Below are 71,538 nucleotides of genomic sequence, written 5' to 3'. Positions count from 1 at the left end.
ACTGTCTACTCTCCACACAGCTGCTAAGGATCTTCCATTTTAAATACTTTCACCTCCTATTCTGCACTGCTTTGCTGCCCATTATTCAGAGATGCGTTCCAGTCATGTTTAGCACTCTGAATCTCTCTGCAGTCATTGGTTCAGCACATCATGGGTAGAGCATGGCTACAGATACAGCAAGCTATTATTATTTTACCGGCTGATCACCCATAATATTGCATTAAAACATAGAATATCACTTAATTTCCAAAAGATTCAGTGATGCTGATAATGCAGAATCTCACAACATTTCCCATCATAATGCCATAATGCACAAGTGGGAGAAATAATCCTTGCTATATCTGTACATTGTGTGACGTATTACCTCAATGACCAATGAGAGCAAGTACATCTTCTGTATAGAGCGGCTGTGTTATGATGCAGTTATTGATCATCATTGACATAATCACAAGAATCTTATGCAAAGGGAAATTGTCCGCAGCGAAGTGAGATTTCAGCCCCCAAACGTCTGTAATATTAATGCAATGTCTTACTTTTGTTGCAGTGAACACTGAAGAGACGGATCTACTACAACACTGTACAGGATGAGCATACGCTACAAGCAGCAAAATGATCTTGCAGTTGACAGTATGTTGTTCTGGTAATGTGCACAATTATTATTTATGGGCTACACACCACAGTGCTGGACATATTCTGTTAACTTCAACTCTACTCCTAACATGGAGATGTCTTCCTGGTGTTACTGATTCAGTACATCATATGCACAGTGTGGTTATGATATGATGGATTGATTTAATGAACCCACCAACCAATGATGACATCTGCATCATCTTCTGTAAAGTGCAGCTACAGCATGATATTATCAGCATTTGGTGCGGTATAATCAGAGGTATCTATGTGCTTTTGTGCCTGTTTTAAGTCCTCCAGCTTAACGCCCCTACACCTCCCACTACACAGGCATACTTACTTATGCATACACTGACATCTGGCATACCTACACACACCCCAGGGCCACTTCCTTCCCCTGATGTCAGGGAGAGGATGGGCATGCAGAGTGCAGTAAGTCTCCACGTTACTCTGGCCAACAGTCTTGGCCTACCTCCAGCATCTGTCACCCACAACATCTGTTCCCTCCTTGTAAAGTGCTGAACTATCTCACCTGGGTCAGTGCTATAGCTGATCACAGTGCCCGATCAGGATGTCACTGTGACAGGCAGCAGTGCAGATTGACCGGTCAATCAATGCAGTGCCGCAACATATGCACTAAATGAGATTTCCGTGCCCCCAGTCAGGTTACTCCCTGGGCAGTGACCCTGCTCACACCCTCCCCTAGTTCCACCTCTGATCACAATTATCTCTCTTGGAGAGTGTAGCAAATTGGAGTTGGGGGAATCTCACCTCTGCCATGCATGGTCACAATCTGGGCACAGGACCCAAATAGTGGGCAATGTGGCACTTCTTACAGTAGAGAATAAGTAACTTTATTCTTTACTTGTGTATTAAGGACCTTATTTGCATTAAATTCAGTCCACATGGGACCAAGACTTTCTGGCTTACTGAACAAAGTGGAATTGTTTCGTAGAGGGTGGAGAATTGTATTTTATCTGAAATTACCCCCTCTGCACAAAATACAAACAATTATACCCATACAAGTACCTTGTGGAAGTTGTTGCCCTCTATCTTCCTGTGGTCTCTCCCTGTTTCTCACCGTGCCTCCTCCCATTTCCTTGCACCTCTGCGTCTCCGCATATATCCCTATACTCAGAGCCGGCTCCGGTCAGTGACATGGGATGCCCAAATATGAGCATACCCATATATGGGCATCCATGCCACTGACCGGAGCCCGCTCTGTTGCGGATATGGAGAGAGACTGGGAGATTTACATCCCCTTATAATTCATATGGTGCATAGTACCGGCACGTATTGTTTTACCGGTACTGTGTACCTTCCTACTTTCACACTGGTACAGTATATGCTGCAGTGGGACTGAGAGGGATATATTGGTAACACATAGTCATTGTTGGGGGAATTCAATCCATTTTGAAAATAGTAATGAAATGTTTTTTACTTTTCTTTTTTTTCAGTAATGAAGAATGAAACATTTCTGTTAAAATTGAATTGGAGGTGAACTGGATTCATCATCAACTCTGCACCAGTGTGAATTGATGTTCTTTAATGTTCTGATAAGGTACATGCAACATCTCTTCCTCAACCCCTGCACCACTCTCTGCCTCTTGCCTCTCTCTCTCCACCTCCCTGCTAAGCGTATTAACCCATGCCCTCTAGATCGTATCCCCTCACACCTTACTGCATCTCTTAGTCCCCACTCTCACCCACATCTTCAATTCCTCCCTATTCTCTGGCTCTTTACCCTCTTACTTTAAGCCTGTAGTGGTCACCCTTTTCTCAGAAACAACCTACACCCTATGTGCCTTACTAACTACCGCCCTGTATCCCTCCTGCTGTTTGTCTCCTAATTGCTAGAATGTCAACATTCTTAAATCACATTCCCTCCTGGATCCTTTACAACCTGCCTTTCGTACAGCTCGTTCTACAGACTGTGCTTAAAGCAAATTCCCAAGGTCACTTTTCCCTACTAATCCTACTTGATCTATCTGCTGCGTTTGATGCTCTCAATCACTCTCCTCCTTCATATTCTAAACTCTCTCTTGGTATCCGTAACACAGTTCTATCCTGGTTTTCATCATAACTTTCCTGTCACACATTCTCCATCTCTGTTGCTAACATGTCTTCGTCTTCTATTGATCTGTCTGTGGGTATACATCAGGGCTCTGTTCTGAGATCTCTCTTTCTCTCTACATACTATCATTTGGTGACCTCATCAACTCTTTGTGACAATCCTATAAATAACAAATACAAATATCAGGTCATGGGAATAAGTGATTTGGACATAAAAGTAACATTTCGGAAGTGTGGACAACTAATACATCTTGTAGATTGCCTTTACAGTGTGATGTCATTGATTCAGTAGATTGTGTGCAGACCAGGACTGCAGTACAGTGTCACTCACATGGATGACTTGCGTGGTAGAAGCTCAAGAACAAGGATGTCAAACTCCAGTCCTCGAGGGCCGCAAACAGGCCAGGTTTTCAGGATATCCCTACTGAAAACCTGGCCTGTTTGGGACCCTCGAGGACTGGAGTTTGACATGCATGCTCTAGAAGGAGCACAGCTGTGGGTGGGAGGTGGATTTGCTTTGCATCAAATGGTTTGGAGCAAGGTTTATTGTATGTATTATCATAATAACAATGCAATGCTTAACTTTTATTTCAGGAGGGATGACTGCAGAACAGAAGTGAATATTGAAGCCATGTGTTCCTTTTCTTGCAAAAGAGAAAATTTGAAGGACAGTTGAAGAGAAGGAAAATTACTACACAGAGACAGATAAGCAATGTGTATATTTCTCATTTACCATTTAGTATTTGTCGTTTTATTGACTCCACACAATCCGGCTGCTACGGGTTTCACATTGAATATTTTCATCTCTACTCTACCCCTTCCTGTGATCTGAACCATGCAGGTTTTCGTTGATTCAATACATCATGAGTAGAGGGTGGCTACAGTATGAAGTAAAGACCCAAGGACCACATCTACTACCATTCATAACAAGAACATGTGCAGTAGCGCACAGCTGCAGTTCTATGTGATTGTTATGAAAGGTTGAGGTGGTTCAATTCTATGAATCTGGAGTGGGATGGATCCTGTTTGCATCATATGGTTTCATCTAGGCCAGTAGATTATATAACTCTCAGTACAGGTTACACATGGCATCAGTATTAGTGATTTAAAGAGGAGGAAAGCTTCAATGTGGAGAACAAAGCCAAGTAATGTTGAAGTTACTCCTTTTACCATTTACTTGGTCAGTCTGTACTGTCTACTCTCCACACAGCTGCTAAGGATCTTCCATTTTAAATACTTTCACCTCCTATTCTGCACTGCTTTGCTGCCCATTATTCAGAGATGCGTTCCAGTCATGTTTAGCACTCTGAATCTCTCTGCAGTCATTGGTTCAGCACATCATGGGTAGAGCATGGCTACAGATACAGCAAGCTATTATTATTTTACCGGCTGATCACCCATAATATTGCATTAAAACATAGAATATCACTTAATTTCCAAAAGATTCAGTGATGCTGATAATGCAGAATCTCACAACATTTCCCATCATAATGCCATAATGCACAAGTGGGAGAAATAATCCTTGCTATATCTGTACATTGTGTGACGTATTACCTCAATGACCAATGAGAGCAAGTACATCTTCTGTATAGAGCGGCTGTGTTATGATGCAGTTATTGATCATCATTGACATAATCACAAGAATCTTATGCAAAGGGAAATTGTCCGCAGCGAAGTGAGATTTCAGCCCCCAAACGTCTGTAATATTAATGCAATGTCTTACTTTTGTTGCAGTGAACACTGAAGAGACGGATCTACTACAACACTGTACAGGATGAGCATACGCTACAAGCAGCAAAATGATCTTGCAGTTGACAGTATGTTGTTCTGGTAATGTGCACAATTATTATTTATGGGCTACACACCACAGTGCTGGACATATTCTGTTAACTTCAACTCTACTCCTAACATGGAGATGTCTTCCTGGTGTTACTGATTCAGTACATCATATGCACAGTGTGGTTATGATATGATGGATTGATTTAATGAACCCACCAACCAATGATGACATCTGCATCATCTTCTGTAAAGTGCAGCTACAGCATGATATTATCAGCATTTGGTGCGGTATAATCAGAGGTATCTATGTGCTTTTGTGCCTGTTTTAAGTCCTCCAGCTTAACGCCCCTACACCTCCCACTACACAGGCATACTTACTTATGCATACACTGACATCTGGCATACCTACACACACCCCAGGGCCACTTCCTTCCCCTGATGTCAGGGAGAGGATGGGCATGCAGAGTGCAGTAAGTCTCCACGTTACTCTGGCCAACAGTCTTGGCCTACCTCCAGCATCTGTCACCCACAACATCTGTTCCCTCCTTGTAAAGTGCTGAACTATCTCACCTGGGTCAGTGCTATAGCTGATCACAGTGCCCGATCAGGATGTCACTGTGACAGGCAGCAGTGCAGATTGACCGGTCAATCAATGCAGTGCCGCAACATATGCACTAAATGAGATTTCCGTGCCCCCAGTCAGGTTACTCCCTGGGCAGTGACCCTGCTCACACCCTCCCCTAGTTCCACCTCTGATCACAATTATCTCTCTTGGAGAGTGTAGCAAATTGGAGTTGGGGGAATCTCACCTCTGCCATGCATGGTCACAATCTGGGCACAGGACCCAAATAGTGGGCAATGTGGCACTTCTTACAGTAGAGAATAAGTAACTTTATTCTTTACTTGTGTATTAAGGACCTTATTTGCATTAAATTCAGTCCACATGGGACCAAGACTTTCTGGCTTACTGAACAAAGTGGAATTGTTTCGTAGAGGGTGGAGAATTGTATTTTATCTGAAATTACCCCCTCTGCACAAAATACAAACAATTATACCCATACAAGTACCTTGTGGAAGTTGTTGCCCTCTATCTTCCTGTGGTCTCTCCCTGTTTCTCACCGTGCCTCCTCCCATTTCCTTGCACCTCTGCGTCTCCGCATATATCCCTATACTCAGAGCCGGCTCCGGTCAGTGACATGGGATGCCCAAATATGAGCATACCCATATATGGGCATCCATGCCACTGACCGGAGCCCGCTCTGTTGCGGATATGGAGAGAGACTGGGAGATTTACATCCCCTTATAATTCATATGGTGCATAGTACCGGCACGTATTGTTTTACCGGTACTGTGTACCTTCCTACTTTCACACTGGTACAGTATATGCTGCAGTGGGACTGAGAGGGATATATTGGTAACACATAGTCATTGTTGGGGGAATTCAATCCATTTTGAAAATAGTAATGAAATGTTTTTTACTTTTCTTTTTTTTCAGTAATGAAGAATGAAACATTTCTGTTAAAATTGAATTGGAGGTGAACTGGATTCATCATCAACTCTGCACCAGTGTGAATTGATGTTCTTTAATGTTCTGATAAGGTACATGCAACATCTCTTCCTCAACCCCTGCACCACTCTCTGCCTCTTGCCTCTCTCTCTCCACCTCCCTGCTAAGCGTATTAACCCATCTAATGTAATCCACATTCCATGTCTCACTTTACTCTTCACTTCTCACGTGCCCTCTGGAATGACTGCTCTCTGACTAACAAGGTCTATTTGTACATGACCTCTTCTGCTCTCATCATCCACCACCTCTCATTCCCCTCACCCCTGTCCTACTCGATACCTCAGCTTAATTGAACTCTCTCCTCTGACATCTACCCTTATCTCTAACCTCTCCTCACTTTCTGCTTAAACTAACTATCTTGTTAACTTTTACAATGCTATCATCTCCTCCTCCTCCCTCCTCCTCCTCCCTCCTCCATCATATATATGCCCCTTCTAGGCTCTGACACACTCATCCCTCTAAGGCCATGATTATCATGGGCACATGCTTGGTCATCCACAGTGCGTGCGAGCGATGCAGAGCCGCCTCGGACCTCAGTGCAGGGATTGCTGCATACCCCCAGCATCTGTCACCCACAAACAATACACACACTAATACTCCCCACAATACACACTATAATACCTCCTCAATACTAATCTCCCCAATAATATTATAGCTCCAAACACAATATACACAACACCCTTACACAAGATACACAATCTAGTACTCTCCTCTGCACCTCTACACACAATATAATACTCCCACACACACAATATACACACTACCCTCCTACCCCCATAAAATACAACCAATAATACACACACACTTTGTGGATGTTGGGACCAGCTCCCGGCATGCACCAGTGAAAGAGAGAGGCCCGCAGAAGCTCGGAAGAACTCCCTCCATCCGTGCCTTCCTCCGTTTCACATCTTCTCCCTGTCTCTCTCCCTCCCTTTCCTTGCATCTCCCTGCGTCTTTACGTATACCCAGTCAGTGACGGCTCTGGTCACGTGATGCCTTAATATGGGCTTATCCATATATGTTCATCCACGTCACTAATGTGATGCCCGCACTGTTGCGGAGCTGGTACTTACGACGGGCACTTATTGTTTTATCAGTACTGCGTACCTGACTCTACCGGCCTACTTTCAACACTAGTACAATATGTGCTTCACTACGAGTGAGTGGGGAATATTGGCATCACACAGTCACTGTTGAATATGCCATTCAATCCATTTTGAAAATAGTAATGCAATGTGGTTTTGTTTTGTTTGCTTTTTGCAGTAATGAAGAATGGAAAAGTTATATTAAAATTAAATTGGAGGGGGACTAGATTCAGCATTTCATCATGAACTCTGCACTTGTGAGAATTTAACTTCTTGAATACCCTGACAGGTACACGCAACATTAAGACTATAATCTGCTGTGCAAGCTTTCGTGCTATACCTCCCCCTCAGGTTTTGATTTATACATTTGCTCCCTCAATTCATGTCCTCTAATATTTGAAAGCTCTCTCCTAGCATTTTCTCTTTACCACAGAACGTCATCCCAATGTAACCTCTCTCTTGTTCTTTCTGCTGGCTGTTTCCTCACTCCTCTGTTAAACTTTTCTAATTTCTCTAACTTCCACACTCCTGCTTTTATCCACATGTTCTCCTCTTTCCTTCCCCTACCTTTGCATGTGTCTACACACTGCACCATTTGTACAGACCTCTATTGCAGCTATTTCTGCACTGCTCAATGAAAAGCACTCTTTAATATCCTATTCTCTGTGCCCCCTCTCTCTGCGCCCCCTCTTTTGGCGCCTCCTCTCTCTGCGCCCCCTCTCTCTGCGCCTATCTGTCTCATTCTCTCTACGTCCCTCTCTCTCTACATAGAGCTATCTCTGTCTCTCTCTACACCTATCTCTGTGTCTCCTTCTATGTTTGCTGATGTGTGGGATATCTCTTATAATCTTGAACCTGCTCATATACACATCGGGCCTCCCTGCCTCTGCCTCCCTGCTAAGAGTGTTAACCTATCTAATGTAATCCACATTCCTTTCCTTACTTTTCTCTTCCCTTCTCCTATGCCATCTGGAATGTCCGTTCTCTGACTAACAAGGCTCTAGTTGTACATGACCTCTTCTGCTCTCATCATTCACAATCAGTCATTCCCCTCACCCCATCTTACCTGTCCCACTGATTTGCCTCTGCTTAATTAAACTCTCCTCTGACATCTACTCTAACCTCTCTGCTCTCTCTCTCTTTCCGCTTAAACTAACAATCTTATTAACTCTTACAATGCTATCCTCCTATCTATATGCCCCCTCTAGGCTCTGACACACTTGTCCCTCTAGCCCACACCCTTGGCTAAATTCCCAAACATGTTCATCACACTTCCACTCGCTGTTCTTAATGCCTATGAAGGAAATCACACAATTGATATTTGATTTTTCTACAGTAAAAATGTCTCCAGTCCTGTATAAAGCTGCTCTCTGGGGCCAAACCACACTACTTTTTTTTCACATTCATCAACACTCAAATTTAATTTACACTGTCTTTTTTTCCCTGTATTTGACTCCCTCCACTAACCTTCTCCTCACACTTGCCATCCTTCCTTCACTTCTCCTCAAGCATTTGACTACTTCAGAGGCAAGGTGGATGCCACCCACAAGGAGATTCCTTCTGTCCCTTCCCCCTTCTCTCCTTCTACCTAATTCTCCTTCTGCATTTGACTCTTTTTCTTCTCTTACAGAGCTGGAAGCAAATCATCTTCTCTTCTCCCTCTACCACATGCCCTCTAGATCGTATCCCCTCACACCTTACTGCATCTCTTAGTCCCCACTCTCACCCACATCTTCAATTCCTCCCTATTCTCTGGCTCTTTACCCTCTTACTTTAAGCCTGTAGTGGTCACCCTTTTCTCAGAAACAACCTACACCCTATGTGCCTTACTAACTACCGCCCTGTATCCCTCCTGCTGTTTGTCTCCTAATTGCTAGAATGTCAACATTCTTAAATCACATTCCCTCCTGGATCCTTTACAACCTGCCTTTCGTACAGCTCGTTCTACAGACTGTGCTTAAAGCAAATTCCCAAGGTCACTTTTCCCTACTAATCCTACTTGATCTATCTGCTGCGTTTGATGCTCTCAATCACTCTCCTCCTTCATATTCTAAACTCTCTCTTGGTATCCGTAACACAGTTCTATCCTGGTTTTCATCATAACTTTCCTGTCACACATTCTCCATCTCTGTTGCTAACATGTCTTCGTCTTCTATTGATCTGTCTGTGGGTATACATCAGGGCTCTGTTCTGAGATCTCTCTTTCTCTCTACATACTATCATTTGGTGACCTCATCAACTCTTTGTGACAATCCTATAAATAACAAATACAAATATCAGGTCATGGGAATAAGTGATTTGGACATAAAAGTAACATTTCGGAAGTGTGGACAACTAATACATCTTGTAGATTGCCTTTACAGTGTGATGTCATTGATTCAGTAGATTGTGTGCAGACCAGGACTGCAGTACAGTGTCACTCACATGGATGACTTGCGTGGTAGAAGCTCAAGAACAAGGATGTCAAACTCCAGTCCTCGAGGGCCGCAAACAGGCCAGGTTTTCAGGATATCCCTACTGAAAACCTGGCCTGTTTGGGACCCTCGAGGACTGGAGTTTGACATGCATGCTCTAGAAGGAGCACAGCTGTGGGTGGGAGGTGGATTTGCTTTGCATCAAATGGTTTGGAGCAAGGTTTATTGTATGTATTATCATAATAACAATGCAATGCTTAACTTTTATTTCAGGAGGGATGACTGCAGAACAGAAGTGAATATTGAAGCCATGTGTTCCTTTTCTTGCAAAAGAGAAAATTTGAAGGACAGTTGAAGAGAAGGAAAATTACTACACAGAGACAGATAAGCAATGTGTATATTTCTCATTTACCATTTAGTATTTGTCGTTTTATTGACTCCACACAATCCGGCTGCTACGGGTTTCACATTGAATATTTTCATCTCTACTCTACCCCTTCCTGTGATCTGAACCATGCAGGTTTTCGTTGATTCAATACATCATGAGTAGAGGGTGGCTACAGTATGAAGTAAAGACCCAAGGACCACATCTACTACCATTCATAACAAGAACATGTGCAGTAGCGCACAGCTGCAGTTCTATGTGATTGTTATGAAAGGTTGAGGTGGTTCAATTCTATGAATCTGGAGTGGGATGGATCCTGTTTGCATCATATGGTTTCATCTAGGCCAGTAGATTATATAACTCTCAGTACAGGTTACACATGGCATCAGTATTAGTGATTTAAAGAGGAGGAAAGCTTCAATGTGGAGAACAAAGCCAAGTAATGTTGAAGTTACTCCTTTTACCATTTACTTGGTCAGTCTGTACTGTCTACTCTCCACACAGCTGCTAAGGATCTTCCATTTTAAATACTTTCACCTCCTATTCTGCACTGCTTTGCTGCCCATTATTCAGAGATGCGTTCCAGTCATGTTTAGCACTCTGAATCTCTCTGCAGTCATTGGTTCAGCACATCATGGGTAGAGCATGGCTACAGATACAGCAAGCTATTATTATTTTACCGGCTGATCACCCATAATATTGCATTAAAACATAGAATATCACTTAATTTCCAAAAGATTCAGTGATGCTGATAATGCAGAATCTCACAACATTTCCCATCATAATGCCATAATGCACAAGTGGGAGAAATAATCCTTGCTATATCTGTACATTGTGTGACGTATTACCTCAATGACCAATGAGAGCAAGTACATCTTCTGTATAGAGCGGCTGTGTTATGATGCAGTTATTGATCATCATTGACATAATCACAAGAATCTTATGCAAAGGGAAATTGTCCGCAGCGAAGTGAGATTTCAGCCCCCAAACGTCTGTAATATTAATGCAATGTCTTACTTTTGTTGCAGTGAACACTGAAGAGACGGATCTACTACAACACTGTACAGGATGAGCATACGCTACAAGCAGCAAAATGATCTTGCAGTTGACAGTATGTTGTTCTGGTAATGTGCACAATTATTATTTATGGGCTACACACCACAGTGCTGGACATATTCTGTTAACTTCAACTCTACTCCTAACATGGAGATGTCTTCCTGGTGTTACTGATTCAGTACATCATATGCACAGTGTGGTTATGATATGATGGATTGATTTAATGAACCCACCAACCAATGATGACATCTGCATCATCTTCTGTAAAGTGCAGCTACAGCATGATATTATCAGCATTTGGTGCGGTATAATCAGAGGTATCTATGTGCTTTTGTGCCTGTTTTAAGTCCTCCAGCTTAACGCCCCTACACCTCCCACTACACAGGCATACTTACTTATGCATACACTGACATCTGGCATACCTACACACACCCCAGGGCCACTTCCTTCCCCTGATGTCAGGGAGAGGATGGGCATGCAGAGTGCAGTAAATCTCCACGTTACTCTGGCCAACAGTCTTGGCCTACCTCCAGCATCTGTCACCCACAACATCTGTTCCCTCCTTGTAAAGTGCTGAACTATCTCACCTGGGTCAGTGCTATAGCTGATCACAGTGCCCGATCAGGATGTCACTGTGACAGGCAGCAGTGCAGATTGACCGGTCAATCAATGCAGTGCCGCAACATACTGCTGCGGCACAGTTTATTCGAGCATTTGCCCGTTCTGTGCCGCAGCAGTAGCCTGGCGCGCGCCCGAGTGTGACGGGCGCACGCCGAAGCAGCGGAAGAGCGCCCTCCGATCGGGGCGCTCTCCCTACCGCTGCCGGGTCCGCCGGGTCCCCCGGAACCCCCTGCCGCTGTCCCGCGATCGCGGGACACCAGGGCTCCCTCGGGGAGCCCCTGGACATGCGTGCAGCGGGCGCACGCTCCCGATGACGCGTGACCGCGCGTCTATGACGCGCGGCACGCCGAGGGGCGGCCACTAGCAAGCCGGGAGATTTCCCGGCTTGTGGTACCGACCACACTTCAATAAAGTGTGTCGGTAGTGTATGCACTAAATGAGATTTCCGTGCCCCCAGTCAGGTTACTCCCTGGGCAGTGACCCTGCTCACACCCTCCCCTAGTTCCACCTCTGATCACAATTATCTCTCTTGGAGAGTGTAGCAAATTGGAGTTGGGGGAATCTCACCTCTGCCATGCATGGTCACAATCTGGGCACAGGACCCAAATAGTGGGCAATGTGGCACTTCTTACAGTAGAGAATAAGTAACTTTATTCTTTACTTGTGTATTAAGGACCTTATTTGCATTAAATTCAGTCCACATGGGACCAAGACTTTCTGGCTTACTGAACAAAGTGGAATTGTTTCGTAGAGGGTGGAGAATTGTATTTTATCTGAAATTACCCCCTCTGCACAAAATACAAACAATTATACCCATACAAGTACCTTGTGGAAGTTGTTGCCCTCTATCTTCCTGTGGTCTCTCCCTGTTTCTCACCGTGCCTCCTCCCATTTCCTTGCACCTCTGCGTCTCCGCATATATCCCTATACTCAGAGCCGGCTCCGGTCAGTGACATGGGATGCCCAAATATGAGCATACCCATATATGGGCATCCATGCCACTGACCGGAGCCCGCTCTGTTGCGGATATGGAGAGAGACTGGGAGATTTACATCCCCTTATAATTCATATGGTGCATAGTACCGGCACGTATTGTTTTACCGGTACTGTGTACCTTCCTACTTCCACACTGGTACAGTATATGCTGCAGTGGGACTGAGAGGGATATATTGGTAACACATAGTCATTGTTGGGGGAATTCAATCCATTTTGAAAATAGTAATGAAATGTTTTTTACTTTTCTTTTTTTTCAGTAATGAAGAATGAAACATTTCTGTTAAAATTGAATTGGAGGTGAACTGGATTCATCATCAACTCTGCACCAGTGTGAATTGATGTTCTTTAATGTTCTGATAAGGTACATGCAACATCTCTTCCTCAACCCCTGCACCACTCTCTGCCTCTTGCCTCTCTGTCTCCACCTCCCTGCTAAGCGTATTAACCCATGCCCTCTAGATCGTATCCCCTCACACCTTACTGCATCTCTTAGTCCCCACTCTCACCCACATCTTCAATTCCTCCCTATTCTCTGGCTCTTTACCCTCTTACTTTAAGCCTGTAGTGGTCACCCTTTTCTCAGAAACAACCTACACCCTATGTGCCTTACTAACTACCGCCCTGTATCCCTCCTGCTGTTTGTCTCCTAATTGCTAGAATGTCAACATTCTTAAATCACATTCCCTCCTGGATCCTTTACAACCTGCCTTTCGTACAGCTCGTTCTACAGACTGTGCTTAAAGCAAATTCCCAAGGTCACTTTTCCCTACTAATCCTACTTGATCTATCTGCTGCGTTTGATGCTCTCAATCACTCTCCTCCTTCATATTCTAAACTCTCTCTTGGTATCCGTAACACAGTTCTATCCTGGTTTTCATCATAACTTTCCTGTCACACATTCTCCATCTCTGTTGCTAACATGTCTTCGTCTTCTATTGATCTGTCTGTGGGTATACATCAGGGCTCTGTTCTGAGATCTCTCTTTCTCTCTACATACTATCATTTGGTGACCTCATCAACTCTTTGTGACAATCCTATAAATAACAAATACAAATATCAGGTCATGGGAATAAGTGATTTGGACATAAAAGTAACATTTCGGAAGTGTGGACAACTAATACATCTTGTAGATTGCCTTTACAGTGTGATGTCATTGATTCAGTAGATTGTGTGCAGACCAGGACTGCAGTACAGTGTCACTCACATGGATGACTTGCGTGGTAGAAGCTCAAGAACAAGGATGTCAAACTCCAGTCCTCGAGGGCCGCAAACAGGCCAGGTTTTCAGGATATCCCTACTGAAAACCTGGCCTGTTTGGGACCCTCGAGGACTGGAGTTTGACATGCATGCTCTAGAAGGAGCACAGCTGTGGGTGGGAGGTGGATTTGCTTTGCATCAAATGGTTTGGAGCAAGGTTTATTGTATGTATTATCATAATAACAATGCAATGCTTAACTTTTATTTCAGGAGGGATGACTGCAGAACAGAAGTGAATATTGAAGCCATGTGTTCCTTTTCTTGCAAAAGAGAAAATTTGAAGGACAGTTGAAGAGAAGGAAAATTACTACACAGAGACAGATAAGCAATGTGTATATTTCTCATTTACCATTTAGTATTTGTCGTTTTATTGACTCCACACAATCCGGCTGCTACGGGTTTCACATTGAATATTTTCATCTCTACTCTACCCCTTCCTGTGATCTGAACCATGCAGGTTTTCGTTGATTCAATACATCATGAGTAGAGGGTGGCTACAGTATGAAGTAAAGACCCAAGGACCACATCTACTACCATTCATAACAAGAACATGTGCAGTAGCGCACAGCTGCAGTTCTATGTGATTGTTATGAAAGGTTGAGGTGGTTCAATTCTATGAATCTGGAGTGGGATGGATCCTGTTTGCATCATATGGTTTCATCTAGGCCAGTAGATTATATAACTCTCAGTACAGGTTACACATGGCATCAGTATTAGTGATTTAAAGAGGAGGAAAGCTTCAATGTGGAGAACAAAGCCAAGTAATGTTGAAGTTACTCCTTTTACCATTTACTTGGTCAGTCTGTACTGTCTACTCTCCACACAGCTGCTAAGGATCTTCCATTTTAAATACTTTCACCTCCTATTCTGCACTGCTTTGCTGCCCATTATTCAGAGATGCGTTCCAGTCATGTTTAGCACTCTGAATCTCTCTGCAGTCATTGGTTCAGCACATCATGGGTAGAGCATGGCTACAGATACAGCAAGCTATTATTATTTTACCGGCTGATCACCCATAATATTGCATTAAAACATAGAATATCACTTAATTTCCAAAAGATTCAGTGATGCTGATAATGCAGAATCTCACAACATTTCCCATCATAATGCCATAATGCACAAGTGGGAGAAATAATCCTTGCTATATCTGTACATTGTGTGACGTATTACCTCAATGACCAATGAGAGCAAGTACATCTTCTGTATAGAGCGGCTGTGTTATGATGCAGTTATTGATCATCATTGACATAATCACAAGAATCTTATGCAAAGGGAAATTGTCCGCAGCGAAGTGAGATTTCAGCCCCCAAACGTCTGTAATATTAATGCAATGTCTTACTTTTGTTGCAGTGAACACTGAAGAGACGGATCTACTACAACACTGTACAGGATGAGCATACGCTACAAGCAGCAAAATGATCTTGCAGTTGACAGTATGTTGTTCTGGTAATGTGCACAATTATTATTTATGGGCTACACACCACAGTGCTGGACATATTCTGTTAACTTCAACTCTACTCCTAACATGGAGATGTCTTCCTGGTGTTACTGATTCAGTACATCATATGCACAGTGTGGTTATGATATGATGGATTGATTTAATGAACCCACCAACCAATGATGACATCTGCATCATCTTCTGTAAAGTGCAGCTACAGCATGATATTATCAGCATTTGGTGCGGTATAATCAGAGGTATCTATGTGCTTTTGTGCCTGTTTTAAGTCCTCCAGCTTAACGCCCCTACACCTCCCACTACACAGGCATACTTACTTATGCATACACTGACATCTGGCATACCTACACACACCCCAGGGCCACTTCCTTCCCCTGATGTCAGGGAGAGGATGGGCATGCAGAGTGCAGTAAGTCTCCACGTTACTCTGGCCAACAGTCTTGGCCTACCTCCAGCATCTGTCACCCACAACATCTGTTCCCTCCTTGTAAAGTGCTGAACTATCTCACCTGGGTCAGTGCTATAGCTGATCACAGTGCCCGATCAGGATGTCACTGTGACAGGCAGCAGTGCAGATTGACCGGTCAATCAATGCAGTGCCGCAACATACTGCTGCGGCACAGTTTATTCGAGCATTTGCCCGTTCTGTGCCGCAGCAGTAGCCTGGCGCGCGCCCGAGTGTGACGGGTGCACGCCGAAGCAGCGGAAGAGCGCCCTCCGATCGGGGCGCTCTCCCTACCGCTGCCGGGTCCGCCGGGTTCCCCGGAACCCCCTGCCGCTGTCCCGCGATCGCGGGACACCAGGGCTCCCTCGGGGAGCCCCTGGACATGCGTGCAGCGGGCGCACGCTCCCGATGACGCGTGACCGCGCGTCTATGACGCGCGGCACGCCGAGGGGCGGCCACTAGCAAGCCGGGAGATTTCCCGGCTTGCGGTACCGACCACACTTCAATAAAGTGTGTCGGTAGTGTATGCACTAAATGAGATTTCCGTGCCCCCAGTCAGGTTACTCCCTGGGCAGTGACCCTGCTCACACCCTCCCCTAGTTCCACCTCTGATCACAATTATCTCTCTTGGAGAGTGTAGCAAATTGGAGTTGGGGGAATCTCACCTCTGCCATGCATGGTCACAATCTGGGCACAGGACCCAAATAGTGGGCAATGTGGCACTTCTTACAGTAGAGAATAAGTAACTTTATTCTTTACTTGTGTATTAAGGACCTTATTTGCATTAAATTCAGTCCACATGGGACCAAGACTTTCTGGCTTACTGAACAAAGTGGAATTGTTTCGTAGAGGGTGGAGAATTGTATTTTATCTGAAATTACCCCCTCTGCACAAAATACAAACAATTATACCCATACAAGTACCTTGTGGAAGTTGTTGCCCTCTATCTTCCTGTGGTCTCTCCCTGTTTCTCACCGTGCCTCCTCCCATTTCCTTGCACCTCTGCGTCTCCGCATATATCCCTATACTCAGAGCCGGCTCCGGTCAGTGACATGGGATGCCCAAATATGAGCATACCCATATATGGGCATCCATGCCACTGACCGGAGCCCGCTCTGTTGCGGATATGGAGAGAGACTGGGAGATTTACATCCCCTTATAATTCATATGGTGCATAGTACCGGCACGTATTGTTTTACCGGTACTGTGTACCTTCCTACTTCCACACTGGTACAGTATATGCTGCAGTGGGACTGAGAGGGATATATTGGTAACACATAGTCATTGTTGGGGGAATTCAATCCATTTTGAAAATAGTAATGAAATGTTTTTTACTTTTCTTTTTTTTCAGTAATGAAGAATGAAACATTTCTGTTAAAATTGAATTGGAGGTGAACTGGATTCATCATCAACTCTGCACCAGTGTGAATTGATGTTCTTTAATGTTCTGATAAGGTACATGCAACATCTCTTCCTCAACCCCTGCACCACTCTCTGCCTCTTGCCTCTCTGTCTCCACCTCCCTGCTAAGCGTATTAACCCATGCCCTCTAGATCGTATCCCCTCACACCTTACTGCATCTCTTAGTCCCCACTCTCACCCACATCTTCAATTCCTCCCTATTCTCTGGCTCTTTACCCTCTTACTTTAAGCCTGTAGTGGTCACCCTTTTCTCAGAAACAACCTACACCCTATGTGCCTTACTAACTACCGCCCTGTATCCCTCCTGCTGTTTGTCTCCTAATTGCTAGAATGTCAACATTCTTAAATCACATTCCCTCCTGGATCCTTTACAACCTGCCTTTCGTACAGCTCGTTCTACAGACTGTGCTTAAAGCAAATTCCCAAGGTCACTTTTCCCTACTAATCCTACTTGATCTATCTGCTGCGTTTGATGCTCTCAATCACTCTCCTCCTTCATATTCTAAACTCTCTCTTGGTATCCGTAACACAGTTCTATCCTGGTTTTCATCATAACTTTCCTGTCACACATTCTCCATCTCTGTTGCTAACATGTCTTCGTCTTCTATTGATCTGTCTGTGGGTATACATCAGGGCTCTGTTCTGAGATCTCTCTTTCTCTCTACATACTATCATTTGGTGACCTCATCAACTCTTTGTGACAATCCTATAAATAACAAATACAAATATCAGGTCATGGGAATAAGTGATTTGGACATAAAAGTAACATTTCGGAAGTGTGGACAACTAATACATCTTGTAGATTGCCTTTACAGTGTGATGTCATTGATTCAGTAGATTGTGTGCAGACCAGGACTGCAGTACAGTGTCACTCACATGGATGACTTGCGTGGTAGAAGCTCAAGAACAAGGATGTCAAACTCCAGTCCTCGAGGGCCGCAAACAGGCCAGGTTTTCAGGATATCCCTACTGAAAACCTGGCCTGTTTGGGACCCTCGAGGACTGGAGTTTGACATGCATGCTCTAGAAGGAGCACAGCTGTGGGTGGGAGGTGGATTTGCTTTGCATCAAATGGTTTGGAGCAAGGTTTATTGTATGTATTATCATAATAACAATGCAATGCTTAACTTTTATTTCAGGAGGGATGACTGCAGAACAGAAGTGAATATTGAAGCCATGTGTTCCTTTTCTTGCAAAAGAGAAAATTTGAAGGACAGTTGAAGAGAAGGAAAATTACTACACAGAGACAGATAAGCAATGTGTATATTTCTCATTTACCATTTAGTATTTGTCGTTTTATTGACTCCACACAATCCGGCTGCTACGGGTTTCACATTGAATATTTTCATCTCTACTCTACCCCTTCCTGTGATCTGAACCATGCAGGTTTTCGTTGATTCAATACATCATGAGTAGAGGGTGGCTACAGTATGAAGTAAAGACCCAAGGACCACATCTACTACCATTCATAACAAGAACATGTGCAGTAGCGCACAGCTGCAGTTCTATGTGATTGTTATGAAAGGTTGAGGTGGTTCAATTCTATGAATCTGGAGTGGGATGGATCCTGTTTGCATCATATGGTTTCATCTAGGCCAGTAGATTATATAACTCTCAGTACAGGTTACACATGGCATCAGTATTAGTGATTTAAAGAGGAGGAAAGCTTCAATGTGGAGAACAAAGCCAAGTAATGTTGAAGTTACTCCTTTTACCATTTACTTGGTCAGTCTGTACTGTCTACTCTCCACACAGCTGCTAAGGATCTTCCATTTTAAATACTTTCACCTCCTATTCTGCACTGCTTTGCTGCCCATTATTCAGAGATGCGTTCCAGTCATGTTTAGCACTCTGAATCTCTCTGCAGTCATTGGTTCAGCACATCATGGGTAGAGCATGGCTACAGATACAGCAAGCTATTATTATTTTACCGGCTGATCACCCATAATATTGCATTAAAACATAGAATATCACTTAATTTCCAAAAGATTCAGTGATGCTGATAATGCAGAATCTCACAACATTTCCCATCATAATGCCATAATGCACAAGTGGGAGAAATAATCCTTGCTATATCTGTACATTGTGTGACGTATTACCTCAATGACCAATGAGAGCAAGTACATCTTCTGTATAGAGCGGCTGTGTTATGATGCAGTTATTGATCATCATTGACATAATCACAAGAATCTTATGCAAAGGGAAATTGTCCGCAGCGAAGTGAGATTTCAGCCCCCAAACGTCTGTAATATTAATGCAATGTCTTACTTTTGTTGCAGTGAACACTGAAGAGACGGATCTACTACAACACTGTACAGGATGAGCATACGCTACAAGCAGCAAAATGATCTTGCAGTTGACAGTATGTTGTTCTGGTAATGTGCACAATTATTATTTATGGGCTACACACCACAGTGCTGGACATATTCTGTTAACTTCAACTCTACTCCTAACATGGAGATGTCTTCCTGGTGTTACTGATTCAGTACATCATATGCACAGTGTGGTTATGATATGATGGATTGATTTAATGAACCCACCAACCAATGATGACATCTGCATCATCTTCTGTAAAGTGCAGCTACAGCATGATATTATCAGCATTTGGTGCGGTATAATCAGAGGTATCTATGTGCTTTTGTGCCTGTTTTAAGTCCTCCAGCTTAACGCCCCTACACCTCCCACTACACAGGCATACTTACTTATGCATACACTGACATCTGGCATACCTACACACACCCCAGGACCACTTCCTTCCCCTGATGTCAGGGAGAGGATGGGCATGCAGAGTGCAGTAAGTCTCCACGTTACTCTGGCCAACAGTCTTGGCCTACCTCCAGCATCTGTCACCCACAACATCTGTTCCCTCCTTGTAAAGTGCTGAACTATCTCACCTGGGTCAGTGCTATAGCTGATCACAGTGCCCGATCAGGATGTCACTGTGACAGGCAGCAGTGCAGATTGACCGGTCAATCAATGCAGTGCCGCAACATACTGCTGCGGCACAGTTTATTCGAGCATTTGCCCGTTCTGTGCCGCAGCAGTAGCCTGGCGCGCGCCCGAGTGTGACGGGTGCACGCCGAAGCAGCGGAAGAGCGCCCTCCGATCGGGGCGCTCTCCCTACCGCTGCCGGGTCCGCCGGGTTCCCCGGAACCCCCTGCCGCTGTCCCGCGATCGCGGGACACCAGGGCTCCCTCGGGGAGCCCCTGGACATGCGTGCAGCGGGCGCACGCTCCCGATGACGCGTGACCGCGCGTCTATGACGCGCGGCACGCCGAGGGGCGGCCACTAGCAAGCCGGGAGATTTCCCGGCTTGCGGTACCGACCACACTTCAATAAAGTGTGTCGGTAGTGTATGCACTAAATGAGATTTCCGTGCCCCCAGTCAGGTTACTCCCTGGGCAGTGACCCTGCTCACACCCTCCCCTAGTTCCACCTCTGATCACAATTATCTCTCTTGGAGAGTGTAGCAAATTGGAGTTGGGGGAATCTCACCTCTGCCATGCATGGTCACAATCTGGGCACAGGACCCAAATAGTGGGCAATGTGGCACTTCTTACAGTAGAGAATAAGTAACTTTATTCTTTACTTGTGTATTAAGGACCTTATTTGCATTAAATTCAGTCCACATGGGACCAAGACTTTCTGGCTTACTGAACAAAGTGGAATTGTTTCGTAGAGGGTGGAGAATTGTATTTTATCTGAAATTACCCCCTCTGCACAAAATACAAACAATTATACCCATACAAGTACCTTGTGGAAGTTGTTGCCCTCTATCTTCCTGTGGTCTCTCCCTGTTTCTCACCGTGCCTCCTCCCATTTCCTTGCACCTCTGCGTCTCCGCATATATCCCTATACTCAGAGCCGGCTCCGGTCAGTGACATGGGATGCCCAAATATGAGCATACCCATATATGGGCATCCATGCCACTGACCGGAGCCCGCTCTGTTGCGGATATGGAGAGAGACTGGGAGATTTACATCCCCTTATAATTCATATGGTGCATAGTACCGGCACGTATTGTTTTACCGGTACTGTGTACCTTCCTACTTTCACACTGGTACAGTATATGCTGCAGTGGGACTGAGAGGGATATATTGGTAACACATAGTCATTGTTGGGGGAATTCAATCCATTTTGAAAATAGTAATGAAATGTTTTTTACTTTTCTTTTTTTTCAGTAATGAAGAATGAAACATTTCTGTTAAAATTGAATTGGAGGTGAACTGGATTCATCATCAACTCTGCACCAGTGTGAATTGATGTTCTTTAATGTTCTGATAAGGTACATGCAACATCTCTTCCTCAACCCCTGCACCACTCTCTGCCTCTTGCCTCTCTCTCTCCACCTCCCTGCTAAGCGTATTAACCCATCTAATGTAATCCACATTCCATGTCTCACTTTACTCTTCACTTCTCACGTGCCCTCTGGAATGACTGCTCTCTGACTAACAAGGTCTATTTGTACATGACCTCTTCTGCTCTCATCATCCACCACCTCTCATTCCCCTCACCCCTGTCCTACTCGATACCTCAGCTTAATTGAACTCTCTCCTCTGACATCTACCCTTATCTCTAACCTCTCCTCACTTTCTGCTTAAACTAACTATCTTGTTAACTTTTACAATGCTATCATCTCCTCCTCCTCCCTCCTCCTCCTCCCTCCTCCATCATATATATGCCCCTTCTAGGCTCTGACACACTCATCCCTGTAAGGCCATGATTATCATGGGCACATGCTTGGTCATCCACAGTGCGTGCGAGCGATGCAGAGCCGCCTCGGACCTCAGTGCAGGGATTGCTGCATACCCCCAGCATCTGTCACCCACAAACAATACACACACTAATACTCCCCACAATACACACTATAATACCTCCTCAATACTAATCTCCCCAATAATATTATAGCTCCAAACACAATATACACAACACCCTTACACAAGATACACAATCTAGTACTCTCCTCTGCACCTCTACACACAATATAATACTCCCACACACACAATATACACACTACCCTCCTACCCCCATAAAATACAACCAATAATACACACACACTTTGTGGATGTTGGGACCAGCTCCCGGCATGCACCAGTGAAAGAGAGAGGCCCGCAGAAGCTCGGAAGAACTCCCTCCATCCGTGCCTTCCTCCGTTTCACATCTTCTCCCTGTCTCTCTCCCTCCCTTTCCTTGCATCTCCCTGCGTCTTTACGTATACCCAGTCAGTGACGGCTCTGGTCACGTGATGCCTTAATATGGGCTTATCCATATATGTTCATCCACGTCACTAATGTGATGCCCGCACTGTTGCGGAGCTGGTACTTACGACGGGCACTTATTGTTTTATCAGTACTGCGTACCTGACTCTACCGGCCTACTTTCAACACTAGTACAATATGTGCTTCACTACGAGTGAGTGGGGAATATTGGCATCACACAGTCACTGTTGAATATGCCATTCAATCCATTTTGAAAATAGTAATGCAATGTGGTTTTGTTTTGTTTGCTTTTTGCAGTAATGAAGAATGGAAAAGTTATATTAAAATTAAATTGGAGGGGGACTAGATTCAGCATTTCATCATGAACTCTGCACTTGTGAGAATTTAACTTCTTGAATACCCTGACAGGTACACGCAACATTAAGACTATAATCTGCTGTGCAAGCTTTCGTGCTATACCTCCCCCTCAGGTTTTGATTTATACATTTGCTCCCTCAATTCATGTCCTCTAATATTTGAAAGCTCTCTCCTAGCATTTTCTCTTTACCACAGAACGTCATCCCAATGTAACCTCTCTCTTGTTCTTTCTGCTGGCTGTTTCCTCACTCCTCTGTTAAACTTTTCTAATTTCTCTAACTTCCACACTCCTGCTTTTATCCACATGTTCTCCTCTTTCCTTCCCCTACCTTTGCATGTGTCTACACACTGCACCATTTGTACAGACCTCTATTGCAGCTATTTCTGCACTGCTCAATGAAAAGCACTCTTTAATATCCTATTCTCTGTGCCCCCTCTCTCTGCGCCCCCTCTTTTGGCGCCTCCTCTCTCTGCGCCCCCTCTCTCTGCGCCTATCTGTCTCATTCTCTCTACGTCCCTCTCTCTCTACATAGAGCTATCTCTGTCTCTCTCTACACCTATCTCTGTGTCTCCTTCTATGTTTGCTGATGTGTGGGATATCTCTTATAATCTTGAACCTGCTCATATACACATCGGGCCTCCCTGCCTCTGCCTCCCTGCTAAGAGTGTTAACCTATCTAATGTAATCCACATTCCTTTCCTTACTTTTCTCTTCCCTTCTCCTATGCCATCTGGAATGTCCGTTCTCTGACTAACAAGGCTCTAGTTGTACATGACCTCTTCTGCTCTCATCATTCACAATCAGTCATTCCCCTCACCCCATCTTACCTGTCCCACTGATTTGCCTCTGCTTAATTAAACTCTCCTCTGACATCTACTCTAACCTCTCTGCTCTCTCTCTCTTTCCGCTTAAACTAACAATCTTATTAACTCTTACAATGCTATCCTCCTATCTATATGCCCCCTCTAGGCTCTGACACACTTGTCCCTCTAGCCCACACCCTTGGCTAAATTCCCAAACATGTTCATCACACTTCCACTCGCTGTTCTTAATGCCTATGAAGGAAATCACACAATTGATATTTGATTTTTCTACAGTAAAAATGTCTCCAGTCCTGTATAAAGCTGCTCTCTGGGGCCAAACCACACTACTTTTTTTTCACATTCATCAACACTCAAATTTAATTTACGCTGTCTTTTTTTCCCTGTATTTGACTCCCTCCACTAACCTTCTCCTCACACTTGCCATCCTTCCTTCACTTCTCCTCAAGCATTTGACTACTTCAGAGGCAAGGTGGATGCCACCCACAAGGAGATTCCTTCTGTCCCTTCCCCCTTCTCTCCTTCTACCTAATTCTCCTTCTGCATTTGACTCTTTTTCTTCTCTTACAGAGCTGGAAGCAAATCATCTTCTCTTCTCCCTCTACCACATGCCCTCTAGATCGTATCCCCTCACACCTTACTGCATCTCTTAGTCCCCACTCTCACCCACATCTTCAATTCCTCCCTATTCTCTGGCTCTTTACCCTCTTACTTTAAGCCTGTAGTGGTCACCCTTTTCTCAGAAACAACCTACACCCTATGTGCCTTACTAACTACCGCCCTGTATCCCTCCTGCTGTTTGTCTCCTAATTGCTAGAATGTCAACATTCTTAAATCACATTCCCTCCTGGATCCTTTACAACCTGCGGGGCTGCTACGGGTTTCACATTGAATATTTTCATCTCTACTCTACCCCTTCCTGTGATCTGAACCATGCAAGTTTTCGTTGATTCAATACATCATGAGTAGAGTGTGGCTACAGTATGAAGTAAAGACCCAAGGACCACATCTACTACCATTCATAACAAGAACATGTGCAGTAGCGCACAGCTGCAGTTCTATGTGATTGTTATGAAAGGTTGAGGTGGTTCAATTCTATGAATCTGGAGTGGGATGGATCCTGTTTGCATCATATGGTTTCATCTAGGCCAGTAGATTATATAACTCTCAGTACAGGTTACACATGGCATCAGTATTAGTGATTTAAAGAGGAGGAAAGCTTCAATGTGGAGAACAAAGCCAAGTAATGTTGAAGTTACTCCTTTTACCATTTACTTGGTCAGTCTGTACTGTCTACTCTCCACACAGCTGCTAAGGATCTTCCATTTTAAATACTTTCACCTCCTATTCTGCACTGCTTTGCTGCCCATTATTCAGAGATGCGTTCCAGTCATGTTTAGCACTCTGAATCTCTCTGCAGTCATTGGTTCAGCACATCATGGGTAGAGCATGGCTACAGATACAGCAAGCTATTATTATTTTACCGGCTGATCACCCATAATATTGCATTAAAACATAGAATATCACTTAATTTCCAAAAGATTCAGTGATGCTGATAATGCAGAATCTCACAACATTTCCCATCATAATGCCATAATGCACAAGTGGGAGAAATAATCCTTGCTATATCTGTACATTGTGTGACGTATTACCTCAATGACCAATGAGAGCAAGTACATCTTCTGTATAGAGCGGCTGTGTTATGATGCAGTTATTGATCATCATTGACATAATCACAAGAATCTTATGCAAAGGGAAATTGTCCGCAGCGAAGTGAGATTTCAGCCCCCAAACGTCTGTAATATTAATGCAATGTCTTACTTTTGTTGCAGTGAACACTGAAGAGACGGATCTACTACAACACTGTACAGGATGAGCATACGCTACAAGCAGCAAAATGATCTTGCAGTTGACAGTATGTTGTTCTGGTAATGTGCACAATTATTATTTATGGGCTACACACCACAGTGCTGGACATATTCTGTTAACTTCAACTCTACTCCTAACATGGAGATGTCTTCCTGGTGTTACTGATTCAGTACATCATATGCACAGTGTGGTTATGATATGATGGATTGATTTAATGAACCCACCAACCAATGATGACATCTGCATCATCTTCTGTAAAGTGCAGCTACAGCATGATATTATCAGCATTTGGTGCGGTATAATCAGAGGTATCTATGTGCTTTTGTGCCTGTTTTAAGTCCTCCAGCTTAACGCCCCTACACCTCCCACTACACAGGCATACTTACTTATGCATACACTGACATCTGGCATACCTACACACACCCCAGGGCCACTTCCTTCCCCTGATGTCAGGGAGAGGATGGGCATGCAGAGTGCAGTAAGTCTCCACGTTACTCTGGCCAACAGTCTTGGCCTACCTCCAGCATCTGTCACCCACAACATCTGTTCCCTCCTTGTAAAGTGCTGAACTATCTCACCTGGGTCAGTGCTATAGCTGATCACAGTGCCCGATCAGGATGTCACTGTGACAGGCAGCAGTGCAGATTGACCGGTCAATCAATGCAGTGCCGCAACATATGCACTAAATGAGATTTCCGTGCCCCCAGTCAGGTTACTCCCTGGGCAGTGACCCTGCTCACACCCTCCCCTAGTTCCACCTCTGATCACAATTATCTCTCTTGGAGAGTGTAGCAAATTGGAGTTGGGGGAATCTCACCTCTGCCATGCATGGTCACAATCTGGGCACAGGACCCAAATAGTGGGCAATGTGGCACTTCTTACAGTAGAGAATAAGTAACTTTATTCTTTACTTGTGTATTAAGGACCTTATTTGCATTAAATTCAGTCCACATGGGACCAAGACTTTCTGGCTTACTGAACAAAGTGGAATTGTTTCGTAGAGGGTGGAGAATTGTATTTTATCTGAAATTACCCCCTCTGCACAAAATACAAACAATTATACCCATACAAGTACCTTGTGGAAGTTGTTGCCCTCTATCTTCCTGTGGTCTCTCCCTGTTTCTCACCGTGCCTCCTCCCATTTCCTTGCACCTGTGCGTCTCCGCATATATCCCTATACTCAGAGCCGGCTCCGGTCAGTGACATGGGATGCCCAAATATGAGCATACCCATATATGGGCATCCATGCCACTGACCGGAGCCCGCTCTGTTGCGGATATGGAGAGAGACTGGGAGATTTACATCCCCTTATAATTCATATGGTGCATAGTACCGGCACGTATTGTTTTACCGGTACTGTGTACCTTCTTACTTTCACACTGGTACAGTATGTGCTGCAGTGGGACTGAGAGGGATATATTGGTAACACATAGTCATTGGTGGGGGAATTCAATCCATTTTGAAAATAGTAATGCATTGTTTTTTAATTTTTTTTTGCAGTAATGAAGAATGAAAAAGTTCTGTTAAAATTGAATTGGACGTGAACTGGATTCAGCATTTCATCATCAACTCTGCACCAGTGTGAATTGACGTTCTTTAATGTTCTGACAAGGTACATGCAACATCTCTTCCTCTACCCCTACACCACCCTCTGCCTCTTGCCTCTCTCTCCACCTCCCTGCTAAGCGTATTAACCCATCTAATGTAATCCACATTCCTTGTCTCACTTTACTCTTCCCTTCTCACGTGCCCTCTGGAATGTCTGCTCTACGACTAACATGGTCTATTTGTACATGACCTCTTCTGCTCTCATCATCCACCACTTCTCATTCCCCTCACCCCTGTCCTACTCGATACCTCAGCTTAATTGAACTCTCTCCTCTGACATCTACCCTTATCTCTAACCTCTCCTCACTTTCTTCTTAAACTAGCTATCTTGTTAACTCTTACAATGCTATCATCTCCTCCTCCCTCCTCCTCCATCATCTATATGCCCCTTCTAGGCTCTGACACACTCATCCCTCTAAGGCCGTGATTATCATGGGCACACGCTTGGTTGTCCACAGTGCGTGCGAGCGATGCAGGGCCTCCCCGTCGCCTCGGACCTCAGTGCAGGGATTGCTGGAGCGACAGGCATGCGCTAACTTTGCCATCTGTTGCGTGCTTACTATAGACGCAGCCTAACCCATGCATTGGTTTAATTCACAAGCACGCTCTCATCACACTTCATCACATCACACTGCTGCTCTTAACACCTATGGAGGAAATCTCACAGTCTGATTTTCTACACTAAACCTTTGTCCTGTTCTGTAAAACTCTGCTCCTTTTTTTAAGGTCAAACACTACTTTTTCCTCACTCATCAACACTCCAATTTCATTCACACTGTCTTCTATGTATTTGAGTCCCACCACTGACTTTCTCCTCCCACTTAACATCCATCCTTTATTTCTCCTCAAGCCTTTGCTCACTTGAGGCAAGGTGGATGCCATCCACAAGTAGATTCGTTCTCTCCCTTCCCCCTCTCTCTTTTTCTATCTAGATCTCATTGCACTCTTGACTCCTTTTCTCCTGTCACAAAGCTGGAACCTGATCTTCTCTTCTCCCTCTACCACATGCCCTCTCAATCCTATATTCTCACTCTCACCCACATCTTCAATTCCTCCATATCCTTTGGCTCTTTCAACTCTTCCTTTTAAGCATGCAGTGGTCACCCCTATTCTCAAAAATAACCTTGACCTTGTGTGAATTTCTAACTATCGCCCTGTATCCGTCCTACCATTTGCCTCCTAATTGCTAGAACGTCTTGTGATCTCCCGTTTGATCAACATTCTTAAATCACATGCTCCTCTGGGCCCTTCACAATCTGCCTTTCCCAATGTAACCAATTATGTACATAAAGAAAATTCCCAAGGTCCATTTTACTTACTAATCCTGCTTGATCTCTCTTCTGCTTTTGATACTGTCAATCACTCTTCTCATTCATATTCTAAACTCTTTCTTCGTATCCGCAGCAAACTTATATCCTGGTTTTCATCATACTTCTCCATCACACATTCTCCATCTCTGTTGCTAACGTGTCTTTGTCTCCTGTTGTTTTGTCTGTTGGTATACCTCAGGACTCTGTTCTGGGACCTCTCTCACTACATACTATCACTAGTTGACCTTATCAACTATTTTGGCCCTTGATATCATCTCTATGCAGATGATACACACACCTATCCACCCTACCGTCACTCCTGCAATTTAGTTCCTAGTTTCGGGTCGCCTCCTGGCTATATCCTCCATGGATGACACTCTTCTGCCTTAAACCTAATGTCTAAAACTGAGCTCCTCATATTTCCCCCTAAATCTGGCCTAATATCACCTTTCTCCATCGCAGTAAACAGTACTACCATCATCCTGTCATGAAAGCACATTGCCTAGGAGTAACATTTGACTCTTCCCTTTCCATCTTCATTCACGACACTGGCTAAAGTTTGTCGATTCTTTCTCTGTAATATTTCCAAGATTTGCCCTTTTCTCTGTCAATCTACTGCTAAAACGCCAATGCATGCCCTTATCGTATGGGTTAACATACTGCTAACAGGGCTCCCTGCTTCACAACTTTCTCATTTGCAATCTATCCAAAACTCTGCTGCTTGAATAATTTCCCTTTCTCCCACAACAGTATCTGCTCATCTCCTCCTCCTCCTTAAATCCCTCTCCTTGCTTCCCATCAAGTTTCAGATCACCTACAAAGTTCTCCTCCTTACCTTTTTGTTAAGGTTCTCTATTAGTGGTGTACCGAGTACCCGGCGTTACCCGACACATTTCCAGCTACCCGGACATTACTCGAAACCGGCCACTGAGAAGTGGACTTGGCCGGGTAATACCCGGCGTCGGGTAATGTCAGGGCAGCTGGAAATAATCTTTTATACTTACCTTTCCTAAGACATCTAGGATCAGCAGCAGCAGTCCTCTGATGTTGGCAGCATCAGAGGTGTCTTCACCTGGCGGGGGGAGCTGCAGGAATCACTTCCACAGCACCGAAGCAGGTAAGCTGTGTCTGTGAGCCTGCAGCTCCCCCGCCGGCTGAAGACACCACAGATGCTGCCACCGTCACAGGACTGCTGCTGATCCTAGATGTCACCGCCACCCGGAAGGTAAGTGCCAAACCGTGTACCCGACCGGGTAGAACCTTTCATTTTGGCCGGGTACCCGTTACCCATTTTTTTATAGTTGAGGACCCAGTCCAACACTATTCTCTATTCATCTGCTCCTTCCTACATATCATCTTTGGTCTCGTTATGCCCTTCCTCGTCTCCTAAGCTCTACTAATAGCTGTCTCCATTATACTTCTTACACCTCTACTGCGCACTCGCTCTCTTGCCTGAAACCCTTTCCCATCAATTTACCTGTGAAACTCACACACACTCAGTATATGCCAACATACCCTCTTCCACCCACATTTAAGATCAACCTTAAAATTCACAACTTAAATGAAGCATTTCAATAGCTTTTACTCGTTGCTACTGTCACTCATTCAGTCACTAACTATTGTTCCCAAGAAGTGCTTTATACTACAAGTACCCACCATTAAGGACAAGCATTGTCATCTACTGCACTTGTTCCCCCACCTGTTGTCTCTCTGTAAGTCTCCTTACATTTCTCTTAGATTGTAAACTACCCAGGACAGGGATTTACTTTCCTATTGTCTGTTTTTGTTTGTTGAACTTATTGTATAATAATTTCCTGTACTTTTTGGTCTCTCTTGTAAAGCGCTGAGTACACAATGGGTGGTATATAAATAGAGATATATGCAGAGTCTAGAGACAAGGCACACGTGTATAGGTAGCTACAGTTTATCCGGGACCGTATGCATCCTTGAAGTGCCTGTCCCAGTTATTTTCTATTGATTGCAATGTAGGAGTGTCTGTCCTGTCTTATTTTTTTTATTATTATTATTATTATTATTATTATATATACAAAGATATATACAAAGATTGTTTCCTGTCGTTAGCATGACATTGTGTGACACAGTGTGATGTCATTGATTCAGTAGATTGTGTGCAGACCGGGACTGCAGTACAGTTTCACTGACATGAATAACTTGTGTGGTAGAAGCTCTAGAAGGAGCACAGCTGTGGGAGGGAGGTGGATTTGCTTTGTATCACATGGTTTGGAGCAAGGTTCATTGTATGTATCGTCAATAATAATTATAATAATAATAATGCAATGCTTAACTTTTTTATTTCAAGAGGAAAGACTGCAGAACAGAAGTGAATATTGAAGCCATGTGTTCATTTTCTTGCAAAATAGAAAATTGAAGGACAGTTGAAGAGGAGGAAAATGACTACACAGAGACAGATAAGCAATGTGTATATTTCTCATTTAGTATTTGTCGTTTTATTGACTCCAAAAAATCCGGCTGCTAAGGGTTTCGCATTGGACATATTCACCTCTACTCCACCCCTTCCTGTGATCTGTACCATGCAGATTTTTGTTGATTCAATACATCATGAATAGAGTGTGGCTACAGTATGAAGTACTGACCCAAGGACCACATCTACTACCATTCATAACAAGAACATGTGCAGTAGCGCACTGCTGCAGTTCTATGTTATTGCTATGAAAGGTTGAGGTGGTGCAATCATATGAATCTTGAGTGGGAGGGATCCTGTTTGCATCATTTAATTTGATCTAGGCCAGTAGAGTATATAACTCTCAGTACAGGTTACATATGGCATCAGTATTAGTGATTTAAAGAACAGAAAAACAGGAGTGGAGAACAAAACCAAGTAATGTTGAAGTTACTACTTTTTACTATTTACTTGGTCAGTCTGTACTGTCTACTCCCCACACAGCTGCTAAGGGTTTCCATTTGAGATACATTCACCTTCTACTCTGCACTACTGTGCTACCCTCTATTCAGAGATGAGTTCAAGTCATGTTTACCACTCTAAATCGCTCTGCAGTCATTGATTCAGCACATCATGGGTAGAGCATGGCTATAGATACAGCAAGCTTTATTTTACCCTAATATTGCATTAAAAAATAGAATATCACTCAGTTTCCTACAGATTTACTGATGCTGATAATGCAGAATCTCACCCTCCCATCATAATACACCAGAGGAAGAAATAATCCTTGCTATATATGTACATTGTGTGACATATTGCCTCCATGACCATTGATGGCAAATACATATTCTGTATAGAGCAGCTGTGTTATGATGTAGTTGTTATTGATCATCATTGAGATATAATCACAAGAATCTTATGCAAAGGGAAACTGTCATTAGCATAGTGGGATTTCAGCCCCCAAACTTCTGTAATATTAATGCAATGTCTTACTTTTATTGCAGTGAACACCGAAGAGACGGATCTACTACAACACTGCACAGGACAAGAGTATACACTACAAGCAGCAAAATGATCATGCAGTTGACAATATGTTGTTCTGGTAATGTGCACAATTATTATGTATGGGCTCCACACCACAGTGCTGGACATATTTTGTTAACTTCAACACTACCCCTACCATGGAGATGTCTTCCTGTGATTGGTGTTACTGATTCAGTACATCATATGCATAGTGTGGCTATTATATGATGGATTGATTTAATGAACCCACCAAACACTGATGACATCTGTATCATCTTCTGTAAAGTGCATCTACAACAGGATATTATCAGCATTTGGGGTGATATAATCAGAGGCATCTATGTGCTTTTGTGCTGGGTAAAGTCCTCCAGCTGAACCGCCCCCCGCCCCCCACCCCCCTACACCTCCTGCCACACAGGCAAACTTACTTACACACACAGCACACTTACTTATGCACACTGACACTTGGCATACCTACACACACACACCCCACAGCCACTGGCATGCATGCAGAGTCCTGGGCATGCAGGATGGGCATGCAGAGTACAGAATATCTCCACCTTGCTCTGGCCCGTACTCTTGGCCTACCCCCAGCATCTGTCACCCACAACCTCTGTTCCCTCCCTGTAAATTGCTGCACTAACACACCTTGGTCAGCGCTGCAACCGATCACAGCACCGGATCATGTCACTGTGATAGGAAGCAGTGCTAATTGACCGGTCAATCAATGCCACGTGGCAACATACGCACCAAAAGAGATTTCCATGCCCCCTGACAGGCTACTCCCTGGGCAGTGACCCTGCTCATCTTCCACCTCTGATCACAATATTCTCTCTTGGAGAGCGTAGCAAATTGGAGTTGGGGGAATTTCACCTCTGCAGTGCATGTAGAGTCCTGTATACAGAGTACAGAAAGTCTCCACCTTAGTCTGGCCCGTACTCTTGGCCTACCCACAGCATCTGTCACCCACAAATAATACATACACTAATACTCCCCACAATACACACTTTAATACCTCCTCAATAATAATCTCCCCAATAATATTATAGTCTTAAACACAATATACACAATACCCCCTAACACAAGATACCCAATCTAACACTCTCCTCTGCACCTCAACATAATATACACACTATAATACCCTACACACAATATAATACTCCCACACACACACAATATACACACTATCCTCCTACCGCCATAAAACACAACCAATAATACACACACACTTTGTGGATGTTGGGACCAGCTCCTTGCATGCACCAGTGAAAGAGAGAGGCCTGCCATCCGTGCCTCCCTCCGTTTCCCATCTTCTCCCTGTCTCTCTCCCTCCCTTTCTTTGCATCTCCCTGCATCTTTGCGTATACCCAGTCAGTGACGGCTCCGGTCACGTGATGCCTTAATATGGGCTTATCCATATATCTGTTGCAGAGATGGAGAGAGACCTGGAGATTTTACATTTCCTTATAATTCATATTGGTACTTAGTACGGGCACTTATTGTTTTATCAGTACTGGGTACCTGACCGTACTGGCCTACGAGTGAGAAGGCAATATTGGCATCACACAGTTACTGTTGAATATGTCATTCAATCCATTTTGAAAATAGTAATGCAATGTGGTTTTGTTTTGTTTGCTTTTTGCAGTAATGAAGAATGAAAAAGTTATATTAAAATTAAATTGGAGGGGGACTAGATTCAGCATTTCTTCATGAACTCTGCACTTGTGAGCATTGACCTTCTTGAGTGCCCTGACAGGTACACGCAACTTTAAGACTATAATCTTCATCAACTGCTGTGCAAGCTTTCGTGCTATACCTCCCCCTCCGGTTTTGATTTATACATTTGCTCTCTCAATTCATGTCCTCTAATATCTGGAGGCTCTCTCCTAGCATTTCTCTCTACCACAGCACGTCATCCCAATGTAACCTCTCTCTTGTTCTTTCTGTTTACTGTTTCCTCACTCCTCTGTAAAACTTTTCTAATTTCTCTAACTTCCACACTCCTGCTTTTATCCACATGTTCTATACACTTTCCTTCCCCTACCTTTGCATGTGTCTACACAAAGCACCATTTGTACAGACCTCTATTGCAGCTATTTCTGCACTGCTCAATGAAATGCACTCCTGCACATCCTATTCTCTTCCACCTTCCCTCATTCTCTACGCCCCCCTCTCAAAGCCCCCTCTCTCTATGTCTCCTCTCTCTACGCCTATCTGTCTCATTCTCTTGACGCCCTTCTCTCTCTACATATCCCTATCTCTGTCTCTCTCTACACCTATCTCTGTGTCTCCTTCTATGCTCGCTGATGTTGGGGGATATCTCTTATAATCTTGGACCGGCTCATATACACATCAGGCCTCCCTACTAAGAGTGTTAACCTATCTAATGTAATCCACATTCCTTTCCTTACTTTTCTCTTCCCTTCTCCTGTGCCCTCTGGAATGTCCACTCTTACTAACAAGGCTCTAGTTGTACATAACCTCTTCTGCTCTCATCAGTCACAATCAGTCATTCCCCTCACCGCATCTTACCTGTCCCACTGATTTGCCTCTGCTTAATTAAACTCTCCTCTGACATCTACTCTAACCTCTCTTCTCTCTTCTCTCTCTTTCTTTCTGCTTAAACTAACAATCTTATTAACTCTTACAATGCTATCCTCCTATCTATATGCCCCCTATAGGCTCTGACACACTCATCCCTCTAACCCACACCTTTGGCTAAATTCCCAAACACACTCATCACACTTCCACTCGCTGTTCTTAATACCTACGGAGGAAATCTCACACTTTGTTTGATTTTTCTACAGTAAAAATGTCTCCTGTCCTGTATAAAGCTGCTCTCTAGGGCTAAATACACTACTTTTTTCCACACTCATCAACACTCAAATTTAATTTACGCTGTTTTTTTTCTCTGTATTTGACTCCCTCCACTGACCTTCTCCTCCCACTTGCCATCCTTCCTTCACTTCTCCTCAAGCATTTGACTACTTCAGAGGCAAGGTGGATGCCACCCAAAAGGAGATTCCTTCTGTCCCTTCCCCCTTCTCTCCTTCTTCCCAAATCTCCTTCTGCACTTGACTCCTTTTCTTCTCTTACAGAGCTGGAAGCTAATCATCTTCTATTCTCCCTCTACCACATGCCCTCTAGATCGTATCCCCTCACACCTTACTGCATCTCTTAGTCCCCACTCTCACCCACATCTTCAATTTCTCCCTATTCTCTGGATTTTTGCCCTCTTACTTTAAGCCTGTAGCGGTCACCCTTTTGTCAGAAACAAACTACACCCTATGTGCCTTACTAACTACCGCTCTGTATCCCTCATGCTGTTTGCCTTCTAATTGCTAGTGTCAACATTCTTAAATCACATGCCCTCCTGGATCCTTTACAACCTGCCTTTCGTACAGCACGTTCTACAGACTGTGCTTAAAGCTAATTCCCAAGGTTTTTCCCTACTAATCCTACTTGATCTATCGGCTGCGTTTGATGCTCTCAATCACTCTCCTCCTTCATATTCTAAACTCTCTCTTGGTATCAGTAACAAAGTTCTATCCTGGTTTTCATCATAACTTTCCTGTCACACATTCTCCATCTCTGTTGCTAACATGTCTTCGTCTTCTATTGATCTGTCTGTGGGTATACATCAGGGCTCTGTTCTGAGATCTCTCTTTCTCTCTACATACTATCATTTGGTGACTTCATCAATGCTTTTGGCCTTAGATATAATCTCTATGCGGATGATACACACACAAATCTATCCACCCCTGTTCTCACTCCTGCAATCCAGTCCCTACTCTTGGGTTGTCTCCTGGCTATATGCTCATGGATGGCACTCCACTGCCTTAAACTTAATGTCTAACACTGGGCTCATATTATCCCCTTTCTCCATCACAGTAAACAGTACTACCATCTATCTTGTCATCAAACATGTTGCATAGGAGTAACATTTGGCTCTTCAATTCCATCTCCATTCACATGCACGGCTATGGGTAAAATGTGTTGCCTCTTTCTCTGTAATATTGCCAAGATCTTCCCTTTCCCCTCTCAACCTACTGCTAAAACTCCAATGTATACTGTTATCCTATAGGTTATTTTAACATACTACTAACAGGCCTCCATGCTTCACAACTTTCTCCTATGCAAAACTCTGCTGCTTGAATTATCTCACTTTCTCCCACAACAGTCTCTGCTCATCTCCTTAAATCCCTGTCCTGGCATCCCATCAAGTTTTTGTATCACCTACAAAGTTCTCCTCCTTACCTTTTTGTTAAGGCTCTCCATTAATCTGCTCCTTCTTGCATATCATCTTTGATCTCTCGTTATGCCCTTGCTTGTCTCTTGCACTATAACCATAACTGTCTCCTGTAAACTTCTTTCACCTCTACTGTTCTCTCACTTGCCTGAAACCATTTTCCATCACTGCACCGTACATGTGAAACTTCCTCACACTCAGTATATGCCAACATAACCTCTTCCACCCACATGTAAGACCAATCTTAAAATTCACGACTTAAATCAAGCATTTAAAAAACTTTGACTCGTGGCTACTGTCCCACACCCACAGTCACTGCTAACAACTATTGTTCCCAAGATGTGCTTTCTACTAATTGTACCCACCATTAAGGACAAGCATTGTCATCTACTGCACTTCTTCCCCCAACTGCTGCCTCTCTTTAAGTCTTCTAACATTTCTATTAGATTGTAAAGTTCCCAGGGCAAGGATTTACTTTCCTATAATCTGTTTTTATTTTTCGCACTTATTTTTTAATTATTTTTCCCCTCTCCCCTAATGATATACATATAGGTTTTCCTGTCATTTGCATGACAGAGTTATTATGGTTAACTATTGCATCATGTAGACTGCCTTTTCAGTGTGATGTAATTGATTCAGTACTTTGTGTGCAGACTGTGACTGCAGTACAGTGTCACGAACATTAATGACTTGTGTGGTAGAAGCTCTAGAAGGAACACAGCTATGGGAGGGAGGTGGATTTACTTTGGATCACATGGTTTGGCGCAAGGTTCATTGTATGTATGATCATAACCATGCAATGCTTAACTTTTATTTCAGGAGGGAAGAACAGTGAATATTGAAGCCATGTGTTTCTTTTCTGTCAGAAGAGAAATTTTGAAAGACAGTTGAAGAGGAGGAAAATGACTACACAGAGACAGATAAGCAATGTGTATATTTCTCATTTAGTATTTGTCGTTTTGTTGACTCCACACAATCCAGCTGCTAAGGGTTTCGCATTGGACATATTCCCCTCTACTCTACCCTTCCTGTGATCTGTACCATGCAGGTTTTTGTTGATTCAATACATCATGAGTAGAGTGTGGCTGCTGTATGAAGTATTGACCCAAGGACCACATCTACTACCATTCATAACAAGAACATGTGCAGTAGCGCACTGCTGTAGTTCTATGTGTTTTATTAAAGGTTGAAGTGGTGCAATCATATGAATCTGGAGTGGGATGAATCCTGTTTGCATCATATGGTTTCATCTAGGCCAGTAGAGTATATCTCTCAGTACAGGTTACACATGGCATCAGTAGTAGTGATTTAAAGAACAGAAAAAACAAGAGAAACTTCAATGTTGATAACAAAGCCAAGTAATGTTGAAGATACTCCTTTAACTATTTATTTGATCAGTCTGTACTGTCTACTCCCCACACAGCTACTAAGTCTTCCATTTGAGATACATTCACCTCCTACTCTGCACTGCTGTTCTGTCCTCTATTCAGAGATGAGTTCCAGTCATGTTTACCACTCTGAATCACTCTGCAGTCATTGATTCAGCACATCATGGGTAGAGCATGGCTACAGATACAGTAAGCTTTATTTTACCGGCTGATCATCCATAATATTGCATTAAAACATAGAATATTACTCAGTTTCCAAAAGATTCAGTGATGCTAATAATGCAGAATCTTACAACACATCCCATCATAATGCACCAGAGGAAGAAATAATCCTTGCTACACTACCGACACGTTTTATTGAAGCACGGCTAGCACCGCAAGCCGGGGGATGCCCCGGCGTGCTAGCCGCACTCCCTCAGCGTGCCGCGCATCACCGATGCACGGTCACGCGTCATCGGGTGCCTGCGCCCCCTGCACGCGCGTCCAGGGCTCCCCGAGGGAGCACTGGTGTCCCGCGATGTGGGGGACAGCGGCAGGGGGTTCCGGGGGACCCGACGGACCCGGCAGCGGAAGGGAGAAAGCCCCGATCGGAGGGCGCTCCTCCGCTGCTTCGGCGTGCGCCCGGCACCCTCCGGCGCGCGCCAGGTTACTGCTGCGGCCAAGAACGGGCAAATGCTCGAATAAACTCGGCCGCAGCAGTATATCTGTACATTGTGTGACGTTTGGCCTCCATGACCATTGATAGCAAATACATATTTTGTATTGAGCGGCTGTGTTATGATGTAGTTGTTATTGATCATCATTGAGATATAATCACAAGAATCTTATGCAAAGGGAAAATGTCTGCAGCATAGTGGGATTTCAGCTCCCAAACTTCTGTAATATTAATGCAATGTCTTACTTTTATTGCAGTGAACACTGAAGAGACGGATCTACGACAACACTGCACAGGACAAGAGCAAACACTACAAGCAGCAAAATGATCTTGCAGTTGCAAGTATGTTCTGTAATGTGCACAATTATTATTTATGGGCTACACACCACAGTGCTGGACATATTCTGTTAACTTCTACCCCTACCATGGAGATGTCTTCCTGTGATTGATTCAGTACATCATATGCACAGTGTGGCTATGATATGATGGATGGATTTAATGAACCCACCACCCACTGACATCTGCATCATCTTCTGTAAAGTGCAGCAGGATATTATCAGCATTTGGGGTGGTATAATCTGGGGCATCTATGTGCTTTTGTGCCTGGATAAGTTCCTCCAGCTGAACCACCCCCCTATACCTGCCACACAGGCATACTTACAGAGCACACTTACTTATGCACACTGACACTTGGAATACACACACACACACACACACACAGACACTGTCATGCATGCAGTGTCCTGTATGCAGAGTACAGAAAGTCTCCACCTTACTCTGGCCCGTACTCATGGCCTATCCCCAGCATCTGTCATCCACAACCTCTGTTCCCTCCCTGTAAAGTGCTGCACTAACACACCTGGGTCAGCGCTGCAGCTGATCACAGTGCCGGATCATGATGTCAATGGGATAGGCAGCAGAGCTGATTGACAAGTCAATCAATGCAGCTCCGCAATATATGCACCAAAAGAGATTTCTGTACCCCCTGTCAGGCTACTCCCTGGGCAGCGACCCTTCTCACCCCTCTCATTCCACCTCTGATCACAATAATCTCTCTTGGAGTGTGTAGCAAATTGGAGTTGGGGGAATCTCACCTCTGTAGTGCATGGTCACAATCTGGGCACTGTACCCAAATATTGGGCAATGTGGCACGTCTTACAGTAGAGAATAGAATAAGTAACTATATTCTTTACTTGTGTATTAAGGAACTTATTTGCAATAAAAATTCAGTCCACCTGGGACCAAGACTTTCTGGTTTTCTGAACAAAGTGGAATTGTTTTCCTATAATTTTATATTCTCTGAAATGTAACATCACAATAAAGTACTCCTATTTTTTTCCTTTGTGCTTTTTTATGGACTATTCCTTTATGTATTTCACTTAATGGGACTAATTACCTTACGATTAGATTTCACTTGTATTTTCTTGGGTTACTCTTTGGAATTTCTCTCTGTGTTCATTTATACTATCTTATTTAGAGCAGTCTTTGCCATTGGACCCCATTTCTTGCCAGAGAGATCTGTAACACAGAGTATTGAAGAGAGTACAGAACAGTGGTGAAGTAGATTTTTATGCTTCTAGGCAGCCTCCCTTCTCACCATGTATTCTGCCCCCGACGGTCTCTTGCACTGCTCCCTCCTACACCCACTCTCCTCACTCTTCCCTCCCCTCCCCGCTATCACTCAATGACCCCCTCTCATTCAATCCTGCTCCCTTACTCCCCCCTCACTCATTCTTCCTTCTGCACACACAATCCTCCCGAATATCACTCCCAAACAACACACACACTAATTCTCCCCACAATACACACTATAATACCTCCTTGTGACGATAGCTTCCACAGGCTTATTAATATTACACAAAAATAATTGGGTTTGAACTGAACGAGGCTTAAGATATAATAAATTGTATTTATTCCTTAGAATATAGGTGAACACAACAGATAATACAGTAACGAACAAGAAGTACACTTACTTAAGGGTTGGGGAATGAGAAGTATGATGTAGCATTTCTTTCAGCAGTGAGGAAATCATTCAGGTGATATCAGGTAACCATATCAGCAAACGAAGACAAAGGATATATGGGTGGACAGCAGTTTATAAACCATTCTCCTTCTATTCTTAACCTTAAGCACAGGGGATTGGTTTACAATTACCTCCAGCCACTCACTAACGTGGGAAAGCATTCTGACCCATGCCCCCCTGCTAGTTGGCACATGCGCAGTAGAACTCTGGGGGTCTCATTTCTGAAGCCCCACATTTACGTCAGGAATGCCAGACAGTCTACCATTTGGAGTTCTGGCAGGAAAACCTTTGTTGAAAGGTGTTAACTGGAACACTTAAGACCTGCCCTGGTTTGGGCTTCGGATAAACAGTGAGGGTGATAAAACTCTTTGAACAGCACTTAAATCCTAGACATAGCGGCGTCACCAGGGCCATCTGCTACCTTATGGCCCAAAAGAATCTCTTCTGGGTCTTTGTCCATACCTTAAGATACACTATTAAGCATAAAACATAAACGTATTAAAATATCCGGTTCCGTTAGGTTTAGCAGGTCCAAACTTCCCAGTTCGCATTGCCAGAACTGGGACACCATATGGTCCAAAAAGCGACTTGCTACGACCTAAGAAACCGAAGTTACACCAATGCACATTAAATCATTTTAATACAAAAATCTCCATTGAAAAAGAAATCTCAGCTTTTCACTAAATCCCCATTGAAAACAACGGGCAGCTCCGCCATAGACTTTCAATGGTAAATCGCCGCCATTGAAGTCAATGGGGGTTTTCTGCCATTGAAGTTTATGGGAAAAGTCCCGAACTTCAAGGGGGTCCATACTCCGTCGGGTTGGTCCAAGCGGGTCAAGGATGGTTCTGCAGCGATGCCGGAGCAGTGGCTACAGATACCCCAAACCCTGATCCGCTGAACCCTCCGGAACCGGAGATATGGATTCCTAAAATTCAGCATTTCTCACTTAGTCATTTTTCTGAGCCGTTTCTGCCGCCGCCGGCAAAGCCTATGGCGCGACCCGCTCTATCTGGTTCGACCCTTATCGGGGGTCCAGGATTCGGGGACCCGGTGGTGGTCGAGTGGGGGGACGCTTAGGAACTAGGGGCAAAAAGAATTTTATCCCTAGGTGCCCTAAAACAGTTTATTTCCCCGCTAATTGACGTTGAACTTGACCCAGTGATTTTAGCTCTTTTGAAGGACATTGTATCCGCTTTGCGGTCTGGACGGCAGCCAACTAGGTTACCTCGAGGCATCTCCATTGAAGTCAATGAGCCCATTGACTTTCAATGGGAAACCGCCGCTCTCCCTCTCGGACGCCACCTGCTGGTCACTACAGGAAACAGGACGAAAACAGCACAAATTCCTATTGAAATGCATTGAGCCCTAATGGCGGCCAATGGGGACCTGCAAAATGGTGCCCGAAAAGGCGGGAAACTTACACAAAGAGCTATAATCATTAAAGAATTATTAACCCTTGTGCTCCCGGATGGATTCTAGTGTGTGTGTGATGCAAACACTGAGTAACCAGACATTACAATGGAACAGGGGAAAATACATTTACATGTCATAACAAGGGTTACATCACATTTCTGGACCTCAGCCCAGTTAACCCCTTGTCTCCCTGGTGCGGTCAGGGGTGGCCAAATGGGGTGCAACCCCTTTAATACCGGGCCACCCCCTCTCTCCCTCTACACCTCCCCTTCTTAATGCGTGTCCTGTGGCCCACTGGCCCTGACGGGGAGTGGGGCACTGCTGGCACCATTAATGAATTCAGTCTCAGAGGGATAGTCCTGGCGTGAAAGTCCATCAGCATTGCTGTTTTCACTACCCTTTTTGTGCTGAATGGTGAATTCAAATTCTTGCAAAGCCAAGCTCCATCTCAGCAGTTTGGCATTTTCCCCTGATACCCTCTGTAGCCAGCTCAGGGGATTGTGGTCGGTAATGACCGTGAAAGCGCTCCCATAGACATAGGGCTGGAGCTTTTTGAGTGCCCACACAATGGCCAAGCACTCCTTTTCAATGGTGGCATATGCCACCTCCCTGGGGAGCAGTTTGCGACTGAGATACACCACAGGGTGCTCTTTGCCGTCGTCCCCCACCTGGCTCAACACAGCCCCCACACCAAAGTCTGAGGCATCAGTCTGAATAAGAAAATGCTTGGTATAATCTGGGGCAGCCAGGATGGGGGCCTCAGCAAGCGCAGCTTTCAGTGCCTGGAAAGCAGTTTCACAGCAGGAGACCAGGTAATAAGCACAGGCAGTTGCTTCTTAGTCAGATCAGTCAGGGGTTTGGCCACGGCGCTGTACTGTGGGACAAATTTCCTGTAGTACCCTGCGGTGCCCAAAAAGGCCATGACCTGTTTCTTGGTTTTTGGAACAGGCCACTGAACTATGGCTTCTACCTTGGCTGGCTCTGGCTTGAAATGCCCTCCACCCACCCTGTGCCCTAAGTACAGGACTTCTGCCATACCTACCATACACTTAGTGGGTTTTAAGGTAAGCCCAGCCTCCCTGATTCTATCCAGCACCGCAGCTACATGTCCTATGTGGGATTCCCAGGAATTACTAAAGACAGCAATGTCATCTAAGTAAGCCCTGGCATAGCTCTGCATCCCTTCCAGTAACCTATTGACCAGGCGTTGGAAGGTAGCCGGGGCATTCTTCATCCCAAATGGCATCACCAAAAACTCATAGAGGCCACTTGGAGTGAAGAATGCTGACTTCTCCCTAGCCTCCAGGGTCAGGGGAATCTGCCAGTAGCCTTTGCTCAGATCCATGGTGGTCAGATACTTTGCCCCCGCGAGTTCATCTAGTAACTCATCCATGCGGGGCATGGGGTAAGCATCTGACACCGTCCCAGCGTTGAGCAACCGGTAGTCCACACAAAACCGGGTGGTTTTGTCCTTCTTAGGCACTAGGACTACTGGACTTGCCCAAGGGCTCTGGGACGGAGTAATTACCCCTAGGGTCAGCATCTCCTCAATCTCTCTCTCCATACTTGTCTTGACCTCTGCTGACACTCTATAAGCGTGCTTATGCAGAGGCTGCAGGTCCCCTGTGTGTACTGGGTGTTTGGTGAGATGTGTGGTCCCTGGCATGTCAGTGAAGAGGGCGCTATACTGAGCTAGCATGTCCCTGGCTTCTCCCTTCTGCCTAGCACTCAACTGTGCCCCGATCTCTACCTGCTCAACAGTGTTTCCTTGCTTTGCCTCCCCTAGGAGATCAGGCAGAGCATTGCTCGCCGGATCCTCCAGCAGTGGGCTACAAATGGCCATTACTGCTCCCATACTCGGTGCTCTGTATTCCTTTAACATATTAATGTGATATGTCTTGTGCCTCTCAGGCGCTACCTGTACAACATAGTTGCACTCATTCACCTTTCGGATAACCGGGTACGGTCCCGACCAGGCAGCCATCAGCTTGTTCTCCCGAGTGGGTTTGAGAACAAGCACCTGCTGTCCTGGGATGAATTCTCTGCTACGGCCTGCTGGTCATACCATTGCTTCTGCTTGGTCTGAGCAGCCCTGAGGTGGTCCTGGGCCACCCCCATAAGCATCTCTAACCGGTCTCTGAGATCTACTACATACTGGATCACTGAAGCATCAGTAGCAGTAGTCTCCCCCTCCCATCCCTCACGGAAGAGGTCCAGAGGTCCACGTACCCTGCGGCCATATAGTAGCTCGAAGGGGGAGAAGCCTGTAGATTCTTGCGGTACCTCTCGGTATGCAAACAGCAAGTGCTGCAGGTGAATCTCCCAGTCTTTCCCCTCCACCTCTATAAAGGTCCGAAGCATCTGCTTCAGGGTACCATTAAACCTCTCACATAATCCGTTTGTTTGGGGATGGTAAGGGGAAGTGCGCTGGTGCTGTACACCGCAGGCATCCCAGAGACAATGTAACAGTTCACTCATGAACTGCGACCCCTGATCAGTTAGGATCTCACTAGGGAAACCTACCCTAGCAAAAATGTTCAGCAAAGCTGCTGCCACTGTCTTGGCACTTATGGTGCCCAGCGCTACCGCCTCAGGGTACCGGGTGGCAAAATCCACCACCGTGAGGATGTAGCACTTCCCTGACCTGCTAGGAATCATGAGGGGTCCTATCAGGTCCATCGCTACCTTCTGGAAGGGTTCCCCTATTATCGGTAGGGGTCTCAGGGGTGCCTTCACACGGTCGCCCGCCTTACCTACTCGCTGGCAGGCATCACAGGAGCGGCAGAAATCAGCCGCATCCCTGGATGCCCCCGGCCAGAAATAACGCTGCAATAACCGGGCTCGCGTTCTGGTGACCCCCTGATGTCCCGCTAACGGAATAGAGTGAGCTACCCGTAACAATTGCTGTCGGTACCCCTGGGGTACTACTAGCTGTCGCTTACCGGTCAATCCCTTCTCTATTCTCGGGTTCCCTTCTTCTCTGTATAGGAGTCCCTTATGCCATAGGCAGCGCTCAGTGCCCTCCCCTGCCTGAGATTCGGACGCCCGAAGTCTCACGCCGGCCAGGGTAGGGTCTGCCTTCACTGCCTCCCTAAACTGGGCTCCTAAATCTACCCCCCCCCCAGTCATGTCATTGTCAGGGGAAGGGGACACGGTAAGGGGGAACAGTAAGTCAGCCTGTGGTTGCAACTGATCCTGGCTTACCTCCCTGGGCTCCTCTGTGCCCTCCGCTAACGTTGGTCCCAAAGGCTGGGGGACTGGGGTGGCCACCGCCGACATTGCTGCGGTCTGGCTCCGGGTAACCGCCGCCACTGCAGCGGGCTGGGGCACACGGTCGTAGGTGCAGGTCATCGGTCCCAGGTCATTGCCCAAAAGAATTTCAGCATCCAAACCTGGTAAAACCCCCACCTCCCGCACACCCTTGCCCACCCCCCAATCCAAAAAAATGCGGGCCACCTGCAGGAAACGTGGCTCTCCGTCAGCCACAGTGATCTGTATCCCAGGGCCTGGGATCAATTCCTCTGGCCGGATCATATCAGGTCGGACCAGGGTCACTGCAGCTCCTGAATCAAGTAAGCCAACTGCTTGCCGGTCACCGACTGTGACCGGGGTGAGATGCTTGCTCCTGCCGTCCGTCTGCTGCAGGTCTGCGCTGTGATGTCCTCCGCTCCTGGCTGTAGGCACTGAAGAAACCGGGGTAGGGGTGACATGGGACGTCTCGCTGGGAGTTGTTTCCATGACCGGTCCTGGTTCTTTGGTGGAAGCCACCCGCACGCGGGCTACCGGCTTTGCAGCTGGGGTGCGTTGCCCTCGATAGGGTCCGTTGGAACGCAGGGGTTCCGGGCAATCTGGTCTGATGTGACCAGTGCTGTTGCAATTGTAGCACCGGCGCTCATGCCGGAGCTCTCCTGCCTTCTGTGACCCGCTGCCCGCAGGCGGCTTTTGGGTCCACTGGGGGGTACTCACAGCTTTCTTGGCCGGCGCCGGTGGGGTTACCGCTTTGGCTGGTACCTTGGCGGTCATCTGGGACCGGCTGACCACATAGTCATCTGCCATCCTCGCCGCCTCGGTGTAGGTCTTGGGCTTTTTATCATACACAAAAGCCCTCACCGCCGGCGGGCACTGCTGCATGAGCTGCTCCTGAAAGATGAGGTCCAGCAGGCGTTGGTAAGTCTTGGCCTCAGAGCCCTCCACCCAGTGTAACCCATACAAAGCCATGCGGGTCACATAAGTGACATAGGGTTAGGGTTAGGGTTAGGGTTAGGGTTAGGGTTAGGGTTATACGAAAATTTAGGTATGTGACTCATTTGGGTACAAACCAATCAGAGAAGAGTTAGGGTTGAAAGTAAGGGTTGAAAGTTAGGGTTGAAAGTTAGGGTTGAAAGTTAGGGTTGAAAGTTAGGGTTGAAAGTTAGGGTTGACACTTAGGATTATTTTTCTATTTTTGTTTGGCCCAGGGTTATAGGGGAATACGAAAATTTAGGTATGTGACTCATTTGGGTACTAACCAATCAGAGAAGAGTTAGGGTTGAAAGTTAGGGTTGAAAGTTAGGGTTGAAAGTTAGGGTTGAAAGTTAGGGTTAGGGTTAGGGTTAGGGTTAGGGTTATAGGGGAATACGAAAATTTAGGTATGTGACTCATTTGGGTACTAACCAATCAGAGAAGAGTTAGGGTTGAAAGTTAGGGTTGAAAGTTAGGGTTGACACTTAGGATTATTTTTCTATTTTTGTTTGGCCCAGGGTTATAGGGGAATACGAAAATTTAGGTATGTGACTCATTTGGGTACTAACCAATCAGAGAAGAGTTAGGGTTGAAAGTTAGGGTTGAAAGTTAGGGTTGAAAGTTAGGGTTGAAAGTTAGGGTTGAAAGTTAGGGTTGACACTTAGGATTATTTTTCTATTTTTGTTTGGCCCAGGGTTATAGGGGAATACGAAAATTTAGGTATGTGACTCATTTGGGTTCTAACCAATCAGAGAAGAGTTAGGGTTGAAAGTTAGGGTTGAAAGTTAGGGTTGAAAGTTAGGGTTGACACTTAGGATTATTTTTCTATTTTTGTTTGGCCCAGGGTGATAGGGGAATACGAAAATTTAGGTATGTGACTCATTTGGGTACTAACCAATCAGAGAAGAGTTAGGGTTGAAAGTTAGGGTTGAAAGTTAGGGTTGAAAGTTAGGGTTGAAAGTTAGGGTTGACACTTAGGATTATTTTTCTATTTTTGTTTGGCCCAGGGTTATAGGGGAATACGAAAATTTAGGTATGTGACTCATTTGGGTACTAACCAATCAGAGAAGAGTTAGGGTTGAAAGTTAGGGTTGAAAGTTAGGGTTGAAAGTTAGGGTTGAAAGTTAGGATTATTTTTCTATTTTTGTTTGGCCCAGGGTTATAGGGGAATACGAAAATTTAGGTATGTGACTCATTTGGGTACTAACCAATCAGAGAAGAGTTAGGGTTGAAAGTTAGGGTTGAAAGTTAGGGTTGAAAGTTAGGGTTGAAAGTTAGGGTTGACACTTAGGATTATTTTTCTATTTTTGTTTGGCCCAGGGTTAAAGGGGAATACGAAAATTTAGGTATGTGACTCATTTGGGTACTAACCAATCAGAGAAGAGTTAGGGTTGAAAGTTAGGGTTGAAAGTTAGGGTTGAAAGTTAGGGTTGAAAGTTAGGGTTGAAAGTTAGGGTTGAAAGTTAGGGTTGAAAGATAGGGTTGACACTTAGGATTATTTTTCTATTTTTGTTTGGCCCAGGGTTATAGGGGAATACGAAAATTTAGGTATGTGACTCATTTGGGTACTAACCAATCAGAGAAGAGTTAGGGTTGAAAGTTAAGGTTGAAAGTTAGGGTTGAAAGTTAGGGTTGACACTTAGGATTATTTTTCTATTTTTGTTTGGCCCAGGGTTATAGGGGAATACGAAAATTTAGGTATGTGACTCATTTGGGTACTAACCAATCAGAGAAGAGTTAGGGTTGAAAGTTAGGGTTGAAAGTTAGGGTTGAAAGTTAGGGTTGAAAGTTAGGGTTGAAAGTTAGGGTTGACACTTAGGATTATTTTTCTATTTTTGTTTGGCCCAGGGTTATAGGGGAATACGAAAATTTAGGTATGTGACTCATTTGGGTACTAACCAATCAGAGAAGAGTTAGGGTTGAAAGTTAGGGTTGAAAGTTAGGGTTGAAAGTTAGGGTTGAAAGTTAGGGTTGAAAGTTAGGGTTGAAAGTTAGGGTTGACACTTAGGATTATTTTTCTATTTTTGTTTGGCCCAGGGTTATAGGGGAATACGAAAATTTAGGTATGTGACTCATTTGGGTACTAACCAATCAGAGAAGAGTTAGGGTTGAAAGTTAAGGTTGAAAGTTAGGGTTGAAAGTTAGGGTTGACACTTAGGATTATTTTTCTATTTTTGTTTGGCCCAGGGTTATAGGGGAATACGAAAATTTAGGTATGTGACTCATTTGGGTACTAACCAATCAGAGAAGAGTTAGGGTTGAAAGTTAGGGTTGAAAGTTAGGGTTGAAAGTTAGGGTTGAAAGTTAGGGTTGACACTTAGGATTATTTTTCTATTTTTGTTTGGCCCAGGGTTATAGGGGAATACGAAAATTTAGGTATGTGACTCATTTGGGTACTAACCAATCAGAGAAGAGTTAGGGTTGAAAGTTAGGGTTGAAAGTTAGGGTTGAAAGTTAGGGTTGAAAGTTAGGGTTGAAAGTTAGGGTTGAAAGTTAGGGTTGAAAGTTAGGGTTGACACTTAGGATTATTTTTCTATTTTTGTTTGGCCCAGGGTTATAGGGGAATACGAAAATTTAGGTATGTGACTCATTTGGGTACTAACCAATCAGAGAAGAGTTAGGGTTGAAAGTTAGGGTTGAAAGTTAGGGTTGAAAGTTAGGGTTGAAAGTTAGGGTTGAAAGTTAGGGTTGAAAGTTAGGGTTGACACTTAGGATTATTTTTCTATTTTTGTTTGGCCCAGGGTTATAGGGGAATACGAAAATTTAGGTATGTGACTCATTTGGGTACTAACCAATCAGAGAAGAGTTAGGGTTGAAAGTTAGGGTTGAAAGTTAGGGTTGAAAGTTAGGGTTGAAAGTTAAGGTTGAAAGTTAGGATTATTTTTCTATTTTTGTTTGGCCCAGGGTTATAGGGGAATACGAAAATTTAGGTATGTGACTCATTTGGGTACTAACCAAACAGAGAAGAGTTAGGGTTGAAAGTTAGGGTTGAAAGTTAGGGTTGAAAGTTAGGGTTGAAAGTTAGGATTATTTTTCTATTTTTGTTTGGCCCAGGGTTATAGGGGAATACGAAAATTTAGGTATGTGACTCATTTGGGTACTAACCAATCAGAGAAGAGTTAGGGTTGAAAGTTAGGGTTGAAAGTTAGGGTTGAAAGTTAGGGTTGAAAGTTAGGGTTGAAAGTTAGGGTTGACACTTAGGATTATTTTTCTATTTTTGTTTGGCCCAGGGTTATAGGGGAATACGAAAATTTAGGTATGTGACTCATTTGGGTACTAACCAATCAGAGAAGAGTTAGGGTTGAAAGTTAGGGTTGAAAGTTAGGGTTGAAAGTTAGGGTTGAAAGTTAGGGTTGAAAGTTAGGGTTGACACTTAGGATTATTTTTCTATTTTTGTTTGGCCCAGGGTTATAGGGGAATACGAAAATTTAGGTATGTGACTCATTTGGGTACTAACCAATCAGAGAAGAGTTAGGGTTGAAAGTTAGGGTTGAAAGTTAGGGTTGAAAGTTAGGGTTGACACTTAGGATTATTTTTCTATTTTTGTTTGGCCCAGGGTTATAGGGGAATACGAAAATTTAGGTATGTGACTCATTTGGGTACTAACCAATCAGAGAAGAGTTAGGGTTGAAAGTTAGGGTTGAAAGTTAGGGTTGAAAGTTAGGGTTGAAAGTTAGGATTATTTTTCTATTTTTGTTTGGCCCAGGGTTATAGGGGAATACGAAAATTTAGGTATGTGACTCATTTGGGTACTAACCAATCAGAGAAGAGTTAGGGTTGAAAGTTAGGGTTGAAAGTTAGGGTTGAAAGTTAGGGTTGAAAGTTAGGGTTGACACTTAGGATTATTTTTCTATTTTTGTTTGGCCCAGGGTTATAGGGGAATACGAAAATTTAGGTATGTGACTCATTTGGGTACTAACCAATCAGAGAAGAGTTAGGGTTGAAAGTTAGGGTTGAAAGTTAGGGTTGAAAGTTAGGGTTGAAAGTTAGGGTTGAAAGTTAGGATTATTTTTCTATTTTTGTTTGGCCCAGGGTTATAGGGGAATACGAAAATTTAGGTATGTGACTCATTTGGGTACTAACCAATCAGAGAAGAGTTAGGGTTGAAAGTTAGGGTTGAAAGTTAGGGTTGAAAGTTAGGGTTGACACTTAGGATTATTTTTCTATTTTTGTTTGGCCCAGGGTTATAGGGGAATACGAAAATTTAGGTATGTGACTCATTTGGGTACTAACCAATCAGAGAAGAGTTAGGGTTGAAAGTTAGGGTTGAAAGTTAGGGTTGAAAGTTAGGGTTGAAAGTTAGGATTATTTTTCTATTTTTGTTTGGCCCAGGGTTATAGGGGAATACGAAAATTTAGGTATGTGACTCATTTGGGTACTAACCAATCAGAGAAGAGTTAGGGTTGAAAGTTAGGGTTGAAAGTTAGGGTTGAAAGTTAGGGTTGAAAGTTAGGGTTGACACTTAGGATTATTTTTCTATTTTTGTTTGGCCCAGGGTTATAGGGGAATACGAAAATTTAGGTATGTGACTCATTTGGGTACTAACCAATCAGAGAAGAGTTAGGGTTGAAAGTTAGGGTTGAAAGTTAGGGTTGAAAGTTAGGGTTGAAAGTTAGGGTTGACACTTAGGATTATTTTTCTATTTTTGTTTGGCCCAGGGTTATAGGGGAATACGAAAATTTAGGTATGTGACTCATTTGGGTACTAACCAATCAGAGAAGAGTTAGGGTTGAAAGTTAGGGTTGAAAGTTAGGGTTGAAAGTTAGGGTTGAAAGTTAGGATTATTTTTCTATTTTTGTTTGGCCCAGGGTTATAGGGGAATACGAAAATTTAGGTATGTGACTCATTTGGGTACTAACCAATCAGAGAAGAGTTAGGGTTGAAAGTTAGGGTTGAAAGTTAGGGTTGAAAGTTAGGTTTGAAAGTTAGGATTATTTTTCTATTTTTGTTTGGCCCAGGGTTATAGGGGAATACGAAAATTTAGGTTTGTGACTCATTTGGGTACTAACCAATCAGAGAAGAGTTAGGGTTGAAAGTTAGGGTTGAAAGTTAGGGTTGAAAGTTAGGGTTGAAAGTTAGGGTTGACACTTAGGATTATTTTTCTATTTTTGTTTGGCCCAGGGTTATAGGGGAATACGAAAATTTAGGTATGTGACTCATTTGGGTACTAACCAATCAGAGAAGAGTTAGGGTTGAAAGTTAGGGTTGAAAGTTAGGGTTGAAAGTTAGGGTTGAAAGTTAGGATTATTTTTCTATTTTTGTTTGGCCCAGGGTTATAGGGGAATACGAAAATTTAGGTATGTGACTCATTTGGGTACTAACCAATCAGAGAAGAGTTAGGGTTGAAAGTTAGGGTTGAAAGTTAGGGTTGAAAGTTAGGGTTGACACTTAGGATTATTTTTCTATTTTTGTTTGGCCCAGGGTTATAGGGGAATACGAAAATTTAGGTATGTGACTCATTTGGGTACTAACCAATCAGAGAAGAGTTAGGGTTGAAAGTTAGGGTTGAAAGTTAGGGTTGAAAGTTAGGGTTGAAAGTTAGGATTATTTTTCTATTTTTGTTTGGCCCAGGGTTATAGGGGAATACGAAAATTTAGGTATGTGACTCATTTGGGTACTAACCAATCAGAGAAGAGTTAGGGTTGAAAGTTAGGGTTGAAAGTTAGGGTTGAAAGTTAGGGTTGAAAGTTAGGGTTGACACTTAGGATTATTTTTCTATTTTTGTTTGGCCCAGGGTTATAGGGGAATACGAAAATTTAGGTATGTGACTCATTTGGGTACTAACCAATCAGAGAAGAGTTAGGGTTGAAAGTTAGGGTTGAAAGTTAGGGTTGAAAGTTAGGGTTGACACTTAGGATTATTTTTCTATTTTTGTTTGGCCCAGGGTTATAGGGGAATACGAAAATTTAGGTATGTGACTCATTTGGGTACTAACCAATCAGAGAAGAGTTAGGGTTGAAAGTTAGGGTTGAAAGTTAGGGTTGAAAGTTAGGGTTGAAAGTTAGGATTATTTTTCTATTTTTGTTTGGCCCAGGGTTATAGGGGAATACGAAAATTTAGGTATGTGACTCATTTGGGTACTAACCAATCAGAGAAGAGTTAGGGTTGAAAGTTAGGGTTGAAAGTTAGGGTTGAAAGTTAGGGTTGAAAGTTAGGTTTGAAAGTTAGGATTATTTTTCTATTTTTGTTTGGCCCAGGGTTATAGGGGAATACGAAAATTTAGGGTTAGGGTTAGGGTATTAGGGTTAGGGTTAGGGTTAGGGTTAGGGTTAGGGTTAGGGTTAGGGTATTAGGGTTAGGGTTAGGGTTAGGGTTAGGGTTAGGGTTAGGGTTAGGGTTAGGGTTAGGGTTAGGGTTAGGGTTAGGGTATTAGGGTTAGGGTTAGGGTTAGGGTTAGGGTATTAGGGTTAGGGTTAGGGTTAGGGTTAGGGTTAGGGTTAGGGTTAGGGTTAGGGTTAGGGTTAGGGTTAGGGTTAGGGTTAGGGTATTAGGGTTAGGGTTAGGGTTAGGGTTAGGGTTAGGGTTAGGGTTAGGGTTAGGGTATTAGGGTTAGGGTTAGGGTTAGGGTTAGGGTTAGGGTTAGGGTATTAGGGTTAGGGTTAGGGTTAGGGTTAGGGTTAGGGTTAGGGTTAGGGTATTAGGGTTAGGGTTAGGGTTAGGGTTAGGGTTAGGGTTAGGGTTAGGGTTAGGGTTAGGGTTAGGGTTAGGGTATTAGGGTATTAGGGTTAGGGTTAGGGTTAGGGTTAGGGTATTAGGGTTAGGGTTAGGGTTAGGGTTAGGGTTAGGGTTAGGGTTAGGGTTAGGGTTAGGGTGTTAGGGTTAGGGTTAGGGTTAGGGTTAGGGTTAGGGTTAGGGTGTTAGGGTTAGGGTGTTAGGGTTAGGGTTAGGGTTAGGGTTAGGGTTAGGGTTAGGGTGTTAGGGTTAGGGTTAGGGTTAGGGTTAGGGTTAGGGTTAGGGTTAGGGTTAGGGTTAGGGTTAGGGTTAGGGTTAGGGTTAGGGTTAGGGTTAGGGTTAGGGTTAGGGTTAGGGTGTTAGGGTTAGGGTTAGGGTTAGGGTTAGGGTTAGGGTTAGGGTTAGGGTTAGGGTTAGGGTTAGGGTTAGGGTTAGGGTTAGGGTTAGGGTTAGGGTTAGGGTTAGGGTTAGGGTTAGGGTTAGGGTTAGGGTTAGGGTTAGGGTGTTAGGGTTAGGGTTAGGGTTAGGGTTAGGGTGTTAGGGTTAGGGTTAGGGTTAGGGTGTTAGGGTTAGGGTTAGGGTTAGGGTTAGGGTGTTAGGGTTAGGGTTAGGGTTAGGGTTAGGGTTAGGGTTAGGGTTAGGGTTAGGGTTAGGGTTAGGGTTAGGGTTAGGGTTAGGGTTAGGGTTAGGGTTATAGGGGAATACGAAAATTTAGGTATGTGACTCATTTGGGTACTAACCAATCAGAGAAGAGTTAGGGTTGAAAGTTAGGGTTGAAAGTTAGGGTTGAAAGTTAGGGTTGAAAGTTAGGGTTGAAAGTTAGGGTTGAAAGTTAGGGTTGAAAGTTAGGATTATTTTTCTATTTTTGTTTGGCCCAGGGTTATAGGGGAATACGAAAATTTAGGTATGTGACTCATTTGGGTACTAACCAATCAGAGAAGAGTTAGGGTTGAAAGTTAGGGTTGAAAGTTAGGGTTGAAAGTTAGGGTTGAAAGTTAGGGTTGAAAGTTAGGGTTGAAAGTTAGGGTTGACACTTAGGATTATTTTTCTATTTTTGTTTGGCCCAGGGTTATAGGGGAATACGAAAATTTAGGTATGTGACTCATTTGGGTACTAACCAATCAGAGAAGAGTTAGGGTTGAAAGTTAGGGTTGAAAGTTAGGGTTGAAAGTTAGGGTTGAAAGTTAGGGTTGACACTTAGGATTATTTTTCTATTTTTGTTTGGCCCAGGGTTATAGGGGAATACGAAAATTTAGGTATGTGACTCATTTGGGTACTAACCAATCAGAGAAGAGTTAGGGTTGAAAGTTAGGGTTGAAAGTTAGGGTTGAAAGTTAGGATTATTTTTCTATTTTTGTTTGGCCCAGGGTGATAGGGGAATACGAAAATTTAGGTATGTGACTCATTTGGGTACTAACCAATCAGAGAAGAGTTAGGGTTGAAAGTTAGGGTTGAAAGTTAGGGTTAGGGTTAGGGTTAGGGTTAGGGTTATAGGGGAATACGAAAATTTAGGTATGTGACTCATTTGGGTACTAACCAAACAGAGAAGAGTTAGGGTTGAAAGTTAGGGTTGAAAGTTAGGGTTAGGGTTAGGGTTAGGGTTAGGGTTAGGGTTAGGGTTATAGGGGAATACGAAAATTTAGGTATGTGACTCATTTGGGTACTAACCAATCAGAGAAGAGTTAGGGTTGAAAGTTAGGGTTGAAAGTTAGGGTTGAAAGTTAGGGTTGAAAGTTAGGGTTGACACTTAGGATTATTTTTCTATTTTTGTTTGGCCCAGGGTTATAGGGGAATACGAAAATTTAGGTATGTGACTCATTTGGGTTAGGGTTAGGGTTAGGGTTAGGGTTAGGGTTATAGGGGAATACGAAAATTTAGGTATGTGACTCATTTGGGTACTAACCAATCAGAGAAGAGTTAGGGTTGAAAGTTAGGGTTGAAAGTTAGGGTTGAAAGTTAGGGTTGAAAGTTAGGGTTAGGGTTAGGGTTAGGGTTAGGGTTAGGGTTAGGGTTAGGGTTAGGGTTAGGGTTAGGGTTAGGGTTAGGGTTAGGGTTAGGGTTATAGGGGAATACGTATTAGGGTTAGGGTTAGGGTTAGGGTTAGGGTTAGGGTTAGGGTTAGGGTTAGGGTTAGGGTTAGGGTTAGGGTTAGGGTTAGGGTTAGGGTTAGGGTTAGGGTTATAGGGGAATACGAAAATTTAGGTATGTGACTCATTTGGGTACTAACCAATCAGAGAAGAGTTAGGGTTGAAAGTTAGGGTTGAAAGTTAGGGTTGAAAGTTAGGGTTGAAAGTTAGGGTTGACACTTAGGATTATTTTTCTATTTTTGTTTGGCCCAGGGTTATAGGGGAATACGAAAATTTAGGTATGTGACTCATTTGGGTACTAACCAATCAGAGAAGAGTTAGGGTTGAAAGTTAGGGTTGAAAGTTAGGGTTGAAAGTTAGGGTTGAAAGTTAGGGTTGACACTTAGGATTATTTTTCTATTTTTGTTTGGCCCAGGGTTATAGGGGAATACGAAAATTTAGGTATGTGACTCATTTGGGTACTAACCAATCAGAGAAGAGTTAGGGTTGAAAGTTAGGGTTGAAAGTTAGGGTTGAAAGTTAGGGTTGAAAGTTAGGGTTGAAAGTTAGGGTTGACACTTAGGATTATTTTTCTATTTTTGTTTGGCCCAGGGTTATAGGGGAATACGAAAATTTAGGTATGTGACTCATTTGGGTACTAACCAATCAGAGAAGAGTTAGGGTTAGCGTTGAAAGTTAGGGTTAGGGTTGACCCTTACGATTATTTTTGTATTTGTGTTTGGTGAAAAAAGAATAGAACATTTTTAGTTATGTGACTCATTTAGGTACTTGGCCAATGAGAGTTAAGTTCTGAACAATTTAGGGAGGGTGTGGTTTGGGGTTGAAAGTGTGGTAAGAAAAAGTGTAAGTGGGTAAGAACGTGAGGGAGGTTGTGGGTAGGTGGGTGAGGGAGGTTTAGGGATGTATGGTGGGTGTGGGTAAGGAGGTTGAAGGTTTTTGAGGGAAGGTGGATGATGAAGAGAGTGGGTAGGTGGTGTTGAAGGTGGATTAGGGAGGGTGAGTAAATGTGTCTGGGAGGGTGAGGATGAAGGTGGGTGAAAAAAGTGTGGGTCAGTTCAGGTATGGGTGAGTGGGCAAGGGTGAGGCTGGGTATTGGTGTGCAGGTAAGGGTGGTGAAGGTGAATTTTAATATGGATGATGAGGGTAGAAGGTGGGTGAGGGAGGTTGGGTGAAGGAGGGTGTGGGAAGGTGATGTTGAAGGTGGGTGAGGGATGGTTAATATGGGTATAGGAGGCTTTGTAGGTAAGGTTGAGGCCAGTAAGGTAGAGTGAACATGGGTGAGGGAGGGTGAAGATTAAGGTGGAAGAGGGAGGGTGTGTTTAAGTGGGGTTAAAGGTTGGTGAATGTAGGTGAGGTAGGGGGATGAGTGAAGGTGTGGGTGAGTGAAGGTGTTGGTGAGGGGGCAATGGTGGGTGGGTGAAGGTGGATGAGTGTGAGGGTGAAGGTGGATGAGGTGGTGGGTGATAGTGAACATGGGTCAAGAGCGGGTGAGGGAGGGCATGGAATCAGTCTGTGAGCCTGCCCTTTCTATTTTGTTGTATATATTCTATTCCCTATCCAATTGACATGTTGCATTTATATGCAGTTAGTCATTCAAAAATTTGAAAACTCTTGCATTCGTTGCATGTTAGCGAGAGGCACCCTTAGAGGTAAAGAGCTAGCTTTTACCTCACTACTAAGTACTTGGACATTGAGGACTAGATCCGTTTTGTACAGAGCGGAGCTTCTCCTCTGCCGTATGCTAGGAGTGAAGAAGCACTACTGTCTATCGTCCGTAAAGGGGTATGCTTTCTTCCCCCAATTTACAGTCGAGCTAGCGCTGCAGATGGGACAGTAGCGAAGAGTTCACTGCCTGACTCTAAAAGGGCACACTCGTGTAAAGGGAGAGAAATCAACTCAAAGCTTTATATCCTGAGAGATAAAAGCAATGCATTGTGTAGGTGTACTCACTTACCTCAACTACTTACCTCCTTGTTAGTATGTCCTTTGTGAACATCATCTTGATAGACGAACTTACCTATTTTCATACTGCAAATAAATTTTACCCAAGATAAGTGAAAAAATATAATGCAATCCCCTTTAGAGCAATGCAGTTGAGGACCCTCTTTCACTGATGGACTAAATAAACAATGCTTAGACTGAGTGAGAGAGGGGTTTGTGAGAGAGAGGGGAGAGTGGTAGTCCTTGAAAGAGAGAGAGAAAGAAAGGACATTTGTGAGAGTAAAATACAGGTGATTTAGAAGGAGCAGGGATGCTAGTCAGGGAGAGTAATAGAGAGCAGGGAGAGAAAGAGAGGGTGTGAGAAAGAAAAAGAGAGAGAGAGAAGTGGAAGAAAGAAATGTGTGTGAGAGCAAGAGACGGGTTGAAGTGAAAGAGATAGAGTGGGAGTAAGAGAGAAAAAAATTGAGAGAAGGGAGAGGGAGAGAGAAGGGAGAGGGAGAGAGAAGAGAGGGAGAGAGAAGGGAGAGAGAGAAAGCAGGGAGAGACAAGTGTGAGAGGAGGGACAGAGAAGGGAGAGGGAGAGAGAAGGGAGAGGGAGAGAAAAGGAAAAGGGAGAGAAAATGAAAAGGGAGAGAGAAGGAAATGGAGATAGAAGGAAAAGGGAGAGAGAAGGAAGAGGGAGAGAGAATGGAGAGACAAGGGAGAGGGAGAGACAAGGAAAGGGAGAGAGAAGGGATAGTGAGAGAAAAGGGAGAGGGAGAGAGATGGAAGTGACAAGGGAGAGAGGAGGGAGAGAGAAGGGAGAGGGAGAGCGAAGGAAAGGAGAGGGGAAAGGAAAAGGGAGAGAATGGAGAGACAAGGAAAAGGGAGAGAGCATGGAAAGTGAGAGAGAAGGAAGAAGGAGAGAGAAGGAAGAGGGAGAGAGATGGGATAGGGAGAGAGAAGGGAGAGAGAAGGCAGAGGGATAGAGAAGGGAGTGAGAAAAGGGAGAGAGAAGTGAGAGAGAAAGAAAAGGGAGAGAGAAGGGAGAGGGAGAGACAAGGAAAGGGAGAGATAAGGGATAGGGAGAGAGAAGGGATAGGGAGAGAGAGAAGGGATAGGGAGAGGAAGAAGGGATACGGAGAGAGAGAAGGTAGATGTAGAGAGAAGGGAGATGGAGAGAGAAGGGAGAGGGAGAGAGGAGGGAGAGAAAAGGAAAAGGGAAAGAAAAGGAAAAGGGAGAGAAAAGGAAAAGGGAGAGAAAAGGAAAAGGGAGAGAAAAGGAAAAGGGAGAGAAAAGGAAAAGAAAAGGGAGAGAAAAGGGAGAGAAAAGGGAGAGAAAAGGGAGAGAAAAGGGAGAGAAAAGGGAGAGAAAAGGGAGAGAAAAGGGAGAGAGAAGGCAAAATGAGAGAGAAGGTAAAGGGAGAGAGAAGGAAAAGGGAGAGAGAAGGAAAGGGAGATAGAAGGAAAAGGGAGAGAGAAGGAAGAGGGAGAGAGAAGGAAGAGGGAGAGAGAATGGAGAGACAAGGGAGAGGGAGAGACAAGGAAAGGGAGAGAGAAGGGATAGGGAGAGAGAAGGGATAGGGAGAGAGAAGGGAGAGGGAGAGAGAAGGGAGAGGGAGAGAGTGATGAGGGAGTGACAAGGAAAAGGGAGAGAGAAGGGAGAGGGAGAGAGAAGGGAGAGGGAGAGAGGAGAGAGAGAAGGGAGAGAGAGAAGGGAGAGGGATAGACAGAGAGAAGGAAGAGGGTGCGAGAGAAGGGAAAGGGAGAGAGAGAGAAGGGAGAGGGGGAGAGAGAGGTAGAGGGAATGATCAGGGAGTTATAAGGGAGAGGGATAGAGAAGGGAGGGGGAGAGAGAGAGAGAAGGGAGTGGAGAGAGAGAGAAGGGAGAGGGAGAGCAAAGGAAAGGGGAGGGGAAAGGAAAAGGGAGAGAATGGAGAGACAAGGAAAAGGGAGAGAGATTGGAAAGGGAGAGAGAAGGAAGAGGGAGAGAGAAGGAAGAGGGAGAGAGAATGGATAGGGAGAGAGAAGGGAGAGAGAAGGCAGAGGGATAGAGAAGGGAGTGAGAAAATGGAGAGAGAAAGAAAAGGGAGAGAGAAGGAAAAGGGAGAGAGAAGGAAAAGGGAGAGAGAAGGAAAGGGAGATAGAAGGAAAAGGGAGAGAGAATGAGAAGGGAGAGAGAATGGAGAGACAAGGAAGAGGGAGAGACAAGGAAAGGGAGAGAGAAGGGATAGGGAGAGCGAAGGAAGAGGGAGAGAGAAAAGGGAGAGAGAGAGAGAAGGGAGAGAAAGAGAGTGATGAGGGAGTGACAAGGAAAAGGGAGAGAGAAGGGAGAGGGAGAGAGAAGGGAGAGGGAGAGAGGAGAGAGAAAAGGGAGAGAGAGAGAAGGGAGAGGGAGAGAGAGAGGTAGAGGGAATGACGAGGGAGTTATAAGGGAGAGGGAGAGAGAAGGGAGGGGGAGAGAGAGAGAAGGGAGTGGAGAGAGAGAGAAGGGAGTGGAGAGAGAGAGAAGGGAGAGGGAGAGCGAAGGAAAGGGGAGGCAAGGAAAAGGGAGAGAATGGAGAGATAAGGAAAAGGGAGAGAGCATGGAAAGGGAGAGAGCATGGAAAGGGAGTGAGAAGTAAGAGGGAGAGAGAAGGAAGAGGGAGAGAGAAGGGATAGGGAGAGAGAATGGAGAGACAAGGGAGAGGGAGAGACAAGGAAAGGGAGAGAGAAGGGATAGGGAGAGAGAAGGGAGAGGGAGAGAGAAGGGGGTGACAAGGGAGAGAGGAGGGAGAGAGAAGGGAGAGGGAGAGAGAAGGAAAAGGGAGGGAAAAGGAAAATGGAAAGAGAGAATGGAAAGGGAGAGAGAAGGAAGATGGAGAGAGAAGGAAGATGGAGAGAGAAGGAAGATGGAGAGAGAAGGAAGATGGGGAGAGAAGGAAGAGGGAGAGGGAAGGAAGAGGGAGAGAGAATGGAGAGACAAGGGAGAGGTAGAAACAAGGGAGAGGGAGCGACAAGGGATAGGGAGAGAGAAGGAAGAGGGAGAGAGAGAAGGGATAGGGAGAGAGAGAAGGGATAGGGAGAGAGAGAAGGGATAGGGAGAGAGAGAAGGGATAGGGAGAGAGAGAAGGGATAGGGAGAGAGAGAAGGTAGATGTAGAGAGAAGGGAGATGGAGAAAGAAGGAAGATGGAGAAGGGAGAGAGAGAGAAGGGAGAGAGAGAGAGTGATGAGGGAGTGACAAGGAAAAGGGATTGAGAAGGGAGAGGGAGAGAGAAGGTAGAGGGAGAGAGGAGAGAGAGAAGGGAGAGAGAGAAGGGAGAGGGAGAGGGAAGGAAGAGGGAGAGAGAAGGAAGAGGGAGAGAGAAGGAAGAGGGAGAGAGAAGGAAGAGGGAGAGAGAATGGAGAGACAAGGGAGAGGTAGAAACAAGGGAGAGGGAGCGACAAGGGATAGGGAGAGAGAAGGAAGAGGGAGAGAGAGAAGGAAGAGGGAGAGAGAGAAGGAAGAGGGAGAGAGAGAAGGAAGAGGGAGAGAGAGAAGGGATACGGAGAGAGAGAAGGTAGATGTAGAGAGAAGGGAGATGGAGAAGAAGGAAGATGGAGAAGGGAGAGAGAGAGAGAGAGAGAGAGAGAGATGAGGGAGTGACAAGGAAAATGGAGAGAGAAGGGAGAGTGAGAGAGAAGGGAGAGGGAGAGAGGAGAGAGAAGGGAGAGAGAGAAGAGAGAGGGAGAGACAGAGAGAAGGAAGAGGGTGAGAGAGAAAGGAATGGTTGAGAGAGAGGAGGGAGAGGGAATGACGAGGGAGTTATAAGGGAGAGGGAGAGAGAAGGGAGGGGGAGAGAGAGAAGGGAGTGGAGAGAGAGAGAAGGGAGAGGGAGAGCGAAGGAAAGGGTAGGGGAAAGGAAAAGGGAGAGAATGGAGAGATAAGGAAAAGGGAGATAGCATGGAAAGGGAGAGAGACGGAAGAGGGAGAGAGAAGGAAGAGGGAGAGAGAAGGGATAGGGAGAGAGAAGGGAGAGAAAGGCAGAGGGATAGAGAAGGGAGTGAGAAAATGGAGAGAGAAAGAAAAGGGAGAGAGAAGGGAAAAGGAGAGAGAAGGAAAAGGGAGAGAGAAGGAAAAGGGAGAGAGAAGGAAAGGGAGAGGGAAGGAAAAGGGAGAGAGAATGGAGAGACAAGGGAGAGGGAGAGACAAGGAAAGGGAGAGAGAAGGGATAGAGAGGAGGGGGTGACAAGGGAGAGAGGAGGGAGAGAGAAGGGAGAGGGAGAGAGAAGGAAAAGGGAGCGGAAAGGAAAAGGGAGAGAGAATGGAAAGGGAGAGAGAAGGAAGATGGAGAGAGAAGGAAGATGGAGAGAGAAGGAAGATGGAGAGAGAAGGAAGATGGAGAGGGAAGGAAGAGGGAGAGGGAAGGAAGAGGGAGAGAGAATGGAGAGACAAGGGAGAGGTAGAAACAAGGCAGAGGGAGCGACAAGGGATAGGGAGAGAGAAGGAAGAGGGAGAGAGAAAAGGGATAGGGAGAGAGAAGGGATATGGAGAGAGAGAAGGGATACGGAGAGAGAGAAGGGATACGGAGAGAGAGAAGGTAGATGTAGAGAGAAGGGAGATGGAGAAAGAAGGAAGATGGAGAAGGGAGAGAGAGAGAAGGGAGAGAGAGAGAGAGAGGGAGAGAGAGAGAGTGATGAGGGAGTGACAAGGAAAAGGGAGAGAGAAGGGAGAGAGAAGGGAGAGGGAGAGAGGAGAGAGAGAAGGGAGAGAGAGAGAAGGGAGAGGGAGAGACAGAGAGAAGGAAGAGGGTGAGAGAGAAGGGAAAGGGAGAGAGAGAGAAGGGAGAGAGAGAAGGGAGAGGGAGAGAGAGAGGTAGAGGGAATGACGAGGGAGTTATAAGGGAGAGGGAGAGAGAAGGGAGGGGGAGAGAGAGAGAGAAGGGAGTGGAGAGAGAGAGAAGGGAGAGTGAGAGCGAAGGAAAGGGGAGGGGAAAGGAAAAGGGAGAGAATGGAGAGATAAGGAAAAGGGAGAGAGCATGGAGAGGGAGAGAGAAGGGAGAGGGAGAGAGGAGAGAGAGAAGGGAGAGTGAGAGAAGGGAGAGGGAGAGACAGAGAGAAGGAAGAGGGTGAGTGAGAAGGGAAAGGGAGAGAGAGAGAGAAGGGAGAGGGAGAGAGAGAGGTAGAGGGAATGACGAGGGAGTTATAAGGGAGAGGGAGAGAGAAGGGAGGGGGAGAGAGAGAGAGAAGGGAGTGGAGAGAGAGAGAGAAGGGAGAGGGAGAGCGAAGGAAAGGGGAGGGGAAAGGAAAAGGGAGAGAATGGAAAGATAAGGAAAAGGGAGAGAGCATGGAAAGGGAGAGAGAAGTAAGAGGGAGAGAGAAGGAAGAGGGAGAGAGAAGGTATAGGGAGAGAGAAGGGAGAGGGAGATAGAAGGGGGTGACAAGGGAGAGAGGAGGGAGAGAGAAGGGAGAGGGAGAGAGAAGGAAAAGGGAGGGAAAAGGAAAATGGAAAGAGAGAATGGAAAGGGAGAGAGAAGGAAGATGGAGAGAGAAGGAAGATGGAGAGAGAAGGAAGATGGAGAGAGAAGGAAGATGGGGAGAGAAGGAAGAGGGAGAGGGAAGGAAGAGGGAGAGAGAATGGAGAGACAAGGGAGAGGTAGAAACAAGGGAGAGGGAGCGACAAGGGATAGGGAGAGAGAAGGAAGAGGGAGAGAGAGAAGGGATAGGGAGAGAGAGAAGGGATAGGGAGAGAGAGAAGGGATAGGGAGAGAGAGAAGGGATAGGGAGAGAGAGAAGGTAGATGTAGAGAGAAGGGAGATGGAGAAAGAAGGAAGATGGAGAAGGGAGAGAGAGAGAAGGGAGAGAGAGAGAGTGATGAGGGAGTGACAAGGAAAAGGGATTGAGAAGGGAGAGGGAGAGAGAAGGTAGAGGGAGAGAGGAGAGAGAGAAGGGAGAGAGAGAAGGGAGAGGGAGAGGGAAGGAAGAGGGAGAGAGAAGGAAGAGGGAGAGAGAAGGAAGAGGGAGAGAGAAGGAAGAGGGAGAGAGAATGGAGAGACAAGGGAGAGGTAGAAACAAGGGAGAGGGAGCGACAAGGGATAGGGAGAGAGAAGGAAGAGGGAGAGAGAGAAGGAAGAGGGAGAGAGAGAAGGAAGAGGGAGAGAGAGAAGGAAGAGGGAGAGAGAGAAGGGATACGGAGAGAGAGAAGGTAGATGTAGAGAGAAGGGAGATGGAGAAGAAGGAAGATGGAGAAGGGAGAGAGAGAGAGAGAGAGAGAGAGAGAGATGAGGGAGTGACAAGGAAAATGGAGAGAGAAGGGAGAGTGAGAGAGAAGGGAGAGGGAGAGAGGAGAGAGAAGGGAGAGAGAGAAGAGAGAGGGAGAGACAGAGAGAAGGAAGAGGGTGAGAGAGAAAGGAATGGTTGAGAGAGAGGAGGGAGAGGGAATGACGAGGGAGTTATAAGGGAGAGGGAGAGAGAAGGGAGGGGGAGAGAGAGAAGGGAGTGGAGAGAGAGAGAAGGGAGAGGGAGAGCGAAGGAAAGGGTAGGGGAAAGGAAAAGGGAGAGAATGGAGAGATAAGGAAAAGGGAGATAGCATGGAAAGGGAGAGAGACGGAAGAGGGAGAGAGAAGGAAGAGGGAGAGAGAAGGGATAGGGAGAGAGAAGGGAGAGAAAGGCAGAGGGATAGAGAAGGGAGTGAGAAAAGGGAGAGAGAAAGAAAAGGGAGAGAGAAGGGAAAAGGAGAGAGAAGGAAAAGGGAGAGAGAAGGAAAAGGGAGAGAGAAGGAAAGGGAGAGGGAAGGAAAAGGGAGAGAGAATGGAGAGACAAGGGAGAGGGAGAGACAAGGAAAGGGAGAGAGAAGGGATAGGGAGAGAGAAGGGAGAGGGAGAGAGGAGGGGGTGACAAGGGAGAGAGGAGGGAGAGAGAAGGGAGAGGGAGAGAGAAGGAAAAGGGAGCGGAAAGGAAAAGGGAGAGAGAAGGAAGATGGAGAGAGAAGGACGATGGAGAGAGAAGGAAGATGGAGAGAGAAGGAAGATGGAGAGAGAAGGAAGAGGGAGAGGGAAGGAAGAGGGAGAGGGAAGGAAGAGGGAGAGAGAATGGAGAGACAAGGGAGAGGTAGAAACAAGGCAGAGGGAGCGACAAGGGATAGGGAGAGAGAAGGAAGAGGGAGAGAGAAAAGGGATAGGGAGAGAGAGAAGGGATACGGAGAGAGAGAAGGGATACGGAGAGAGAGAAGGGATACGGAGAGAGAGAAGGTAGATGTAGAGAGAAGGGAGATGGAGAAAGAAGGAAGATGGAGAAGGGAGAGAGAGAGAAGGGAGAGAGAGAGAGAGAGGGAGAGAGAGAGAGTGATGAGGGAGTGACAAGGAAAAGGGAGAGAGAAGGGAGAGAGAAGGGAGAGGGAGAGAGGAGAGAGAGAAGAGAGAGAGAGAAGGGAGAGGGAGAGACAGAGAGAAGGAAGAGGGTGAGAGAGAAGGGAAAGGGAGAGAGAGAGAAGGGAGAGAGAGAAGGGAGAGGGAGAGAGAGAGGTAGAGGGAATGACGAGGGAGTTATAAGGGAGAGGGAGAGAGAAGGGAGGGGGAGAGAGAGAGAGAAGGGAGTGGAGAGAGAGAGAAGGGAGAGGGAGAGCGAAGGAAAGGGGAGGGGAAAGGAAAAGGGAGAGAATGGAGAGATAAGGAAAAGGGAGAGAGCATGGAGAGGGAGAGAGAAGGGAGAGGGAGAGAGGAGAGAGAGAAGGGAGAGTGAGAGAAGGGAGAGGGAGAGACAGAGAGAAGGAAGAGGGTGAGTGAGAAGGGAAAGGGAGAGAGAGAGAGAAGGGAGAGGGAGAGAGAGAGGTAGAGGGAATGACGAGGGAGTTATAAGGGAGAGGGAGAGAGAAGGGAGGGGGAGAGAGAGAGAGAAGGGAGTGGAGAGAGAGAGAGAAGGGAGAGGGAGAGCGAAGGAAAGGGGAGGGGAAAGGAAAAGGGAGAGAATGGAAAGATAAGGAAAAGGGAGAGAGCATGGAAAGGGAGAGAGAAGTAAGAGGGAGAGAGAAGGAAGAGGGAGAGAGAAGGTATAGGGAGAGAGAAGGGAGAGGGAGATAGAAGGGGGTGACAAGGGAGAGAGGAGGGAGAGAGAAGGGAGAGGGAGAGAGAAGGAAAAGGGAGGGAAAAGGAAAATGGAAAGAGAGAATGGAAAGGGAGAGAGAAGGAAGATGGAGAGAGAAGGAAGATGGAGAGAGAAGGAAGATGGAGAGAGAAGGAAGATGGGGAGAGAAGGAAGAGGGAGAGGGAAGGAAGAGGGAGAGAGAATGGAGAGACAAGGGAGAGGTAGAAACAAGGGAGAGGGAGCGACAAGGGATAGGGAGAGAGAAGGAAGAGGGAGAGAGAGAAGGGATAGGGAGAGAGAGAAGGGATAGGGAGAGAGAGAAGGGATAGGGAGAGAGAGAAGGGATAGGGAGAGAGAGAAGGTAGATGTAGAGAGAAGGGAGATGGAGAAAGAAGGAAGATGGAGAAGGGAGAGAGAGAGAAGGGAGAGAGAGAGAGTGATGAGGGAGTGACAAGGAAAAGGGATTGAGAAGGGAGAGGGAGAGAGAAGGTAGAGGGAGAGAGGAGAGAGAGAAGGGAGAGAGAGAAGGGAGAGGGAGAGGGAAGGAAGAGGGAGAGAGAAGGAAGAGGGAGAGAGAAGGAAGAGGGAGAGAGAAGGAAGAGGGAGAGAGAATGGAGAGACAAGGGAGAGGTAGAAACAAGGGAGAGGGAGCGACAAGGGATAGGGAGAGAGAAGGAAGAGGGAGAGAGAGAAGGAAGAGGGAGAGAGAGAAGGAAGAGGGAGAGAGAGAAGGAAGAGGGAGAGAGAGAAGGGATACGGAGAGAGAGAAGGTAGATGTAGAGAGAAGGGAGATGGAGAAGAAGGAAGATGGAGAAGGGAGAGAGAGAGAGAGAGAGAGAGAGAGAGAGAGAGAGAGAGATGAGGGAGTGACAAGGAAAATGGAGAGAGAAGGGAGAGTGAGAGAGAAGGGAGAGGGAGAGAGGAGAGAGAAGGGAGAGAGAGAAGAGAGAGGGAGAGACAGAGAGAAGGAAGAGGGTGAGAGAGAAAGGAATGGTTGAGAGAGAGGAGGGAGAGGGAATGACGAGGGAGTTATAAGGGAGAGGGAGAGAGAAGGGAGGGGGAGAGAGAGAAGGGAGTGGAGAGAGAGAGAAGGGAGAGGGAGAGCGAAGGAAAGGGTAGGGGAAAGGAAAAGGGAGAGAATGGAGAGATAAGGAAAAGGGAGATAGCATGGAAAGGGAGAGAGACGGAAGAGGGAGAGAGAAGGAAGAGGGAGAGAGAAGGGATAGGGAGAGAGAAGGGAGAGAAAGGCAGAGGGATAGAGAAGGGAGTGAGAAAAGGGAGAGAGAAAGAAAAGGGAGAGAGAAGGGAAAAGGAGAGAGAAGGAAAAGGGAGAGAGAAGGAAAAGGGAGAGAGAAGGAAAGGGAGAGCGAAAGAAGAGGGAGAGAGAAAAGGGAGAGAGAGAGAGAAGGGAGAGAGAGAGTGATGAGGGAGTGACAAGGAAAAGGGAGAGAGAAGGGAGAGGGATAGAGAAGGTAGAGGGAGAGGGAGAGAGAAGGAAGAGGGTGAGAGAGAAGGGAAAGGGAGAGAGAGAAGGGAGAGGGAATGACGAGGGAGTTATAAGGGAGAGGGAGAGAGAAGGGAGGGGGAGAGAGAGAGAGAAGGGAGTGGAGAGAGAGAGAAGGGAGAGGGAGAGCAAAGGAAAGGGGAGGGGAAAGGAAAAGGGAGAGAATGGAGAGACAAGGAAAAGGGAGAGAGATTGGAAAGGGAGAGAGAAGGAAGAGGGAGAGAGAAGGAAGAGGGAGAGAGAAGGAAGAGGGAGAGAGAATGGATAGGGAGAGAGAAGGGAGAGAGAAGGCAGAGGGATAGAGAAGGGAGTGAGAAAAGGGAGAGAGAAGGGAGAGAGAAAGAAAAGGGAGAGAGAAGGAAAAGGGAGAGAGAAGGAAAAGGGAGAGAGAAGGAAAAGGGAGAGAGAAGGAAAGGGAGATAGAAGGAAAAGGGAGAGAGAAGGAGAAGGGATAGAGAATGGAGAGACAAGGGAGAGGGAGAGACAAGGAAAGGGAGAGAGAAGGGATAGGGAGAGAGAAGGGAGAGGGAGAGAGAAGAGGGTGACAAGGGAGAGAGGAGGGAGAGAGAATGGAGAGGGAGAGAGAAGGAAAAGGGAGAGAGAAGGGAGAGGGATAGAGAAGGTAGAGGGAGAGGGAGAGAGAAGGAAGAGGGTGAGAGAGAAGGGAAAGGGAGAGAGAGAAGGGAGAGGGAATGACGAGGGAGTTATAAGGGAGAGGGAGAGAGAAGGGAGGGGGAGAGAGAGAGAGAAGGGAGTGGAGAGAGAGAGAAGGGAGAGGGAGAGCAAAGGAAAGGGGAGGGGAAAGGAAAAGGGAGAGAATGGAGAGACAAGGAAAAGGGAGAGAGATTGGAAAGGGAGAGAGAAGGAAGAGGGAGAGAGAAGGAAGAGGGAGAGAGAAGGAAGAGGGAGAGAGAATGGATAGGGAGAGAGAAGGGAGAGAGAAGGCAGAGGGATAGAGAAGGGAGTGAGAAAAGGGAGAGAGAAGGGAGAGAGAAAGAAAAGGGAGAGAGAAGGAAAAGGGAGAGAGAAGGAAAAGGGAGAGAGAAGGAAAAGGGAGAGAGAAGGAAAGGGAGATAGAAGGAAAAGGGAGAGAGAAGGAGAAGGGATAGAGAATGGAGAGACAAGGGAGAGGGAGAGACAAGGAAAGGGAGAGAGAAGGGATAGGGAGAGAGAAGGGAGAGGGAGAGAGAAGAGGGTGACAAGGGAGAGAGGAGGGAGAGAGAATGGAGAGGGAGAGAGAAGGAAAAGGGAGAGAGAAGGGAGAGGGATAGAGAAGGTAGAGGGAGAGGGAGAGAGAAGGAAGAGGGTGAGAGAGAAGGGAAAGGGAGAGAGAGAAGGGAGAGGGAATGACGAGGGAGTTATAAGGGAGAGGGAGAGAGAAGGGAGGGGGAGAGAGAGAGAGAAGGGAGTGGAGAGAGAGAGAAGGGAGAGGGAGAGCAAAGGAAAGGGGAGGGGAAAGGAAAAGGGAGAGAATGGAGAGACAAGGAAAAGGGAGAGAGATTGGAAAGGGAGAGAGATTGGAAAGGGAGAGAGAAGGAAGAGGGAGAGAGAAGGGATAGGGAGAGAGAAGGGAGAGAGAAGACAGAGGGATAGAGAAGGGAGTGAGAAAAGGGAGAGAGAAGGGAGAGAGAAAGAAAAGGGAGAGAGAAGGGAAAGGGAGAGAGAAGGAAAAGGGAGAGAGAAGGAAAGGGAGAGAGAATGGAGAGACAAGGGAGAGGGAGAGACAAGGAAAGGGAGAGAGAAGGGATAGGGAGAGAGAAGGGAGAGGGAGAGAGAAGGGGGTGACAAGGGAGAGAGGAGGGAGAGAGAAGGGAGAGGGAGAGAGAAGGAAAAGGGAGGGGAAAGGAAAAGGGAGAGAGAAGGAAGAGGGAGAGAGAAGGAAGAGGGAGAGAGAAGGAAGAGGGAGAGATAAGGTAGAGGGAGAGATAAGGAAGAGGGAGAGATAAGGAAGAGGGAGAGAGAAGGAAGAGGGAGAGAGAAGGAAGAGGGAGAGAGAAGGAAGAGGGAGAGAGAAGGAAGAGGGAGAGAGAAGGAAGAGGGAGAGAGAAGGAAGAGGGAGAGAGAAGGAAGAGGGAGAGAGAAGGAAGAGGGAGAGAGAATGGAGAGACAAGGGAGAGGTAGAAACAAGGGAGAGGGAGCGACAAGGGATACGGAGAGAGAGAAGGTAGATGTAGAGAGAAGGGAGATGGATAAGAAGGAGGAGGAGAGAGAGAGAGAGAGAGAGAGAGAGAGAGAGAGAGAGAGAGGGAGAGAGGGGGAGAGGGGGAGAGGGGGAGAGGGGGAGAGGGGGAGAGGGGGAGAGAGAGAGAAGGGCGAGAGAGAGAGAAGGGCGAGAGAGAGAGAAGGGCGAGAGAGAGAGAAGGGCGAGAGAGAGAGAAGGGCGAGAGAAGGGCGAGAGAGAGAGAAGGGCGAGAGAGAGAGAAGGGCGAGAGAAGGGCGAGAGAGAGAGGGGAGAGAGAAGGGCGAGAGAGAGAGGAGAGAGAGAAGGGCGAGAGAGAGAGAGGAGAGAGAGAAGGGCGAGAGAGAGAGAGGAGAGAGAGAAGGGCGAGAAAGAGAGGAGAGAGAGAAGGGCGAGAGAGAGAGGAGAGAGAGAAGGGCGAGAGAGAGAGAGGAGAGAGAGAAGGGCGAGAGAGAGAGAGGAGAGAGAAGGGCGAGAGAGAGAGAGGAGAGAGAAGGGCGAGAGAGAGAGAGGAGAGAGAAGGGCGAGAGAGAGAGAGGAGAGAGAAGGGCGAGAGAGAGAGAGGAGAGAGAAGGGCGAGAGAGAGAGAGGAGAGAGAAGGGCGAGAGAGAGAGAGGAGAGAGAAGGGCGAGAGAGAGAGAGGAGAGAGAAGGGCGAGAGAGAGAGAGGAGAGAGAAGGGCGAGAGAGAGAGAGAGGAGAGAGAAGGGCGACAGAGAGAGAGGAGAGAGAAGGGCGACAGAGAGAGAGGAGAGAGAAGGGCGAGAGAGAGAGAGGAGAGAGAAGGGCGAGAGAGAGAGAGGAGAGAGAAGGGCGAGAGAGAGAGAGGAGAGAGAAGGGCGAGAGAGAGAGAGGAGAGAGAAGGGCGAGAGAGAGAGAGGAGAGAGAAGGGCGAGAGAGAGAGAGGAGAGAGAAGGGCGAGAGAGAGAGAGGAGAGAGAAGGGCGAGAGAGAGAGAGGAGAGAGAAGGGCGAGAGAGAGAGAGGAGAGAGAAGGGCGAGAGAGAGAGAGGAGAGAGAAGGGCGAGAGAGAGAGAGGAGAGAGAAGGGCGAGAGAGAGAGAGGAGAGAGAAGGGCGAGAGAGAGAGAGGAGAGAGAAGGGCGAGAGAGAGAGAGGAGAGAGAAGGGCGAGAGAGAGAGGAGAGAGAAGGGCGAGAGAGAGAGAGGAGAGAGAAGGGCGAGAGAGAGAGAGGAGAGAGAAGGGCGAGAGAGAGAGGAGAGAGAGAAGGGCGAGAGAGAGAGAGGAGAGAGAGAAGGGCGAGAGAGAGAGAGGAGAGAGAAGGGCGAGAGAGAGAGAGTAGAGAGAAGGGCGAGAGAGAGAGAGGAGAGAGAAGGGCGAGAGAGAGAGAGGAGAGAGAAGGGCGAGAGAGAGAGAGGAGAGAGAAGGGCGAGAGAGAGAGAGGAGAGAGAAGGGCGAGAGAGAGAGAGGAGAGAGAAGGGCGAGAGAGAGAGAGGAGAGAGAAGGGCGAGAGAGAGAGAGGAGAGAGAAGGGCGAGAGAGAGAGGAGAGAGAGAAGGGCGAGAGAGAGAGAGGAGAGAGAGAAGGGCGAGAGAGAGAGAGGAGAGAGAAGGGCGAGAGAGAGAGAGTAGAGAGAAGGGCGAGAGAGAGAGAGAGAGGAGAGAGAAGGGCGAGAGAGAGAGAGAGAGAGGAGAGAGAAGGGCGAGAGAGAGAGAGAGAGGAGAGAGAAGGGCGAGAGAGAGAGAGAGAGGAGAGAGAAGGGCGAGAGAGAGAGAGAAGGAAGATGGAGAGAGAAGGAAGATGGAGAGAGAAGGAAGATGGAGAGAGAAGGAAGATGGAGAGAGAAGGAAGAGGGAGAGAGAAGGAAGAGGGAGAGAGAAGGAAGAGGGAGAGAGAAGGAAGAGGGAGAGAGAATGGAGAGACAAGGGAGAGGTAGAAACAAGGGAGAGGGAGTGACAAGGGATAGGGAGAGAGAAGGAAGAGGGAGAGAGAGAAGGGAGAGAGATAGAGAAGTTAGAGAAAGAGAGTGATGAGGGAGTGACAAGGAAAAGGGAGAGAGGAGGGAGAGGGAGAGAGAAGGAAGAGGGAGAGAGGAGAGAGAGAAGGGAGAGAGAGAGAGAAGGGAGAGGGATAGACAGAGAGAAGGAAGAGGGTGAGAGAGAAGGGAAAGGGAGAGAGAGGAGGGAGAGGGAGAGAGAGTAGAGGGAATGATGAGGGAGTTATAAGGGAGAGGGAGAGAGAAGGGAGGGGGAGAGAGAGAGAGAGAGGGGAGTAGAGAGAGAGAGAAGGGAGAGGGAGAGCGAAGGAAAGGGGAGGGGAAAGGAAAAGGGAGAGAATGGAGAGACAAGGAAAAGGGAGAGAGATTGGAAAGGGAGAGAGATTGGAAAGGGAGAGAGAAGGAAGAGGGAGAGAGAAGGGATAGGGAGAGAGAAGGGAGAGAGAAGACAGAGGGATAGAGAAGGGAGTGAGAAAAGGGAGAGAGAAGGGAGAGAGAAAGAAAAGGGAGAGAGAAGGGAAAGGGAGAGAGAAGGAAAAGGGAGAGAGAAGGAAAGGGAGAGAGAATGGAGAGACAAGGGAGAGGGAGAGACAAGGAAAGGGAGAGAGAAGGGATAGGGAGAGAGAAGGGAGAGGGAGAGAGAAGGGGCTGACAAGGGAGAGAGGAGGGAGAGAGAAGGGAGAGGGAGAGAGAAGGAAAAGGGAGGGGAAAGGAAAAGGGAGAGAGAAGGAAGAGGGAGAGAGAAGGAAGATGGAGAGAGAAGGAAGAGGGAGAGATAAGGTAGAGGGAGAGATAAGGAAGAGGGAGAGAGAAGGAAGAGGGAGAGAGAAGGAAGAGGGAGAGAGAAGGAAGAGGGAGAGAGAAGGAAGAGGGAGAGAGAAGGAAGAGGGAGAGAGAAGGAAGAGGGAGAGAGAAGGAAGAGGGAGAGAGAAGGAAGAGGGAGAGAGAATGGAGAGACAAGGGAGAGGGAGCGACAAGGGATACGGAGAGAGAGAAGGTAGATGTAGAGAGAAGGGAGATGGATAAGAAGGAGGAGGAGAGAGAGAGAGAGAGAGAGAGAGAGAGAGAGAGAGAGGGAGAGAGGGGGAGAGGGGGAGAGGGGGAGAGGGGGAGAGGGGGAGAGGGGGAGAGGGGGAGAGGGGAGAGAGGGAGAGAGGGGAGAGAGGGGAGAGAGAAGGGAGAGAGAAGGGAGAGAGAAGGGAGAGAGAAGGGAGAGAGAAGGGCGAGAGAAGGGCGAGAGAAGGGCGAGAGAGAGAGAAGGGCGAGAGAGAGAGAAGGGCGAGAGAGAGAGAAGGGCGAGAGAGAGAGAAGGGCGAGAGAGAGAGAAGGGCGAGAGAGAGAGAAGGGCGAGAGAGAGAGAAGGGCGAGAGAGAGAGAAGGGCGAGAGAGAGAGAAGGGCGAGAGAGAGAGAAGGGCGAGA

General features: G+C 45.9%; 3 long non-coding RNA genes across 3 annotated transcripts in view; all 3 read left to right on the top strand.

Moving 5' to 3' along the window:
* Positions 1 to 591, top strand: part of LOC142486067 (uncharacterized) — a 4,995-nt gene extending 4,404 nt beyond the window's left edge. The window contains exon 4 of the long non-coding RNA XR_012798776.1: positions 545 to 591. This is a non-coding gene — a long non-coding RNA (uncharacterized LOC142486067). The remainder of the gene's footprint in view (positions 1 to 544) is intronic.
* A 5,405-nt stretch (positions 592 to 5,996) lies between these two features.
* On the top strand, positions 5,997 to 11,005 carry LOC142486065 (uncharacterized). Its single transcript, XR_012798774.1, has 4 exons — positions 5,997 to 6,078; positions 7,310 to 7,420; positions 9,819 to 9,938; positions 10,959 to 11,005. It is a non-coding gene; the product is annotated as an uncharacterized LOC142486065 (long non-coding RNA).
* A 15,937-nt stretch (positions 11,006 to 26,942) lies between these two features.
* On the top strand, positions 26,943 to 39,343 carry LOC142486070 (uncharacterized). The gene is made up of 6 exons (XR_012798779.1): positions 26,943 to 27,062; positions 30,689 to 30,808; positions 31,795 to 31,892; positions 33,459 to 33,569; positions 36,882 to 36,991; positions 38,363 to 39,343. It is a non-coding gene; the product is annotated as an uncharacterized LOC142486070 (long non-coding RNA).
* The last annotated feature ends 32,195 nt before the right edge of the window (positions 39,344 to 71,538 follow it).

The sequence above is a fragment of the Ascaphus truei genome, unplaced genomic scaffold (assembly GCF_040206685.1).
Source record: "Ascaphus truei isolate aAscTru1 unplaced genomic scaffold, aAscTru1.hap1 HAP1_SCAFFOLD_724, whole genome shotgun sequence".
NCBI classification, from domain to species: Eukaryota; Metazoa; Chordata; class Amphibia; order Anura; family Ascaphidae; genus Ascaphus; species Ascaphus truei.
This window is presented reverse-complemented; position numbering and strand designations above follow the sequence as displayed.